The 56,860-nt window shown below is 40.1% G+C and overlaps 4 protein-coding genes across 5 annotated transcripts; 3 read left to right on the plus strand and 1 right to left on the minus strand.

Moving 5' to 3' along the window:
* Nucleotides 1-8,884: 8,884 nt before the first annotated feature.
* LOC307255426 (regulator of G-protein signaling 21-like) lies at nucleotides 8,885-11,517 on the plus strand (the record flags this gene model as incomplete). The annotated part of the gene is made up of 6 exons (XM_080034108.1): nucleotides 8,885-9,076; nucleotides 9,196-9,264; nucleotides 9,368-9,429; nucleotides 9,524-9,690; nucleotides 10,668-10,893; nucleotides 11,498-11,517. Exons 1-6 carry the CDS (start codon nucleotides 8,961-8,963, stop codon nucleotides 11,515-11,517), a joined length of 660 nt encoding a protein of 219 aa, XP_079890234.1. The 5' UTR covers nucleotides 8,885-8,960.
* A 784-nt stretch (nucleotides 11,518-12,301) lies between these two features.
* On the plus strand, nucleotides 12,302-17,081 carry ro60 (Ro60, Y RNA binding protein; the record flags this gene model as incomplete). Its single annotated transcript, XM_080034757.1, has 9 exons — nucleotides 12,302-12,365; nucleotides 13,542-14,148; nucleotides 14,867-15,087; nucleotides 15,249-15,395; nucleotides 15,496-15,633; nucleotides 15,730-15,846; nucleotides 16,141-16,257; nucleotides 16,444-16,590; nucleotides 16,929-17,081. The coding sequence occupies exons 2-9, from the start codon at nucleotides 13,560-13,562 to the stop codon at nucleotides 17,079-17,081; spliced, it is 1,629 nt and encodes a 542-aa protein (XP_079890883.1). The 5' UTR covers nucleotides 12,302-12,365; nucleotides 13,542-13,559.
* Nucleotides 17,082-19,067: 1,986 nt separating this feature from the next.
* cdc73 (cell division cycle 73, Paf1/RNA polymerase II complex component, homolog) lies at nucleotides 19,068-39,958 on the plus strand. The gene is made up of 17 exons (XM_080034209.1): nucleotides 19,068-19,201; nucleotides 19,906-20,011; nucleotides 20,142-20,211; nucleotides 20,419-20,481; nucleotides 20,701-20,753; nucleotides 21,542-21,630; nucleotides 22,171-22,384; nucleotides 24,503-24,601; nucleotides 25,213-25,291; nucleotides 26,092-26,156; nucleotides 32,779-32,836; nucleotides 35,683-35,718; nucleotides 35,969-36,056; nucleotides 36,967-37,128; nucleotides 37,822-37,922; nucleotides 38,875-39,016; nucleotides 39,138-39,958. Exons 1-17 carry the CDS (start codon nucleotides 19,071-19,073, stop codon nucleotides 39,172-39,174), a joined length of 1,593 nt encoding a protein of 530 aa, XP_079890335.1. The 5' UTR covers nucleotides 19,068-19,070; the 3' UTR covers nucleotides 39,175-39,958.
* LOC307255175 (beta-1,3-galactosyltransferase 2-like) lies at nucleotides 26,687-30,373 on the minus strand. 2 transcript variants are annotated; one of them, XM_080033813.1, is made up of 2 exons: nucleotides 30,210-30,373; nucleotides 26,687-28,760 (listed from the first exon to the last, which is right to left on the minus strand). In XM_080033813.1, exon 2 carries the CDS (start codon nucleotides 28,568-28,570, stop codon nucleotides 27,317-27,319), a length of 1,254 nt encoding a protein of 417 aa, XP_079889939.1. In that variant the 5' UTR covers nucleotides 28,571-28,760; nucleotides 30,210-30,373; the 3' UTR covers nucleotides 26,687-27,316. The 2 variants fall into 2 exon arrangements, with proteins under 2 accessions (XP_079889939.1, XP_079889940.1); XM_080033814.1 differs by lacking the exon at nucleotides 30,210-30,373 and adding an exon at nucleotides 29,851-29,928.
* Nucleotides 39,959-56,860: the final 16,902 nt, after the last annotated feature.

The following is a 56,860-nucleotide window of genomic DNA, read 5'->3' on the forward strand; positions in this document are numbered from 1 at the left end:
TAATTTACTCATGCTCTCTGCAATTCTGATTATTATACAGTGCTTCATAGGTCTGACACTGTTTGTTGCTGTTATGTACTGTACTGTTATGTTGATTTAGACTACAAACTTTATTTATTTGTCATTATTATTATTGTATTTCGTAACAGCTCATCTTTGCCCTTCATTGAAATAAGTATAAAGGTGTTAACACTGAGTGAAACACTCAAACCAAAGACTGTTTTCAGGGCCATACCATTCAGTGAAATTCACATACATTTGGTATCTTTGGAAACTTTGTGCTTATCAATAGAATTTTCGAAAAAGTGTTCTGGGTTTACGTAAGCGGTGTCTGGCTGCATAGAATGAGTCTGTCATTCAGATTTGTAAGGTTAAAAGGATTAACATAATAGAACTGCAGTAAGGGCTCTACTAGTAAGACAGGTTGTCACATAATGCTCCCACCCACACAGCATCTGATTCTCACACCAACCTTTATCTAAAATTAGCCTTTCATGTTTTTGAATGTGTTTCCAACACTTCTAGCACTCTTCGGTTTGTTCAGCCTTGGTTTCACTCTCCAGTCTTTCATCTATCACCAGATCAATCTGACGCCACCATCATAAAATGTTTCTAACAAAGCTGAAAGGTTTAAAACTATATTCATGTCAAACAAAACAAAAAAGCTTAAAGAAGGAAGTTTATATGTGGGAACCTATCCGAGTTTCCTTCACTAAAAGGTCACAAAGAATAGGGAGAAGTGTTGAGAGCCAACTGCTCTACTACATCCTCTTTTAATCTCACTCTTGCATCCGTTTTGTTTGCATGAGCGAGCACACACACCCACCCACCCACCCACACAAACGCGCACACACACACACACACACACATTGTTGGTATTTTAACAGAGATAATAACAGCAAAAACAAAAACTATTTCAGTATAAAGGCACCACAGTTTCGTGTTTTAACCAAAACAGCTTTTAACCGGATGACACCTTTCCTTGTTTCATTCATTCATTTCTAGTACTGGTCGTAAGCACTTTTTATATTTAGATTACAGCTGAGGTTAAACTGACGTGGAAGGACCACTGCTTTATCAGTAACAAGAGGATCCTGTGCTAGATTAGTCATAGGACCATGATAGGCAATAAAAACTAACATAAATGAGGTCACATCTGAGACAGGATGTTTGAGTCGCACGCAATGTGACACATTTCTACAGATCACTGATGTAAAACTTTGAGGATATCCACCTGCCTCTGTGTATTACAACACAGTAATTGACATTAAATGCATTCTTATAAGCCATGGTTTTACTGTATCTTGAATGCTATATCTTGAGACAGAAGTCATCCTTTTGGAACCACATGGGGTGTACACTGGTGGTCACTGGACCGCTGTGTGATGTTGCTAGACCAGTTGTACAGAGGTGGCTTTGTTTCAAGACAACTTCAGAAGCAGGCAAACATGTCATTGTGGAAATGCTCAATCAGATAAAAACCTATTTCAGTCAAACATTAGTCTAAAAGATTTCCATCAGTGATGTCACCAATTTGGGAACAAAAAGTTCTTCTTCTCTCTCTTTTTTTTAGCAATTCAGAAATGTGAACACAAGAGTCATGTACAGTCATATGAAAAAGTTTGGGAACCCCTCTCAGCCGGCATTATAATTGACTCTGCTTTCACAAAAAAAATATAAAAGTGGTATGTCTTTAATTTACCAGGAACAGCTAAGTACTGGGATGTTTTCCAAACAAAGATTTTTTGAAAAGCATTATTTGGTTGTATGAAATAAAATAAAATATGAAAAACTGGCTGTGCAAAAATATGGGTACCCTTGTGGTTTTGTTGATTTTAATGCCTGTAACAGCATGTAAAACTGATGACTTTAAACACAAAGTTGGTTGGATTATGTTGTTAAGCCTTGAACCTCATAGAAATGTCTGTTTAATCATGAGAAAATGGATTTTAGGTGCCTAAATGCAAGTTGCACTTCTCTTTGACTCTCTGCTGAAGTGAGACAGAATGGGATCATCAAAACAGCTCCCGAAAGATCTTAAAAACAAAGATTGTTCATTGTCATGGTTTAGGGGAAGGCTACAAGAAGCTTTCCCAAAGGTTTCAATTGTCAATTTCTACTGTAAGGAACGTTGTCAGGGAATGGAAGGACACAGGCACAGTTGCAGTTAAACCCAGGTCTAGCAGACCAAGAAAAGTACAAGAGCGGCATATGCGGCGGATTGTGAGAATGGTTGCACACAACCCAAAGATCACCTCCAAAGACCTGCAAGAACATCTGGCTGCAGATTGTGTATCTTTACATGGTTCTACAATTCAGTGCAATTTGCACCAAAACATCTGTTTTTTATAAAGACCAAATAACTTAATTTTTGTCTCATCCGTCCAAAGCATTTTCTTCCTATATGAAGCTGGCTTGTCTAAATGAGCTTTTGCATACTCCATGCAACTGTGTCTGTGGCGTGGGCGCAGAAAGGGCTTCCTTCTCATCACCCGGCCATACAGATGTTTTGGTGCAAATTGCACTGAATTGTAGAACCATGTAAAGATACACAATCTGCAGCCAGATGTTCTTGCAGGTCTTTGGAGGTGATCTTTGGGTTGTGTGCAACCATTCTCACAATCCGCCGCATATGCCGCTCTTGTACTTTTCTTGGTCTGCTAGACCTGGGTTTAACTGCAACTGTGCCTGTGTCCTTCCATTCCCTGACAACGTTCCTTACAGTAGAAATTGACAATTGAAACCTTTGGGAAAGCTTCTTGTAGCCTTCCCCTAAACCATGACAATGAATAGTCTTTGTTTTTAAGATCTTTTGGGAGCTGTTTTGATGATCCCATTCTGTCTCACTTCAGCAGAGAGTCAAAGAGAAGTGCAACTTGCATTTAGGCACCTAAAATACATTTTCTCATGATTAAACAGACATTTCTATGAGGTTCAAGGCTTAACAACATAATCCAACCAACTTTGTGTTTAAAGTCATCAGTTTTACATGCTGTTACAGGCATTAAAATCAACAAAACCACAAGGGTACCCATATTTTTGCACAGCCAGTTTTTCACATTTTATTTTATTTCATACAACCAAATACTGCTTTTCAAAAAATCTTTGTTTGGAAAACATCCCAGTACTTAGCTGTTCCTGGTAAATTAAAGACATACCACTTTTATATTTTTTTTTGTGAAAGCAGAGTCAATTATAATGCAGGCTGAGAGGGGTTCCCAAACTTTTTCATATGACTGTATTTGAAGAACAACTGGATTTACCAAAGGTTTGATACAACAAAGCAGAACATAGATGGAAAGGTTATACATTTACATATTGGACAAATGTACACTTTTTACCTCATAATGTGCCAAAATGAAAAATTAAGGCATCACTAAAGGAAATGGAATTAATCAGTTTGATGATTATTTTTTGATCTTACCCCACATAGTAAAAAACAGTATCGGGTTATGGGTTAGGTCTTAAATCTATCAAATCTATCCCAGCATATATCAGGTGGGACTCAAATGAGGGTCTCTGGTCCTTCCAACCTGCCACTACAAGACTGTTAACCACCATCAAAAGCATATCCCAATGGCTCCAATGCTCCAAGCCTAACATGCAAATATAGGCTCTATATTTATATCTACAGTAAAGACAGCCAGGTAATATCATTTCTCAATAAATAACAATACATCATAAAACATTTGACTGAATTATTTGTGAGTGACGCAGACTACGAAGGTTAAAAATTATGAAAACAATCATGATCTAAGATAAACCTGACGTACTCAGAGTTTTCACACAGTAACAGGTTGTTTGCATATTGTGGCCTTAACATGTGGGTTGCTCTAGTTTTATGTAGGTAATGGTGTAACGTGTATGTGAAAGCAGACCTAGATACTGTGTGTACACTTCCTCAGTAATGACCTCAATCATGAATCATGTGCGCTACGATAGAGTCCCATTCTTAGTTTTGAAGTCAAAGTGAGATAATTTAATAAGCTCCCGGTGCAGTTTAGCTTCTTTCAGATATTTTATTGAAACAAAAACTTTAAATCAGGAAGTTTCATAGGCGGGAATTTCAGAGGACAAACGATGGTGTCTTATTAAAAAGCCTCCTGTGGACAGGTGTTGTAAACTAGCATTTATGCTAACACACTGTAAACGATGCATCTGGTTCGTCCAATGACATTGTCATGTCCATGTCCAAATAAAATCTACTATACTATCTACTATTATTTTTTTTTTCAAATACATTTTGCAAAACTATATTCAAAATATAATATTTAGATATACATGAATTGAGTTACTTCGTAATATGTATATTTTTTATTGATTTAAGAGAGGTATCTAAAATCATAAAAAAATTATTGGCCTTATTTAATTAGTGATGTCCTGAGGAATGAAATCCGATGTTTTTTTCTTTTTCCATACAGGTAAGAATTAAGATTTACTGTAAGTTGTTGAAATATATTTGTACTATAAAACTATTAATAATATTGTTCTACTGTTTCTTTTTGTTTTTACTTTCTTCTGCTGTTCTTCTTATGTGTTTGAAGTTTTCAGGCTTATATCACATAATTGGTGCATGTAATTAAACATTAGAAGATAGGCCTCGATGCCAAGGTCATGAGTTGCTGATAGGATAGGAGATTAAGATGACTTACTCAAAGCACATGGGGGTAGGAACAGTTTTATTTTGGTTGTTTATGAAACTGCATGGTGCTTACTTCCTGTTCAACACAGCCCAGTCTGGTCCTATGAAACCACATGCTAATTCATGCGTAGAGTCCTTGTTTCAGTGGTGAGTTTAGGTTCAATCTGGTCCATACCGTTTTTTTTTTGTATGGTTTGTGCGGTCTTTAAACTATCTCATTCATAATGACGTACTGTCCTGCCCATATTACATCTACTGCAAAACACATTCATTCACTTGTGTGTTTAGTTTTAAAAAAGTGACAGTGTATTATCCTTACACACGTACATCTTAACAGTATACCAATGACTGGTGTATGGTGTCCTTACAAAGTGAGGAGTGAGCTTGAATATCTTTTTAGATAAAGAGAGAGGAGGTTATTTCCACTTTCAGATTCTTAAACAGACACCAAGTTGTAACTACCATTACCTAGCATTGATAAAGTCGTAGTTTACAATAGTCTGAGCTGGTGACCAAAACATATTTAGCCCTTCTTCTCTATGGACAGTAGTCTAATGACTGTCTGTCTCCTGTGCTGATGGTTCAACACTGTGGTCCAGATGGAAATATCTCAACAATGAAAATATGTATCTACAATATGTACAGCCATGCATGGTGTCTAGATGACTATAATAAGATAACCTGTGACTTTTTTTCTAGTGTCACAAACAGATTGACATAAGATAACATGTTTTTGTGTCAACTGATCAACAGATTGCTTTGACGTTTGGTACAGACATTCATTATCCCCTCAGGATGAATTTGACTTCATAATCAGGACAAACTTTTTATTTTTTTAAGAATTTGGTTTGAGACCAAATATTCCGATCAGCCTCAGCGTTATGTTGTGTTATGTTCTAATTTGCAAACAATAGCGTGCTAAGGTGCTAAACTATGAAATTGAAAATGGTTACTAGGCCACCTGCTTAGAATAAGCATTTTAGCATGCTCACATTAGCATTTAGTTTAAAGCACCTGTGTGTCAGAATACAGTCCTCACAGAGCTGCTAGTATTACAGCTATAGCTGCTATAGCTGTAATACTATAGTCTTGTTATACTCTTTATTTATTATTCTTCCCCTCATCTCAAAGCCCATTCCCGTCTCCTCCCCACCCCTGAAAAACAAACGTATAATGCCTAATGCATCAAATTAAAAACTATGTAAATTCAATACCAAGGGTAAGATTTGGCTCCAAGCATTTCTGCCCATTATATCACATATCATATCTTCTTTCTTTTGCTAAAATTATCGAACCTTTATGTCTTTATTAAGTTCATACAGGGCTCCTCCAATTCTCAGTAGGGGAGAGTGGCCTAAGTTGTGCAAAGTAAGGCCTTGACAGTAAAGTCTCCAACTCAAATACGTACATATATTTCAGGGTGTTGTGCATCCCTGGCAATAAAAACTTTGGATCTGGAATAAACTGTTGAAGAAATATAGCTTTCGGAAAAAAAGTTGTCTTGATGCACAACTTGCCGTGTGGTGTAAGTTGTGCGGTTGGAGAGAATACCATGGGGTGAATTGTGCCATTGATATATATTTCATAAACTGTAATGCAAGACAAATCCATTAGACAATCACTTATTTAAGGTGTATTTAAAGTAAATAGTTGACAAAGATTGAAGGACAATTTTCTTAAACAAGGCCTAGCAGATCTAATGGTTTTACCTGCAAAGCTCACAATGACAAAGTCACCATCATCATCTTTCTGGCCATCTGAACTCTCATCAGTGGTGTCGTTAAGTGGAATTGAGATGTCACTCTCTTCTGAGCTACTGTAGACAATCACTTTCTTTTGGTGACCAGCATAAACAGCCATGCCACTGGCACAACTCTCAGAAATGTACTTTGCACTAGTTGCTCCGTGCTTGTGGAACCAACTGCCACCTGACAAATGTGATTCCCCCTCCATTTCTGCCTTTAAATCAAGGCTCAAAACCCATATGTACACCCTGGTGTTTCCTCCCCATTAACTATCTTACCTCTGCAATACTATCTGTGTTTATGTGGATGTATGGGCTTTACGTCTTTTATTTTGGTTATTGTTATTTTACCTTCATTGTTTACCTACTGAATGCTCTATGTACAGCACTTTGGACAGTGCAAACTGTCATAAATGTGCTTTTATAAATACATTTTACTTACTTACTTACTTAATTACTTACTTACTTACTTACTTACTTACTTACTTACTTACTTACTTACTTACTTACTTACTTACTTACTTACTTACTTACTTACTTACTTACTTACTTACTTACTTACTTACTTACTTACTTACTTACTTACTTACTTACTTACTTACTTACTTACTTACTTACTTACTTACTTACTTACTTACTTACTTATAACTCACCCAGGCCCTTTGGCACAAATCACCCCAATCCCAGAAATTTGGATAATAAGCATGATGCAGCAATTTAGGGCTGACATTGTGCTAACTGTATAGACTAAAAATGTAGCATACCAAAGCACTAAAACATGTGTCAAATGTTTTCAAACTTGTCTATAATTGTTCAGACACAATAATCAAAAAACCTTGATCATGGAAATTTTACTTTGAAAGGCAAAACACAGTTTTTTTTATCTTAAATGTGCTTATATCTTATTCCATGTTTCTCCATTATTTACAGGATGAGTCAAATGGATGGCTCTTCTTAAATATGTGGTCACATTTCCAATTTCTTCCACGGTTTTCTAGAAACAAGGGGTGGCACAACTTCCAAAATGCACAACTTAGGCCACTCTCCCCTATATAGTGTCTGTTTTTACAGTCTTACTCCATCTAAATTCAAATAACTTAAATGAGTTCCTTATCCTACCAGTTATCATCTACATTTGGGAAAACTTCATTAACAATCTTCTTCCATTTTCATATTTGTGGTGGAGTTGGCCCCAGTCAATTTTTGGTTATCTGCTGAAGTGCAGCTACAAAATTCTAATGAGGTACTTGTCAGAGCGCTGAAAAAATAACTTGTGTTTTACCTAGGAGTAATTGCTCAGGTCCCTATGAGAGTGTGCATTTAAAACTAATATCCATATTTTATCTTATTTGTTTTCCTGTTATTACTAATGACAACTAAATGTAGACTAAATATTAACTGAGTAATGAGTAACTTTGAGAAATGCAGATTAAATAAAGGATACATTTACTCACCAAAATCAGTGAATATCTTCTCACGATCCTGTCTGCACTGCACTGTGTGCGCACTGAAATAACCAAACTGAAAAAAATCTAAAATATTCCAGTGTAAATACACAACCTATAGGCTCTAAACAAGCATGTTTCTAGCTACAGTGGGCCCCCTTTGTTTACACACATTTTGTTTACATACTAGTTTACACAGCTCACCGATTTTGACTAAAATTGATTTTGAAGGCAAGCGTCTCCCAGAACCGCTGACTCCACCTTTAAATGAACAAACAAAAGACTGCAGTTGTATTGTATGTGCAAAAACATACTTCACCTGTATATAATAAATGACAAATTGGGCCTCTAAACCGTGGACTGCATCAAACACAAATCTAAATTCACAACAAGTTTCTCCTTCTGACTGAATTGTCCCTCCTTTAACTTTCACTACATAATCACTACTGATTGAGCAAAAATCTTAAAAATGCAATGATTTTAAATGATCTTACCTATTGGATAATGGTTCTATTCAGAGACATAACTATTTCAGCTAAATTGACATGGTCTTCAAGGAAAACCCAGTTAGAATGTTGTACATTTCATGTGACTTGACTTCATGTATTTAACAGCACTTTAAAGAAGGTAAGATTGTAAAAGAAAAAAAAAATCTTGACATGTGATGAGCCTTAGTGATCAGGGAGTGGTGGCATTGAATAGAAAAAGCTTTAAAAAAAATCATGACCACTTGACTTGTGACTAAAAATAGCAGAGACTTCACTGAGTGAGTTAACTAACGCAATGCAATGGAATGCCTCCCAACCAAACCGCCTTTGCAGTGCACTTCACTGTGGAGAATGTGATGGGAGTGGTATATTAAGGAAGAGCGTAAGGTTTGACGCACTCTGACTATTCATGCGGCTACTTCTAATTACGCAACAACAATCTGGCTGTTTGTCAACAGAGGTTAAAGATAGCACGACACACGGGGCTAAACAAAAATGCTGAGGGCTGTATAGTTCAGGGAGAAAGACAGTTTGATGCCACTCATCAGTAGGGAGAGAGGCAGTCAGCCAGGTTCCAGTGGTGGAACTGTGAGGTCGGAGATGGGACTGGAAATCGGAGGGAAATTTCCATGTGAGGCATCATGCATACTGAGAGATACCTTCCAATTAAAATTCACAGAGGAGAGAAGTACAATTCAAATTCAACAGTGAATGGGTTCTCTGAGACATCTGTGGACCTCGAGGACACGAAGGGGCTGTAAGTACGCATCTAATTTGCAATGCAATGAGGCCTATTTTGAAATCTCTTTGTTTTATGCACCTGGGACGGTTGTACCCTTTCTTAATATTCCTATACTGTCATCCTCTCTTGTATAGACAGTACACATGGAAATCCAGAATACATAACTTCATCCAGAGTCCACTGACATGGAAGAAAATCAACAGGTTTTTCTTCTATTTAACTCTACTCTGCGTTAACATTTCGCTGTCTAACCTTTTAATTGAAATGTCAACAAACCTAAATTCCTCCCTTTTCCTGCATCCGCAGACAGGAGACAAATGAAACAAGCCTTCCAAGAGAATCCCTCAAGACCCTCCTTTCCCAGAAACGTAATTTCCGTCGGCTCTCAAGCAATACCAAACTAATATCATGGTTGGTTACTACTTCCTTTGTAATGAAGTTAACCTTCTCTTGTGTGAAAAGGTGGACAAAAGGCATTTTGGGACTTTCTGAAATCAGAGTTCTGTGAGGAAAATCTGGACTTCTGGCTCGCCTGTCAGGAGTTTAAAGCCTTTGACAGTCCAGAGGAGCTAACACGGAGAGCAGCAAGTATTTATGAAGAGTTCATCAGCACTGAGTCCCCCAAACAGGTAAAAACAAGTTAAAGCTCCCATATTATACACTTTTCGGTTCTATTATACACCATATTATATGGTCTTAGTGGTCCCTAATACGTTTTTCTTTAATTGTTTGCTGGAAAAAACTTTCAGATAATTTATTGTACTATGCTGATGTTCAGCTAATCTCACAATGGCTATTTTTTTAAAAGAGCTGCAGCTCCCCTCGTAAATATACAATCTTTGAGCTCCCCCCACCCCCTGTCCGGAAGCGAAGCCAGATACGCCTCGCCCTCTGTCTGTCAGGGCCGTGGACCAATAAGAAATAGGGGTGTGGGCTGCACAGTGGAAGCTTCTGGCTTTCCAGTTTTTGAGGTCAGAAACAGGAGAATTCTGACTGGAGTATATTGGGGGGAGGGGTGGGGGTTTCAGAAAGGGGGAGAGTGAGAAAAGGAGAGATTGTTATTTTTTTAAATATTTTGGCAGTCTCTAGGCACACCGTGGACCCATGGATATGTTGGAACACATTTAAAAAGTGCATTTAGCATACTATGTGATCTTTAAGGAATGTTTCTAGAAAAAGTAGTTATAGGTGGAATCAGGGATTCTAGAGCACGCTTGAAGTCAAAATCACTATTTGTCAAAATCAGTGAATATCTCCTCACGATCTGCTACCTGTCTGTACTGTGTGTGTGCTGGAAAAAAAATGCACTGTTAATACACAGCCTAAAAGGGCATGTTGCTAGCCAAGGTGGGCCCAATTTGGTTTACATTCCTTTTGTTTATACACCAGTTTACAGAACCTAGATTCTGATTATTCAATGATTTTGACCAAAGGCATTCTCCAGAATCACTGAGCCCACCTTTAACACCTTTAAAGTACCCTGTAATGTTTACTGTACATCGACCACAGCAACCAGCATTTGAAATAACTACTTTCCGACTGTGGTTACAATGCAGGTGGTTTCAGTTATTTTAGCATGTGCAAATAACCCAACATGTCTCTGCAGGTGAACTTAGATTTCTGCACAAGAGACATAATCAGCCAGAGTCTCCAGCATCCAATTCCATCATGTTTTGTCGCGGCACAAAGGAAAATCTACTGCCTGATGGAGAACGACTCCTTCCCACGCTTCATTCAATCGGAGCAATACAAAGTCCTACTTGAAGCAGCGTCTAATCAGAGAGGCCTTGGTAAGCACCGCAACGCCATGAAGATAAAGAGCACTGGAGAGCGTATACACCATGATTCAAACCCAATCATTCTGCAGAGTGATCTCTGTCTCTTGCACACAAGCAGGACTGACATTGTGCATGTTGATGGTTTAGAAGGGGACTGCTCTGGAACTGCATCATGACAGACACTGTGCAGACGGTGCCCCTTCCCCTCAGAATGTCACTTCCACGTAATACGTCTGACAATACTGAAAGCTGTGTCTGTGCAATGGACAACATACTGCACCAGGTGCCATCTGGTTAACAGTGAATTACGCACATCACAGAAAGCGAAACTGTTTTATAGTTTGTTTTTTTCAATTGCATGTTTCTTCCAATGAAGACAACCAATGTCTGGAACATTCAACTTAGTATTTTAAGTTCTTAGTCAAATGCACATGACTGCAGGACTGCTGTATATTTTTGTATGTTTGCACTAATATAATATTTATGAAAATGTAAATTATTTTGAAATTAATGCATACAATAATGAAATACTCAGGACTTTATTTTGCTGTAAATTTACACACATTGTTACACTGCAGCTGAACAGAAAGCCTGTGTGCTACAGGTGTCATACAAATGTGTCCTGTGTTCTTACCGTTGATGTGCTACTGCCACCCAGTGGTGACTGAGAAAATGTAGGACATATATTACATTTAGAAATAGTGGTCTCAATATTTTTTATAAAAATATGTTATAACGGAATGCAATGACAAATGTGACAAATGAAAAAATGTGACATCGATGATAATGATATTTATTATTAAGGATATTATTACCTGACTATTTGTGAATAAGTCAGATCTGACCAGCAGTAACACTGAATGAACAATCAAATGGAACCTGTTCTGTCATAATACAAAATAATTGTTTGCTTTTCTATGGTAATTTTTACTTGTGATACTTTTTATTTTTATTGAATCGATTATTCTTTGCTCAATCATAAGTAGTAAAAAAAAATCGTTTTGATAATGAAAAAAAATGCTTGTTGTTTGTGTGTTTTTTTATTCTGTCGGATGTGGTTGAGGGTCAATGTGTGTGTTTCTCAATGAAAAATGTTGCCAGTATTTTTCTTCAGTGAGCTTGTTGGGAGACATGTTTAGGAGTTTTGGAGTCGAGATGAACTGCACAAAAGCATCATCATGCATGTTGGATTTGCAGACTATTATAAGAGCTTTGAACGTGTGGCTTCATTATTGAACCAAGCTTCCGAAAAAATATTGGCCTATAGGAGAGAGAGAGAGAGAGAGAGAGAGAGAGAGAGAGAGAGAGAGAGAGAGAGAGAGAGAGAGAGAGAGAGAGAGAGAGAGAGAGAGAGAGAGAGAGAGAGAGAGAGAGAGAGAGAGAGAGAGAGAAAGCGTGATTGTTGGCGACTCTGAATCCCAGCATCCATCGCGGCCCCTCCCCTGGTTATCTCTGTGACGCTCAGAGGGGAGGCCTCTTTGCATTTAGCTACGTCAAAAACGTGAGCACTGTCTACATACATTGTGGTAAGTTCTGCATTGTATGTAGCCTATGTATTATGAGCAAATGTTGAATGTTTGTTTGCAGGAGAGCCAACATAATGTAGTGAAGGCTAGCCTAGCTGACGTTAGGTAGGCAGCCACTGACGGGCTGCATGAAGCCGCCTAGCCCAGCTCTGAGGGGTCCAGCTGGGACAGAGCTTCAGATGTGGGACTCTAGTTTGTGGTCTGAGGAAACCGGATGGCGAACATTAGGCCTTCTAGGCGGCTGCAGCTGACAAACGTTGGGAGTGGGTTGGAAATTGTTTGCTACATCTCACTAGACACCTATTAATAATGATGAAAAACAATAATAACATCGTCTGAGCCAGCTGGCTAACGATAACTAACTTCGCATTGATCTCTTTTGCTAGTTAAATTAGCAGAACTTAATTATTTTGCCTCTTATCAGACTATGTTTTCCCTGCAGGCAGCTGACTTTAACTTCGGTAACATACACTGTGCAGAATGTGTATGCAGAATTATTCTGCAGCTAAATAAAAAAACGAAAATTTTCCCATCCCATTTTCTAATAGTTGCCTAATAATAGCAAAACATAGCCTATATATATATATATTCTCGTAAGAAAGACAAAACCTCACTTTTACTTTCGTAAACATTCAGGTTTAGGTTCTTTAACATTTTGGATTGACCGAGAGCACTGTAGTTGTTCAATAATAAAATTAATCCTCAAAAATACAACTTGCCTAAAGATGTTGCACACAGTGTAGTAACGGGTCAGTGTAGCTTGTATAGTCTCATGTTTATCATCATGTCCTGTAATTGGCTTTTAAGTTATTTCTGTCAGCACACAGAGGCAATGATTAAATGATGTTGGTGGTGAGATCAACATTATCCTCTGTGTATTGAGGCTCACTTGGTTGGCCATTGATCTCGACAGCTGTTAAACTTGTGCTCACAATTATGGCATTTTTAGTAGGCTATCTTTAGGGATTTGCAATGTTTGCATGCCGCTTGATCCTAGCCTCATGAATGGGAAAATAAACTCTGGCGTAACATAGTCCACTGATTATTTTATCATGTTTGTCAGATTGATCTGGTGTGTGGGCACAGTTATAAGGGTTCTCTCATTTAGCATCAACCAAGTCACTGTGGCCAGCAGTGATTACTTATTAGTAAAATTCCAGCACTTTTCTGTTTCAGGCCTTCAATACTGTTACCATGGAGCCATTGGGAACTAGTACTACCACATCTTCAAGGTTCAACCACACCGTGAACTCAACAGGTGGTAGTTGTCCATGGGAGGTCGGCGACAAAGCCCGTCTGTGCCGCTTCCTCTGCTATGGCTCGGAGGGAGACATATACACAGCCAGAGAGGAGGGGCAGGTCAGTGCAGAGAGCGCCACAGCCCTGCTCTCCCTGCTGCAGGAGGGCAGAGGGGCTGAGGTGGTGGAGGAGATCAAGAGGTTCACTCAGGACGAGCGGACTGTCAGACTGGGCCCTTGCTTCTTCGCCCTGGCTCTTTGCTCCCAGCACTCTGATCTGAAGACCAGGCAGGCTGCGTTCAAGGCCCTGAAGGAAGTGTGTCGGGAACCCGCCCACCTCTTCTCCTTCGTCCAATACAAGAAGGAGTTGAGAGAGAGCATGAAGTGTGGCATCTGGGGCCGTGCCCTGAGGAAAGCCGTGTCCGACTGGTACAACCAGCAAGAGCCCATGAGCCTGGCAGCCGCCGTCACCAGGTGTAAACAGAGAGAAGGGTGGACGCACCAGGATCTACTCAGGCTCTCTCACACCAAACCAGCCAATGAAGGTGAGTTAACACAGACGCACAAATATACACGGCAATGACGAGGAGGCGTCGGTGCTAAAATATCATTCATCTCGCAGTACTGTATATCCCAGCCTTGGAGTGAATACAATAGTGATTCGTCATTAGATGGGCTTGAAACAGTCATATTTTCAGTAACTTTTTCCCTTGCTGCAATATACAGAGATGTTTGTACGTGTGCAGCACAGGCAGGACAACTGCAAAATTGAAAGGCAGGATAGTTAAGTACAAATATGCAGCATGTGTGAAAATAGAGATCTGACAAGTCACCATTTGACCCCTTTCACAGTGTTGAAAAAACATTACAAAGTAAGGTAATATAGGTAGAGATGAATGGGTCAGTCGGTTGTTCCTCATTTGGTATTATTAAATTGTTGTTTTTTGATAAATGCAAACAAAAACAACAACACTGTGATATCGACATCATATAAAGGCCATTGGCTGACCTGCACTCGAAATATCGGCATCTGCAATTGGAAAACCCCATATCTATGAGAGAAGATGATGCCTCAAAATTTGATTTGATAAACGGTAAGTATACATACAAAAGTATAAAAGAAAGTAAACTCACTCAGCAATACAAGCTACACCCTTTAAAAACCTGCGCTGACTTACACTCTTTAAGATATATGCTTTTAACCCTACGTCACACGGCCACTCGCGAGGGACTCGGCTAATGGACGCCTCTTTGTGCTTTCAGCAATTGCCTTGATCAGCAAATATGTGACGAAAGGATGGAAAGAAGTCCAGGCTGCGTACTCGGACAAAGAGAACTCTGCGGAGGTTGTCAAAGTGCTGTCCTATCTGGAGGTGGTGGAGAAGGTCAAGCACAGCTGTGACCAAACCGAGGTCATCACTTTAATAGAGGAACACAACCTGGAGAGGGAACAGCTGCTCACAGACCACCTGAAGTCCAAACAAGTGAGGGATTTGTATGATTTCAAATAAAATTGTGAGTGTCATAGCATTTAGCCTGGATGATAACGTTCATTGCTGTCTCTGTCATCATCAAGATTACACTAATGATATACTTGATAATGAAGAAAGAATATGTTCGTTTGTGGTTGTTTTTTTCCCTGTAGGTATGGAGAGCTTTGTTGAAAGAAATGCCCCTCCAATCAGTGCTCAAGCTCCTGGGTAACATGACGTCAAGAAAAATCCTCGAACCAGGAAGTTCAGAAACACAAGCTGTTTGTGAACGACTCCAGAGCGAGACGGCCCTCAAGAAGGTAGGGCCCATGGATGTTGCCAACGCATTCGCAGCTGGGTTATTCATTTTGAAGGGGAGTCAGTGTTCAAGTATTCAACGTCCGTCTTGTAACCTCCCAGGCAAAGATCCACCCTTTCGGCATGCTGTTGGCGTCGGAAAACTACAAAAGAGGCCAAGGCTTTCAGGGTAAAACTAAATGGGAGCCGGACAACGGCATCCTCAAAGCAATGGACGCTGCCTTTTACAAGAGTTTTACGGTAGGTCCTTTTTTTTTTACATTTTCGTCAAAGAAAATGACGACCAATAGCATCACAAACACTTAACCACTAACTGTTACAATTGTTATTTGGCAGAACGTGGAGCCAGTGGGTGGACGCTTCGTAGTGGCAGTAGATGTGAGCACATCCCTGAGCAGCATTGTCCCGGGGACGACAATAAGCACTGCTGTCGCTGCTGCAGCTATCACCATGGTAGGACCATACTAGAGCTAGATATAGTTATGCAGTGTGTGGGTTCAACTTGTTGCCAGTTGGAACAGCTGCGTCTGTAAGCTGGGCTCGGGGCCTCCCTATCTTTGGAGGAAAGCCTGGGTCAAGGTTTTGGTCGTCTGTTGATGCATTCTGTGGATTCCTGGGAAATTCCTTCAGCCGTGCCATTGTCTTCATCCACAGACCCTCTAGGAGTCTACAGACATTGTGTATGCATGTATGAGAAAGGCACTTTTGTAATAGTTATGTCATGCTTTTCAACTTTGCCTGGCACAGATTTTTGCAAAGACAGAAGCAGACACACATGTGCTGGCCTACTCCGAGGGAGCGTTGGTTCCGTGCTCGTTCTCTGCTGACATGACTCTCGCACAAGCAACATTTGAACTGGTGAAGGTAAGGCATATCACAGCATCAAAGAATGAGTAAGGAATTATAGTTACTGATCAGTGTAGTGTCGGAATAAGGGGAATTTACAACCTGTCTGTGACTACTCAATATCTCTTAGTCCTGTAGCAATCTACTACACTGAACATATTTTACTCTTGAGCTCTGACCTTTCCACCATACTGTACGTTCCAGATCCCAGGCGGGAGCACAGACTGCACCCTTCCCATCACTTGGGCCACGGAGAATGGGAAAGCGGTGGATGTGTTCATCATTCTGACCAACAACCCGCTGTGGATGTTTACTGCCAGCCCAGTGGACACTCTAAAGATGCATAGACAAGTACATTTATTCATTCACATCTGATTGGGGAGAGCTGTAATTGAATCATTCCCTATGTTTTAGAAAATAGGCTCACGCAGAAAACATGAGGTAAAATGAATTCCCTATTTGATTGGCACATAATTAATAAGATGAACAGGGGAGATATTCCTTTATACACTTATATTAAACATTGTAAACCCAAATTGGAGTTTCATCAGTAATATAAGAATTAAGGGCCAATCTATAAGTAAACATGGGCGTACAAACACATGTTTTTTGCAACAAAAAAAACAAAAACAAAAGCTATTAATAAAGAAAACGAAAATAATTGTTTTGCATGTGTCTTTTCTCAACAGGAATTAGGAGCCAATTCCAAGCTGGTGATGTGTGGGCTGACTTCCATTGGACACGCCCTTGCAGACACAGAGGACAGAGGTTTAGTGAGCATCTGTGGCTTTGACCTGGGAGCACTGACAGTCATTCGTAACCTCGCCCAGGATCTGATCTGACCAAGTATTGAGACTGTCTCTGAATGATGCCGTTAGAGTACAATAAGAAGGGACAAAGTGGACCAATGTGGCTCACTCAGCATGTAGGTTAAAGCGGCACTTATCCAAAAGATGTTGACATTACATTTCCAATTTCTCTTTTTACGTATTATGTGGCTTACAAGTCTGTTGACAAAGTGTCCAGCGGGCTGGACAACACTCTGGAAATGTTATATGCATATTTTGTTCTGGAATTTGAAAAAGAAGCGATAAGACATGATATGTCATTGCATATCATGCTGTCAGGAGTTTAATGTGTTGACAGCGCTCTGGATGATGGGCTGTTTAGTGCTTTGATGGTTCTTTGTGAGACACTTACACATTTAACGATACATTCCCCTCATTTTTGGCAAGGTGATGGCAAGAGGAACGGTATATGAGTCAGTGGGTTTTAGGTTAAGTGCAACTGTAGGTTATTTTAAGGAGGATTGTTTCTTGTATGTGTCTATAATATAGGATTTAGCAGATTGATATGTGATGGTAATGGAATTTTTCATCCTGTCCCTCTGTTTTTTTGTAGCAGTATTATAAGTTATTAACAGATATCGTACAAAAGATAAGAATTCAAACAAAGCACCGAAACTAGGAAAACTGCAATGCATTAAGTAGAATCTCCTAATTATTTGATTTATTTATTTGGTCAGAAAATATATTTTTTACTATATCTAGAATTCCATTTACACATCTCTTGCCTTTAGCACTTTTTAGATGTTGCCTACTTGCCAATTTTGTTTTAAAACTGAGATGTCTGTTATGCTATTGTAGGATAATTCTATAAAAGAAAATACCGTTGGCGCTCTTAAATGTGATGATACATTTTTGGGGGAGTATTTGGGATTTTCCTCTGTGAAACGATAATGCCAATGTTTTGGACTGTATGTCGGTTTACTGTAGGTTGGAGCAATGGACTTGTTCTCATATTTTAATCTGAATTATATGCATCACAATTTGGATTTCACTGTATTATTATGTCCAGGAATGTCAGATCATGGCTGTTTAACAACTGTTTACCATGATTTGAATCTGCAAGCAAAGTATTGATTCTGTATTTTTGATGTAAGAAAGTTCCAGAATACAATTAATCAAGTGTATTATTGTACAACTTGTAACAGTGGGGATTTTAAGTGCAATGCTTTATATTTCTTCAGACACAAAACATACACACACTACTTTGAGTTTTGCCGTAAGGGGCCAATTAGTTTCACATTCATTAGTGCATCTTATTTTAGTCAAAATAGTTTGCTGTTATTGCTGACAGCATTAACTAAACGTGTTACTCGTCATTCATTCTGGTGTGAGCCCCCGGTTATGAAGAAAAATCACTTGTGGACCATCTTACTGTGAAGGATGTTTGTCCACACATGCAGATACTGTCATTTTCAATGTTATGACAATGTCTATTAAGCTAAAACATTTGTATAATATGATTGTTGATACACTGTTTTTAGTAGAAAGTCCTACATACATAGGCTACTACATATTCTGTTGCATCCATTTTGCTTAATATGCAAAGACTTGATGATATAGTGGCAATGTAAACCTCTAATAAACATTTTGCTGCTGATGTTGGCCTCCTATGTTACAATGATCTGTCTGAATTAATGAAAGTTAACATTGTTTGTGTACATCATGGACCTATAAAGAAGGTGTACATCTCTGACTGACCAGTGTCCATCCTGTGGAAGTGTCCTTGAGCAAGGCACTGTCTGGGACTACCAGTAGCATGTCTGCAAGTGCCACAAACAGAATAGTTAAAAAAATGAATAATAACCTTTCATCAACTTCGGACATGTATTTGAGCTGGCAAACGAGGAAAATGTGCACTTTGTTATCGAGGGGAAATATTTCAAAGGTGACGAAAAGTTTCATTGGGATCAGGCATTCTGCGAGGCCACATCGTGTTGATAACTGGGGACCTTGCAAACACACTACACACCAAGACGAGTGAAGATGGCGGATGTGTTGAGTGTTCTCCGTCAGTATAACATTCAGAAAAAAGTCATCGTCGCTAAAGGGGATGAAGTTATTTTCGGAGAGTTCTCCTGGCCGAAAAATGTCAAGACCAACTACATAATCTGGGGGTATGTCAGTGCTAACATGTCTGCATAGCGCTCTTGTAGGCCCGCTGCTGAAGCTCATCGGTGATGGTCACGGCGGAAGGCTCGCTGGAAGCTACATGCTAAGATGCTAACTTAACTCCTCGGGTCGTTATTGCGCTTCAAACTTTAAGCTATATTTGGCTACTTTGGCGTGCTAGTTATGCACGGCACCTAGAGCACCGAGTGCAATTTCTAGCCTCTATGCGTGTCAACTTCTGTTTTTTTTAACCAAACCTCTAATGCATTTATGAGAGATGCAGCCACAGCTAAACTTGCACTAGTAATGTGATGCTAACTGAGCGACGTTAGCCAGCGGTGAGTTGTGTTCCCATTGGGTCAGGGGGTCCAGTGGTCCGACGGGAAGATGTGTGTATTTAGTTTCAATGTTCACGACTATTTAGCAGGTTTGTTTATGATGCAAACAGCCAACTTTGTAACGCAGAGCATGAAGCTGCTAAGGGATTGGTCCATTATACAACTAGACAACAGCAGATAGTTCCGTAAAATACATGGTAGAATACAGAACCAGTTTTCGTTACTCCAATAACGTCACCACCATATTTACTTCATGTTATGAACTTGTGCTGTGCAATTCAGCTGTACTGAAATCTACCACCTGCTGCAGGGTGTGTACATTTGAGTCATATGTTATCATGAAATCTGAGTTTTAATTTCCTTCCCTACAGTACTGGTAAAGAGGGCCAGCCCAAAGAGTACTATACTTTGGACTCTATCCTGTTCTTGCTCAACAATGTGCATCTTCCGCATCCATCGTATGTGCGACGAGCTGCAGTAAGTGTCACACTACCTTATCCTGTCACTCCCATTATGTTGTTTAAAGACTAACTCTATGTATCAGCTTCTTTCTTTTCTTCTCATTAGCAAAATATTTAAATTTAGTTTTATGAATGCTTGTTTACAGACCGAGAACATACCTGTTGTCAGAAGACCTGATCGAAAAGGCTTGCTGTCATATCTCAATGGGGAGAGTTGTAAGTAACACTCTAGAGATCTCCTTGGACGGTATATTGTGTGCAGGATACAACATTTAGTCTGTGTATTTATGCTATCATAATTCCTTCATGATTCAAACACAATACATCAATGACAGTTTTCTTGATTAAGCCCAACAAGAGGAGTCTGCATTTAGTTGTTCTAATTGTAAACTTAATAATGGTTCTACTTTTGTTCTTCCACAGCGACGTCTACGAGTATTGACAGAAGTGCGCCCATAGAAATAGGTTTGCAACGGCCAACGCAGGGTAAGTTCCCATTATAATTGTTACATCAAGATGAAGTTGTAAAAAGTTAGTTCCACCTGTAGTTATAATTGATTGCTAGAATAGATTAATTGTTTTTATTTTAAAGTGTGATTAGAACTTAATGAAATGTATTTATAGCTGCTGTCTACTACAGCATTTTCTATTAAAACGGTGATATCACGGTCAATTGTCAGTCATACCACTGTTCTCCTTTTTTAGTCAAAAGAGCAGCTGATGAAGTTTCTTCTGAAGCCAAAAAACCAAGGATTGAGGTAAACAGACATAAAACAGATGCATAGTGTATATACATACTATACTCCCATGTTGGTCAGTACAGCCATGAATCATTCACACCCTTATCTCTGCTCCACAAGCAGCAATGGTTCCAGCACACACTTGATTGATTACTGGTAACAGCTGGAATATCAAATAAGTCAATAAGTTCCACTAAAGTAAACCAATACAAATGTGAGCTGGGAGCTCTTGTCCTGAAAATGTTTCAACTAAATTCAAATAGAATTAGGACAAAATATTTACAACCATGTAAATATACAATTCATTTTGTGGTGATTGGCTGTTAATTTTTAATAAAATGAACACAAACTACTCAACGCGGAATGTAACCGCATTTCCATCCACTTTTGCCAAGTGAAACATTTGAACGTGCATTTGGGAAGTTTATATTCAGCCAAAGTATGTGTGTGCGTTAGGTAATGAAGTTGCAGTTAACTGAATAGTTGTTTCAGCTGACAAACTGGGTAAATTGTCTCGCTCCCATGCAAGACATAAGGAACAGTGGTTCAACAGTTGACCATATTGTTCCTTGTGGTGGTCGGTGTTACTGAGCTGTCCATTTTATTTTTTAAGTTTGATCGAAGTGCGTGTAATGTCCAATAAGTCCAAACAATAGTTACTACAGTAATGTACGATGAGTGTAGCTGCCAAAGCAGTGAACTTTTGTAACTTCAGCACTGACTTGGTAAATCATAGACCTGCGGTATTACCTGTCGTTTGATTGCATTTATTTGCTAATGGTGCGTGTACGCTGCTCTCTTTTCAGGATGAGGAGCGAGTGCGTCTGGACAAGGAGCGTCTGGCTGCCCGTCTGGAGGGCCACAAAGAGGGCATCGTTCAGACTGACCAGATCAGGTATAGCAGGAAGAAACCTCACCAGTATCCATGGATTTCACCACTTACATCAGTTTGGGTTTTTGTTCAACATACAATGCCAATTAAAGGTGGAGTCAGTGATTCTGGATAATGCTTGTTGTTAAAATCACGTTTTGTCAAAATCAGTGAATATCTGCTCACAATCCACTACCTGTACTTACTCTGTGTGTGCTGACACAAAAAAAAATCCAGTGGTAAAACACAGCCTAGGCTCTTTGAACTGGCATGTTGCTTGCTACGGTGGGCCCCCTTTGTTTATGTACCCATTGTTGACATACCAGTTTAAAAAGCCTACGCTGTGTATTAATACCAGATTTCTTTTGAACGTAGACACAGTATAGACTGGTAACTGTGAGAGAATATTTTCAGATTTTACAACAAGAGTTTTCCAGAATCACTGACTCCATCTTATAAATCTGATAGAGTTTCAATGTTTAGTAAAACACAAGAGCCACAGACCAGTTCCTCAAAGTGGCGTGCTGCTCCCAATGATAAGAGCTTTTCTACTCCTCCCTCCAGATCACTGTCCGAGGCCATGTCAGTGGAGAAAATCGCCGCCATCAAAGCCAAGATTATGGCCAAGAAACGTTCCACCATCAAAACAGATCTGGACGATGACATAACCCTGAAGCAGAGGAGCTTTGTGGACGCTGAGGTGGATGTCACCAGAGATATCGTCAGCAGGGAGAGGGTCTGGAGGACCAGGACAACCATTCTCCAGAGCACCGGAAAGGTCTGAGTCGGCTTCTGTTGACAGCAATTGTCTTTCCCCAACATGTTGCACTGTTCCTTTTATCAAATGTTCTCATGTTCTAACCTGCACACGGTCTCAGTCCCAGTTTTCTGTGCTTACCTGAATTTCAAAGCAGCCATCCCTTTTTTCCCCACATCTGCTGAGCTCTCAGGTAGTTAGGTGTGGGGAAAACATCCAAATTGGCCAACTGTGAAAATACCCTTATGGTGTAGCAATGTTAAAATCTCAACCACTAGATGGCAACCACAGCAGGATTCTCACCCAGTGTGTATTTTCTTTCAAACATTTTTTTTTGCTGGGCCATTGAAAGACTTTGACATGCTTTTCTCTTCCTGGTATCAGGCTTAAAGTAATTTTCCTGGCATAGTACATCTCCAAAATCGAATGTACGTACCAATGTGTAGGGCCCTATGAAATCCGTTTTATTTTTTTCCAAATTCCGTTTTATTTTTTCACAAATTCCGTTTTTTCCGTTTTAATCTCATGACTTCCGTTTTTTTACAATTAACACTCATTTCGTCATCAGAACGAGTGTCTAATTATTGCGAACAAATAATATTCTAACAATTTAATCGGATATAAGGCTAAATTTAAAATACATCACAACATTGCACTGTTTTTAGTGCTTAAAAAAAGCGAAAAAACAAATTTGTTGGGTATAGGCTATAACTGAAAATAAAGCCATTCATTTTGTGCTTCAAGTGAAACATTAAATATTATTTTTACATAAATAATAAAGTCCTTATTAACTTTGCAAGAAGCTGGACTAGAGTGAAAATTGGAAAAGGCTCTATAAGTCCATGGCTTTTACCTATGGGACAGCGCTTCACCCAACAGCGGGCTGCAACACCAACCTACAGTCTATTGTGCAACGGAGAGTTAGTTAACATTAGCGTTAGCCGACATCACGGCAACAGCTGAATAATGTAACACATGACGCTACATGAAAACAACGGGCTGTAGACGCTAGAGTTATAATTGCGTGTAGGAAACATTGTTGAGACTGGAATTTCGTACCACAGCGGCCGTTCCATAATACAACACTCCCTTTAGCAATGGCTGAATATAAGACCTCCCTGTGCTGTGTATCTGCGGGAGCGAGTGGCATTAATAACTTAAAAACAGTAAACGTTTAACATGATTACGTGCTTTTAGATGCTTTAATCATATGCCGAATTTATAAACAGACCATATTATTAACAATAAATTAAGTTATGTACATGTCAGAGTTACGTACATGGATACATTCATAAGTAAACATTGAATAGACAGATTTGTGAAAGGGGTTTGGCGCTGTGTGTCACATTAGCGATCCTGCAGCCAGGCTCTACTTTTCACGGCAGTAGTTTGGTCTTTAGATGTTGCCAAAATTCCTCCCTAGTTCTGCTTTAATTTCAACCGTGTTGTTTCCCTTTGCCTTGGAAATTGAATTTCACCAAAATAATGGCGAATTCCGTGACATTCCGTGTTAACAAGCAGATTACGTTTTTATTGCCCGATTCCGTGATTCCGTCCGTGTTTTCGTTATCGCGGAAATCATAGGGCCCTAAATGTGGCTACATTTGGGGAAAAAAAATAAATTATTAATAATTATAAAATTATTTTTTAGCTGGTCATTTCCCACAGTCCAAAATGTTGCTTTTTGAAACATCAGTTGAAACAGCTGCCCACTGTGCAAAGGACAACTTCAAAACTTATCAGCTTTTAGTCGTTATGCCCCTCTGGCATTATACATGGTATGTGTGAAAACTGCATGGCCTGAATGCCTTTTTAAATCTGTTGGTAAACATTTGAATTACATACAGCATCTTACTGCATCTTGTTTTCAATAAAAAACATTTTTAATTCAATTACTTCATAATAACAGGCTAAAACTCTAATGTGCCTGTAGATGGCAGTATTTAGTCTTTCCTTTGTATATTGAAGAGGCAACTTCAAGGCGCATAGTAGCTGCTTTTTTTTAAACGTGATACTAAACTTTCATATACCAGGGACCCTGAAGCCATCATGCGTTTCACTTTATTGGTGTTGATGGAAAAAAGGAAGGGGTTTCTGTGCAGGGGTTTGTTCATTATTCTCATCTGTGTTGCTCTGCAGAACTTCTCCAAGAACATCTTTGCCATCCTTCAGTCGGTGAAAGCCAGAGAAGAGGGTCGAGCCCCGGAGCAGAGACCAGCACAGAACACTGCTCAGGCGGTAAGAACATTCTCTGCGGGTTATCTCTGTTTCTCTACACATAACACATCTCATTTTAGAGAATGTCAAACAATCTTTTAAAAAAAGATTAAAAAAATTACTCGGTTTTAGGGTTTTACAGTGGGCGAGCTGTGCCCTCAGCCCAGGTGACAGGTTCAGGATATAGGAATGACTGTTTGGATGCTCCCCCTTGTGCAAATTCCAACTAAATCAGAAAATGAGTATAGGACCTTATGTTACCGAGGTAGAGGCTTTTTCAAATCACTCATGAGGATATTCACTGTTATCCTGATGAAGATAATCTTAAAGGCAGGCAAGCAGGATCATCCGACACTCTGGGGAAAATCACTGGAGGGAGGACACTTTCCAGTTAGACATACAGTACATGTCAGTGTTTTAGCCACTGAGCTTACCAAAGCTCATAATTTTATTTTTAATTAAAATGTTGCATGGTCAACCTTTTAAATCCCTTATTGATCGCCCCCCACAATCATGATAAATCACTTTTTTTTTTTTTTTTTTTTTTTTTTTAATGTACTTCTAGTGTCTCAATTAAAAGGTGTTCTGACTGACATGTGCAACAGTTGATTGTTTGTGTTTCATGTTTGCAGGACCAGTCCTTAAGGAACAAGCAGCCTGTCCCAGCTGCCTACAACAGATACGATCAGGAGCGATTCAAAGGGAAAGAGGGTGAGTGTTTCTCATGCTCCTGAAGCTAATTTTAGTCTCAAAGTGTGTGTGTGTGTGTGTGTGTGTGTGTGTGTGTGTGTGTGTGTGTGTGTGTGTGTGTGTGTGTGTGTGTGTGTGTGTGTGTGTGTGTGTGTGTGTGTGTGTGTGTGTGTGTGTGTGTGTGTGTGTGTGTGTGTGTGTGTGTGTGTGTGTGTGTGTGTGTGTGTGTGTGTGTGTGTGTGTGTGTGTGTGTGTGTGTGTGTGTGTGGAGATATTGATCTGTCAAATATTCGATTTTCTTTACCCCATGACCTTTTCCACATATATCAATTAGCACATGTTATTGAAAGATAAAGCTTTACATGAAAAGACCATTTTGCTTCAGCATTCTGGCAACACCATTTGAAAATAACAGTGAAGGGCAGATTGAATACATAAATGCTCTTAGTGTGGTGTTATTTCATATGGACTTATTTAGGGTTGCAGAGGCCACCAAAGACTTTTTTATTTTGTTTTTTTATTTTTCCTTATTAGTGGGACATTGAGTCAACTGCATGTATGAAGAGGGTGGGTGCGGTTATTATTGGCCTATGGACAGGTTGTATACGTTCAGGTGTTGCCATTGTTTCTGGTATAAGTCTATGCAGGGCACATTGTACATTTATTTAACACGTTTTTCTTAAGTGGTGACATTAAGTGTGAGGACAGAAACTTGTTACACTATATTCGGGCGTCTTATTTTATTGACGATGTGCTTTTGAAATGAAACCTATTTTACTCTGCCAGTGATTCACAGCTTGTTATGTTTTGTTTTTATTCAGAAACGGAGGGTTTCAAGATCGACACCATGGGCACTTACCACGGCATGACCCTGAAGTCAGTGACGGTAAGATTAGAACTCCGCTGTTTGCCAATAGTGTTGTAATGTGCTGAAACCCAGAGCCACGCTGCGTGTCATTTTGTTTTAAACAATCTATTTATAATTATTTGTATTTGCTAGAACGGCTGCTAACCAAAGTCTCAATGTGACATATTTAATGAGAACACCCTGTGTTTCAGAGACAGTAAAAAAACACGATGCATATGAACATTGCCATGTAATGACTCAAAGAATGAGCCAGCATGAATTTAGTTACATTAAGTTAATTAATGTCAGAAAAAAAAGAGGCTTAACCTTGCCATTGACCATCTAAAATAGAACATCAGAAATCAGACATGAAAGTGTTTTCTTCCAATCTACATGTCACTTACATGCTTGTCTTCATTAACAATGGGAGCTCTTGTGCTACATGAAGTCCTCCCATGGCTGGTCTCACATTTGTTATCAATGACTATGTTTACATGCGCAGCATATTCTGATTAAAGTCAATACTTCGGTTAAGACAATATTCCAAATAAGGTGTTTACATGCGCAGAAGCTACAGCGATATTCCAGTTTACATGTCAATCAGCACATTCTGAATATTCTGTCGATAGAAATCTGTGGTAGAAGCATCATGATGTCTTGACAGCATTTTTTTCCGGTAATAATTCCCGTCCCATCCAAGAAAAATGGAACATTCTTTATGTCATCGTTGTTGCCTTGCATTGTTTTCTCACATTTGTTATCAATGTGAAACTATCTCGATCCCGACTGGAAACTAGTCTCTTGTTAAATGACTCCGTTGACTGTTTGACACACATGTTTTATTGGCACTGCACCCTGTCCACTCGGCATATTTAAAACGCAAACATATATGTGACGTATCATTGCAAAAAAGAGTAGCATTTGCACAACAGTGTAACACAACTTATTATTTGTCAAACATAAACAATCCAGTGGTTTGACTCGGACATATGAACAGTTTTCCTCTCCGATGTATAAAATTGGCTATCGAGCATTCCACTAGTCTTTACACAACATGTATACAACATTAATATTGAGTTTCCATATGTACAAAGTTTGGAATAATACTTTGGATCCAATTTAAGAAGAGAATGTGCTGAGCTGTTTAACTCAATATTTGAGCTTGGGAGTTGGAGGGTTAACAGGATGTTTTTCCCTCATCAAACTGGTCTCTCTCTTTTAATTCTGTTGGCGTGTGACCTGCGTGATCGGGGTCTGTGTGTGTTGATGCAGGCGTTGTGTTTGTTGCTCTGCAGGTGATGCCAATATTTGAGTAGTTCATTGGGATGGAACCCATGCGATGTTATCAGGTGGTTGTACTTGCAGCTGGAGTAAGACACCCGCCAGTGGTTGAATAGGAAGGCATTGGAGGGCGGAGTGGGCTCGATGCCATACTTGGCCAGGCATATTCCCACATACACATCCTCCAGGTGCAGGTAGGGGATGCCTAGCGATGCCTGGTAGATTTTCCTGGCCAAGTCTCCAGAGAAGACGTAACCGGTCCCAGAGCAGAAGGTGGGATACCTGTCACCGGGGTAAAGCTCCTGGGGCATGTACCACTTGCTGTTCTTATTTCGGTTAGGTGAAAAGCCTCTCATGTTGTTCCCCGTGAAGTAGTTCTTCTTTGGCTTGAGTTCCGGCCTGAGCAGCTTGTAAACGAGGTACTCTGTGTTGACGAACATGTCACTGTCCGTCTTCATGACGTAGCTGGCTCGCGGGCAGTGAGCTGCCACCCAGTTCATCCCCATCAATGTCTTAATGGTCAAATTTTTGTAGGAATCCATAAAGTCCTGCTGGATGATATCACCATATCTCCGGCTTTCCGCTTCCAGCATCCTTTGCTGCAAAAGCCCCAGCTCGCCCTCGTTCCTCCCCAGCAGAAAGAGGCGGATTAATCCCAGAGCTACACTCTGGTTCCCCCATGTCTGCCGTATGGCGCTCCTCGCCTCCACCTGCCGAGCCTCTGTGGCTATCAGCAACACCAGAAATGGCCCAGGTCCGCTCGCCAAACATTTGTCTGGCTCGTTGATGATGTAAGCAAAAGGCCCTTGTGATATTGGGCCGCTGAGTTCTCCCTCTACACTTGCTTCAGAAGCGTTCTCATAGCTTGGGCTGCTTTGAGGAGGGGAGACACGCTCCTTCTCATCAGAGCTAATGTTGGCATCGGCTTTGAAAGTGGGCTGGGGAACGATGACAAACCTCCACGCAGAGTGCTGGGCGCTCACGTTCCATTTGGCCTTAGTGGTATGAAGTTCCCCACCTCTGTACACCACCGGATGCCCTCTCCAGCGTGGCAGGCCTGTGAGTTTAGGCAGCCACACCTGGTGGACCAGAAAGACCAGTACACCCAACAGTGAGACCAGATAGAACAGTTTAGTTGTGTGTGTACAACAGTGGCGACGTCTCCACTGCATGGTTACAGCAGGACTACTTCACTCATACACTCCCCCAGGAGGCAAAGTCAAATTTCAAACTTGGTTTGCTTAAGGGACTTGAATCTTATTCTAATATCTGATGAGCATACATGAAGAGGAATTTGCTGTTGCCTGAAGAGCCAGCTGCAAGGTGTGAGTCCGCTCTGATGTTCCATCTCTAAGGATTGCTCTAGAAAAAAGAGGAGAGGATGTATTAGCAATATCAAAGATACAGTGTCAAAGTTACATTTAAACTCCTGTAAAATAACTACAAACCCAATTCTGCAGTTCGCCTCAACTCTGTGCTATTTCTTTAGCATCTTTCAGCTAATTGTTTTGGTTTTATAGTGTGCAACTTGACTGTTTGGTTCATTCTCACTGCTCTCATCAGGATGTTGTTTTAGTGAAAAGGCTGAAAAAACGAACTACACTTATCTGTCCAGCAGCAAACCACAGACGAGCAAAGTTGGCTACGAGCTGGTGAACATGGCAGGCTCATTTTGTTTACGTTGGCCTTGTTGTACATACCAGTTTACAGAGGCTCACACAGTGCGGACAGGTAGCAGATTATGAGGAGATATTCACTCATTTTGACAAAGTGATTTCTCAACAAACATTCTCCTACATGAGCTAGTGTGCCTTTTTAAGGTCAAGATTAGAAGCTTTATTCATCCTAATCCTTACCTTTTTTTAAAAAAATGTAACCAGCAGTCATTTCCCCTTTCTGTTGTTGAGATTAACGAAAATAAAAGTAAATGATTGTACAAGGAATTGGCATTTCAGGATCTGTATTCTTAGAAAGAGTATTGGTCTTGTTCCCTTTTTTTGTTTTCATATGAAATCATTTTAATCTGGTATGAGAATTAACGGTAGGCTCTGCTCTTCTCAACCCAACATTTCTTTGCTCTTGGAACAGTATCCAGATGAGAGGTTGTTATGAGATGAACTGCCTATGCTCGCAGGCTGCTAGTCCCATGAAGTGGAGTGTCTTCTGTCAGTGTTTTGACTTTAAGGACCCCAACAAGACAAAGAGCGGTTTGTGAGAGCTCACAGAGGCCCTGAAAAGACTTCTGTTAGCTCCCTTGCATGCATCAACAGGAATAGAAAGGAGAGGAGTGTTTTTTTTTTTCTTTCTTTCTGTCACTAAAAGGCACACCCTTCAGTTCACATCCTGTATTCTACATAACCCCCAATGATTTTTGGCGGTATGCATTTCTTCCACATGGTTAGTGTCATGTCGAAGCACGTTTGCATTTGAAGCCTTCACGGCCTAAACTCACCCATTTTAATCGAAGTGCTCGTCCGCTTCTAGCGTCCATCGTTACTGAATATGATTAACTGCCATCCCTCTTAATCACTGCTCCCGCTTTGCTCTCGGCCAAATCAGAATCACATGCAGCTCGGGCTTGATGATTCAGGTCCTTATTTATTCCCCTATCTCCTTTTTAACCCGATCAAATACAGGGAACGTTGCAGTCCTCCCTCCCTCCCTCGCGCTCGCATCTACTGCAGGCATGCACAGGTGTGACTGTGTTGCGTGTGTGCATGGGAAAATAAAGATGTGTCAGAGAAGCGTTGCGGCCTCTCCATCTGCCTTGACGCATTGTCCCCAGAGACTGGATGCTAACGGTGCTGCTACCTTTTAGAGTAGAGAGATCTGTCTGGCGGTCAGCTGCAGCTCCTGAGTCCTTTTCACTGTCCTCGCTGGTCGTATTGTGAACACAGTGGATAAACAGGGATCATCTCCGTGTGATGCATAAAGCCATGCATCTCTCATTTCTGTGCCGATCCTCGTATGCTCCTCTGCTTTGATTCACCCCCCCATGTTAACTTCCCTCCCTCCCTCGTGCCTCTGTCATTTATTTTGTCGTTTCATTTTCCTCCTCTCGTTCTCCTCATTCGGCAGCCCTTTGCGCGCTCCGCTCTGTGCTGCCGCTATGTTGTCTGCAGTGTAGAGGGCTAAAGGGGGTGTGAAAGCAGCGGGGGAGGAGGAAGAAGATGAACAGGGGCTAGCGTTGTAGTGTGTGTGTGTGTGTGTGTGTGTGTGTGTGTGTGTGTGTGTGTGTGTGTGTGTGTGTGTGTGTGTGTGTGTGTGTGTGTGTGTGTGTGTGTGTGTGTGTGTGTGTGTGTGTGTGTGTGTGTGTGTGTGTGTGTGTGTGTGTGTGTGTGTGTGTGTGTGTGTGTGTGTGTGTGTGTGTGTGTGTGTGTGTGTGTGTGTGTGTGTGTGTGTGTGTGTACAGCAGCTCCAGGCTTGGTGGCAGTACGCTCTTCCACCACGTCACGCCGTCTCTGCTGCGCTGTGGCTGTCTGCTCTGTTAGGAGGGGGTGGGCGGCAGGCTACTGACCTATTTGTATTCACGCCCAATCTCCAGAAAGAGGAATAAAAGTGTCAGTTCAATTTCGGCGTGCTGTGAAGTAAGAGGAAGAGGAGACAGAAAGCTTGTGTCTGCACTTCCACAAATCTCAAAAGGCTTGCAGAATTGCCTAATTTGATTTGAAAAATGGCAAACGTGAGGTTTCCCCTTTTTTTTTTTTTGTGCTCAACAATAAACAGTGCAACTCAAAAGCCCTGTTTAATCTGTCTCCTCCCAGCCTCTGGTACTGGATGATGATGATGATGATGATGATGATTGGAACACAGATAATTAAAACAATTGTGTGTGCTCATTCAGCCGTGCTACCCATGGTCTGGAACGCCTGGATTTTTATATTGAGGCATTGTCATTTTAATTCTACCACAGTAGGACAAGCAGTGTCTTTTTTTTCCCCTTGGGTGGCACTGTGAGGAGGAATGCTTGGCTGTGTGCGTGCTCATGGCCAGTCGTCATCTTATCAGATGGTCTACCTCATATTGGGCTTTTTCAATTTTCATACTCGAGTTTGTATTTATTGTACAGGCAAGAGAAGGACACAATGATAAAACACAGTGTGTATCTTGGTTTAGTTTAGAAGCTGACAGACTAATGGAAAGGTGAAGCTGTGTCTTCCATTCACATGAATAGTTGATAAGCTCTCTGATATGTTTTTGTTGACTCATTGTTGACAAACTTTGACTATTCCACAGCTGTTGGCTACCAATAGAAATGTTATTACTTCATCCAGTAGTAAACTGATTTTATGTAGCGGGTCTTTTATGGTTAGACTGAAACACATCTGGCTGTGCTGTAAATAAAAAATAAAAAAATTATATAAATTATTATTATTATTATTATTGCAATTAATGTTACAGGTCAATGAGCTGGACTGTTTCAAGTTCTAGATGTATTGAATTTACAGGATTGTTGCATGGATTGAATGACTACCATCCACCATGGAAAAGTCCCTGATAGGTGGTTGTTTTGATATTGCAATCCCTTTTTATATACTGTATTTTAAAGCTTTAAAAGGAGCAGAGCACCTCTTTTAGCAAAGTGTACTAACATTGGAGAGGAAGTGCATTGGAAGTAGAAGCAATCAACTATGGCTGAGCTGCAGACAGGCAGTTTATCTGTAATTGGCCCGGATCCTGTACTGCGGCTCCTGGAATGAGACTAGAGACGTTGGGCCTGCTAACAGTTTAGATTGGCAGTTAATTAATCATATACATTGTCAAACTGCTGACGATGTGCAGATGTCATCCTCTTAATACTCAAGTTTTTTTGCACAGCTAATAATGCTCAGTGGTTTTCATATCGGCATTGCTTGGATTGGCTGGGATGAAATGTCCTAGCATCTGTAGATAGCTTCTCCAGAAGAACTTTAATTGTAGATGTTAAAGGACAGTCTACACTCAGGAAGAACCTTATACAATATGGATACACCTTTTCATTATTTTTAAGGAGGACAATTCAAAGGTTTAGCACCAAGAACCGGAGCTACTACAGGCTTGAGTCTATGCAATATTATGAGAGAGATTTCTTAATCATATGCAGCACAGGTTATCTTCTTCTTAACCTAATAAAATAGTGAAACTACGTGGAATATGTCTATTTCACACTGGAAACAAATAAGAATACATGTATTTAATTTACCAGCCTACAAGCTCTTCAGAGAACATTAGTAAATTGCATGAGCAGCACTAACTGAAAGGGCCTTAGTTTTCTCTTGTTGTCTGACATCATCGCCAATACTATGCACATTTAACTGTAAAATTACAATTTTGAAAAAGACAAGGTGAGAGCTTTGGAGTCACATGAACACACCAACAACAAAGTGTTGTGTTTTTCCAGGAAGGAGCGTCTGCTAGGAAGGCCCAGACCCCAGCACTGCAGCCCGTCCCTCGTCCAGGTGAGTGTTTACATGCTCAAGTTTTATGTGGATATTTTAAATTTGTCTGCTTAGTGTTTTTGTAAAAAAATACATAATGATTTTTCTATCAAAATGTTTCGACTGTATTTGAGTACCGTACTTTCCGTACTATAAGCCGCACTGGACAATAAGCCGCAGGTGTTATAATGTTTAATTACCATATGTAAGAGTTCGTGCACAGAGGGGATTGTCGGGAAAGAGATGGCTGCTTGAGGAAGCTCCCACATTTCAACAAACAAGTTGCATATTTGCATAACGTACGTAAGTGTTACCATTTTGTGCAATAGTAGCTATTAGGGATGGGCACGAGTGTTTTCGCTACTCGTGTGATCGCTTGCATTCCTCGAGGATCAATCATTCCTCGTTAAACTTTTTTCTATTTTTAGGACGCAACGCATCTGTCTACAGAACAACGGTTGACCGCAATAAAGCGCTCAATGCTTATGTCAAACAGTCACAGTTGCCATATGATATTAAGGATTTATTTTCCACAAGTTTAAAACACATTTTCCTAACTGAAAGTAATTAAATAAGCGGGCCACAATTTAAACCGATCGAGTAGGTCTGCGGTGGAGAGAGAAAAAAGAGAGAGAAAAAAAGCATGGGCTGTAGTTGGCTAACATTCAAAATAGACATTTAAAATAAGAAGGGCAGCAAATACAATAAAATTATTGTCCTACAATTTAAACACATAGATAGGCTAAATAACTCACCAAAGCAGTAGAAGTAGTAGGCTAGTATATCCAAGGCTAGTAATGCTCACTCCTGTCCGTGACTAATTACCGCGACTAATTCCTCGTTAACGGAACGTTACACCGTCGGCTTTTGAATCTCAATCCTATATTCCATAATAAAGGCTTCTTAAATGTCGTTTGCTCGAATGTGCCCGAAGTCAGCCTGGCTTCTTTACGTGTCTTTCCAAGTTTTCCAGCACCGCATTCAGCTCCGCGGTGCTGTGGAGACCACACACTGGCTGCGCTGCACGGAGGTGGCAGTTATTTGCGGTTTCTGTTTGACACAACGCTTAGTTTATTTAACTTGGATCAAAATATTTAATTTTGTTAAACTTTATATCCGTGTTGTGCCGTTTTGTACACGTATATAACATTTTAAAATAGGGGCGGCCCGCCGGCCGGCCTAAAGGCTACAACCATTAAAAAAAACAAAAAACGATTTTCCTCATCCACCAATCGAGATCATTTGAAACGAGGAGTACTCGAGTACTCGATTACTAACGCCCATCCCCAGTAGCTACAGAATATATACTGTGCTGTGTAATAACAGGGTCGAAAAACGGGGAAAAAGTCGCGGCTTGTAGGCCGAAAAGTACGGTACATGTCTTGTTCTGTTTTAAGATATGCGATCTTATTGCGATCTATTTATACAGTGTAGTTCAGTTCATACAGGGACGTACATTGCCATTCTCTTGGTCTCCGGTGCAAAACAAAGAATGAACATTTTCTCACTAAACAGAAGATGAGAGGGAGGAATTGTCAAGATTTTTCTGGGAAAAACGATGAATTAAATCAAACACTGTACGTCTGACCTAGTGGGTGAGAGATTGGAGTAGGGGTGTGAATCTTTTTGAAATTCCACGCTTCAATTTAAATTATAAATAGAGCTATAACGTCCGATAGAATACAGTAAGGGCTACACTGATAGACCCTGTTGTGAATCATGGTCTCGCATTGCTGGTGCAACCCAATCTGCAAAGATCTAAAGTTGCATCTGTAATACAAATTTCCAGCAAACAAACATGTGAGAGTTGCATCAGGAAATACAGGAAATGACAACATTACAGGAATTGATTTCTGTGTTAGAATTATAGAATATGTACACAGATAAATGCTAAATTTGGAAATGTAATCAATAATATATAAAATAAAAAGATGTATCTAAAAACTGGTAGGCTGTTATAAAAATAAACAATTTAATCATTTCACTCTTTCCTCAAAGAAAATATTATGTTATTTGTGTGAAGCAACTCAAATTATTCAAACTGTAAAGATTAAAAGTTTGTAATTTGTGTATTGGGGTTTGATGCTAGTGTTTCTACTATGAGTGTGTTCTGATTGACAGTGTGTGTGTGTGTGTGTTATCTCAATGAGGCTGGTTCATAGTGTTTGCTGCACTGAGTCTATTTTGCAGGTGACGTGAACTGTTCAGCTCCAGTGACTGTTGGTAGTGCAGATTGTAGTTAGAGTTTTGCAGACTGAGCTCCAGTTGTGCCCACTGTGGTTTAGCGATTTGAAAAACTAATACTTGAGCTCACCCGCAGAGCAAAACAAAATTCAAAGGAACTTCACTCTACTGCTTTTCCGAAAATAACTTGAGCCTTGCATAACTTATTTACACACATGTTTCTGGAAGAAACCGCCCGCATCTGTGAATGGGTCTTTTGTTTGGTGATAAGAATCCGACGTCTGTTTCTCAGCAAGTATGGACTCAAAGATGTGCTTGATATGGAAAGGAAAAGAGGAGGGAAAGGAATGCAGGAGCCTTTTATGTTTTTAATTTCTTTTTATCTGAGCCATCTGCAGTATAATGTGTGTGTGTGTGTGTGTGTGTGTGTGTGTGTGTGTGTGTGTGTGTGTGTGTGGAACCCTGCTGTAAGCCTCCTGCTAATGCATCCAATATTTCTGGTAGTGTAGTGCAAAAATAATCATAACATGACCATCCAGTGACAGAGAAAAAGCAAGGCAGTTTCCTTGAGGATTTTAATCATATGTTGTTGCCTGCTCCCTGCTGTATGCAAAATGATATTCTATCTACATGTGTTTATGTTTACAAACATTTTTCTCATCTTGTCTTTTTTCACCTCCTAGTTTCTCAAGCCAGACCTCCGCCAAATCAAAAGAAAGGTACATTTCGTTCTCTCAGTGAAATACTACATGTATTTCTCCAGCATAAATGTAAAATACAATATACTGTACGTTATGTAAAACTATGTATTTACTATTAGCCCACGTTACTATATATAACTATCACATTTTTTTCATAATTCTTGCTTTTTCTATTCTGTTATATAACTGCCTTTTATTTGACGGTCTATCCGACACTTTTATTTATTTATTTATGTAAAGACTTTTTCATGTTGACTTTTCCCAACAGGCTCCCGGACACCCATCGTCATCATCCCTGCGGCCACCACCTCACTCATCACAATGCTCAATGCTAAGGATCTCCTGCAGGATCTAAAGTATGTCAATCAACCTGCTCTTGAGATCTTGATCTTAGTGTGTTTTTTGTCCCGTCCACACACACACACACATTTTTTTCAAGCTGTTACACTTTCATAACGGGGTCATTGTTTTATGCACTTGTTTTGTGCTTTCAGTACTAAGTATAAGTTGGATTACAATTTTGAAGGGAAGGTATGGAAGGAAGATCCTTATCTCATTTCGAGCTTAAAGGTGCTATGAGGAACTTTTAAATATTTCTGAGACTGTCTAATTTTCCTTCTTATGATCATAAATGGCATGTAACAGCAAACGAGACCATCATTGCAAAGAATGCTATTTTTATATAGTTTTTCTTTATGCCTTTATCATGGCTCCATCACCCTGGAACTACAGCTGGCATAGAAATAAAAAAAATACCGCTTTTGCCCAAAGGGGGTGCAAGAATGAATAAAAGCTGAAGTTCCTCAGAGCACCTTTTTTAAGCTACAATTTATAATCTTCAGACGATTCAATAATCTATTCAGTGAAGGTGTCACAATTCCAGACAGTTTTCCTTTGCGGTTATTGAAGTCAACACAGCCCCACCCAATGCAAACAATGCCTTGATACACCCACTAGTTTCCCTTTTTCTGTTACAGCCATTGAGTTCACAGAATGACGAGATACAAACGGAACAATCTGCAAATAGCTCTGCTTAGTCCAATTGAACGACGAGAGATGGCAAAACCAGGATTGCACTACATAAGCCAAGCTCTCTGAATCCTCTGAAAACTTAAATTCATATCTGCATTTCTTTTTTCTCTACGACATTAGAAATTGGTAAACGATCAATAGAATGTGACTCGCGCACTTGAATAAATCGCTGTGTTAAACTCAACAGATCTAGAAAAAGGGGGAAATCTGAAGTTTTTGTTTGTACTGTACCAGGTTCGTCACTCCAGAAGAGAAGAAGAAGCAGGGCATCCAGCGCGACAACGAGGTTCTGCTCCAGAGGCGCAAAGAGCAGATCCAGCCGGGCGGAGCTACACTGAGCGTCACCGTGCCCTACCGTATCATAGACCAGCCACTGAAACTGGCTCCTCAGGACTGGTGAGCTCACATTTACAACGTTTGTCAAGCAAAAATGATTCTATATGCATACCAAGGCTCGGCAGGACAATTCATTCATATAGCACATGCCATACACACAGGCAATTCAGAGTGCTTTACATAACACATTTAAAAGAAAAAAAAGGACAGACGTGGATGATTGAAAGAGGGCGAGAACAATTGAAAACCGCACCAACCCCATACCAAAAATACTTAATGCATATATTCATGTATTGTCTAATTGAATTATCCAAAGGACTCGATCAACCTCAGACTCTATATTTCAAGGGATAAACACAGTTACAATTGTACATCCTTCCTGTTGTTGGCCACATTGTCATAGCATGAAACTGCCACGCGTCATCCCAAAGCAGATGGCTCGGCCTGAGTCGTTAGCGTGGAATGACTCAGGATTACACATACCATACATTCTGATCACACCACCACATCATGTCAACATGGTTTCATTGTGGTTTAACACAGTTTGTCATTGGCTTTTATGATATTCCTGTAGTGGGTCTTATCTTTAAATGGCAACAGCCAGCACACAGTATAAAGTGCATCAAACATATGTCCCATTATACATTTGTCTTTGCAGTATTTGTAATAACAGATGGCAGGTGACTTTATTTCATCATAAATATTTCAAATCTTTATTTTGTGTCAGCAACCTGTGCATGTCTCTTCCGGCAGGGATCGAGTGGTGGCCGTGTTTGTTCAGGGTCCTGCCTGGCAGTTCAAAGGCTGGCCGTGGCTGCTGCCTGATGGATCTCCTGTCGACATTTTCGCCAAAAGTATGTAATACAGACCATTTTATTTTTTTACCATAGCGTATACTAACTGCCAAACAAGGCATCAGTTTGTGGTAGATTTGTAAAAGGATAAAACCATTCATAGAAAGCTCATAAATTCTCTTCTTATATATTTATTGAAGACATTTAAGTGAGCGTGCATTTGATTTAAAAATGCAATCGAAGGAAAACATGATACACATTAAAAGGTTTTGATTTAAACTGCAAATCATTTTGTACTGTATTGAAGAATCTCCCGCCTGCTTCTGACGATGTGATTTATTATACTGTAATCGGATTAAAAAAAAAAAAAACACATGCATGAAACTGTTTTTGAATTTCTTCCAGGAAATGTGTGCAGAGTGTACCTAGCCCAGTAAGGTAGAGATAGGCAGCCCATCTCAGCTTCAGAAAGCCGGTTAAAAATTCTAAATCATTTCATGCATCAAGTGGTTTTGGTGATTTTTTATTTTTTATTTTTTTTGCCATCTAGTTGTCCGTTAAATATAAAAAATATTAAATGGTGTGGTTTTAGATAAGCCTTTTTTTGTTGGTAAATGACTTTTTATTGAAAATATATTTAATTTAATTTAATTTTTCCTTTTATTTATCCTCGAACGATCAATTGAGGGGTGACCCTCATTTACAATGATGTCGAGTAAAAATACAATACACAAACAAACACAATGCAAATATACAAGTGACAAGAACAATTTAAACATTCAGATCAAATGAGTGAAGCAGAACATAGCACAGTGGAGTGGGGCTGATTCAAATAATATGTTTAGGTGCTACACTGGATCTCCTGGTGCTCAAAAGCTGTTGAAAATCCTTTATTGTGAGTCTTTTTACGTAGGTTTAAAAGGGAGGGGCAGCCACACTTATGCCGGCGTGTTTACGTCTGCCCTCAACCCAGATTCAACTATATAAGTGTGTGTGTGTGTTTCCCCTCCAGTCCGAGCCTTTCATTTGAAGTATGACGAGGCAAAGCTAGACCCCAACGTGCAGAAGTGGGACGTGACCGTCCTGGAGCTGAGCCGCCACAGGCGCCACCTTGACCGGCCCGAATTCCTAAAGTTTTGGGAAACCCTCGACAGGTCTTTTTTTTATTCCTCTTCCAAGTTTACGTATACCCATTGGCTTGATTGTCTACTACTGTTTTGTAATGAAGCACCTCCATACAGAGTCATTTATCCCCTTCTCTTTCTCTTTCATCAGATACCTGGTGAAACACAAAGCTCACCTCAGGTTCTGAGCCCAGATCACAGCGTCCATCCGAGCACTCTGACCTCCTTTCCTCTCCTCGGTCCACCTCTAGCAAGAACGCCCCCTCCCACCCAATCCAGGCTGCCATCCCACCTACCAACATGATCATCATTCTCCACTGGCATTCCTTCAACACTTCCTAATGCAATGTGCTGGATATGTCTCTCTGGACACTGGCAAGGAGAATTTATGGGAATTTTTGTGTTTTTGTTGTAATTGTTTTCTAATGTTTTCATGTAGTTAAACAAAAATACCAAAATGTTTTTTATATAAATATATATATATATATATATATATATATATATAAATATAAAAAGGCAACATACTATTGAAACAATTTTCAATGGGATGTTAAGCAGCATAATGGGGTGCGAGGGGGAAGAGGTTTGCATTTCTGTCAGATCATTGTCAGTGAATTCAACTCAAAACTGTATTGAGGAAAGAGTTACTTTACACTTATCTTTTCTTTTTTTCTTTTTTTTGATGGGTGTGTGGGGGGGGGTTCTGAATGTACATATATGATAGAAACCTGTCAGAGCCAAAACTTTGAGCAGAGACGAGGATGCAGGTAAGTGATTTGTTCATACTTGAGAAGCAGTTACTAGTTCAGTTGTTGACGGATCAGCACATCCCTTGGTCATACAATGGCCTCGTCAATCTTCTTTTTATCTTCCTTGTTGATGTTGTGCTAGAAGAGAGAGATGATTGAACAAAAAAAGGAATTGCTTTATGTCATCCCATGAAAATAGACAATAAAGCCTCAGAGAAAAACATTTCTGTGTCCTGTATTGTAGTTGCTCAGTGTTCACTTTATTAATCTTCTTTTCGTCAGTAGTTTTCTATGATCATAAAAGATGAAATGCATACCAGCACAATCGGACAAGGGACCAACAACTACAGGGGCCACAAAGTCCCAGCTCTACTGTGTTTTAGTTGCTTTTTGGTCCTTGTATTGTTCTTTTGTGGTGAACATTCCCTAACAACATGTAAACATCAACTGGCACTTGCAACATTACATCATTTTGTGGATTTGTCTTATTAGAGGAGCTGCACCTTTTAATATAACGCCTCCAGGATTGTAGTTTTAATTGTGCTTATATGGCACAATTTGCTTACATTGCCACATGGGGGCAGCTGAAACAAGCTGTGATCACAACATCATATACATTATAGATACTAGTTGATGCAACATATGTTGCGAACTTTTTGCCATCTCAACTTTACAAGTATGTATGCCAGTGTTGTTTCCAGCATGTTTCTGCTACTACTCAACTTAAACCTATGCATGTGTAAAAGCAACACACTGCTGATAATTCTGAACCACATCCGTGCGTTGGCATGAAGCCGTTACTGTGGGCTCTTATCGCCAACCATCGTCTGTCGGCAGGAAGGTATTTAGTAGAGCTGTCAGCCTTTGGTCTGTCCTAGGCTCTGCTTTCTAAGATAGAGAGTTCATTGTGAGCAGTGAGTGAATAGGTGCACTTTAGGAGAATAAATCATCTTGTGAATCACTTCTTTGGGGTCTCACACTCGGAGCTCATAGACTTTCCCATTCTACTCCATCGAAAGATAAGTGGCGATAAAAACAAAAAATAAATAAAATCAAATCTACAGCTTCTCCGTTAACTTTGGCTGAACGCTTTTGGCCTTTCGTAAGGTCAGGTTCAACTTCTCAAAAAAAAATATTGATTCATGTCTTAATGAGCTAAACCAGATGAATTATCTGTACAATTTACAATAAGGTACACAAAATTGTATTAACTACTGCATATATGCATTGCCTACTACATAGTTTTTTTCTTTCTTTCGTAGTAACTACATGTTTTTGTTTTGTTAATTAGTATATCTATGTAGTAGTTCCAAAAAAAACTAAGTAGTAGGCAATGCATATCTATGTAGTAGGCTAGTTACTAAAAAAAAATTACAATATAAAGTGTTACAAAATTGTCATTAGCCTATGTCAGCATGGCCTTCTTTCCCCAAAGTGGTCGTAATACATCCACTGCATTCAAATGGAAGTGTGGTATAATGTGTGAGAATAATATCTAGGTCAAAGGAAGATGTATTGTGGCAAGACGGATGAAAAATGAGGGGGAAAACCCCGGAGGAAATTGACGTGAGCTATCTCATCAATCAGCGAGCTCAGGGCGCGATTGGTGATGCAGTCAATGGAAGGAGAAATCAATACAGACCGCTGGAGACTCGCACACAAACACATACACACACAGAGGGACACATTGGATCCAAACTACCTTCCTCTTTTACAAGGTCTGACCCTGCATCTCTTCCTGAAGTCACCCTTGGAAGAGATGCAGTGCTCTGTGGATCAATTATTGGTTTGTGGCCCTGGAACTCAAATTGGCACACAAGGTTTAGCAATGAGCAGTATGGTATGTATTAAGTGCACACAATCAAAGAGTACCTCAGATACAGGTACAAATGCACTTTTTCATGTTTTTTCTTCATCAACATGTGGGTCCCCATTGTTTATTAAGATTCCCAAAGTATGAGAAAAAAAAACTTCTCTCTTCTTCTCCAACTCCACATTTCTGAAAACCTGTGTTCAAAATCATCAGTCAATTCCCCCTAATGATGTCATAAGGGGAGAAGCCACGCCACCTCACTACCAACCTTAACTTATCTCTACATCCACCTGTGATAAGCCACACCCCCAGAGACCCCTGAATATAACTAGCAGTTAGATTCAAACCGGCAGTAAGATTCAGGGCCAAATCACAGCAGACTGGCCTTTCTGGATCGTGGGTCTTTAAAGGCCAGGACACACCGGTCCGACTACCCGAAAATGGAGTCTGCCGTTTCAGGCAGCTCCAGTCTGCCCGTCGCGGCCAAAAAAGTTCCAAGAACTCCGATATAGAAATGTCCCGAGGTGTTGCCGTTGTGTTTGTACGCCTCACAGGACTGTTCATACACAGCTGGGAGGGAAAGAAGAATAATGAGATCAGCACACACACACACACACACACACACACACACACACACAGAGACACACACACACACTAGAGGATTATCTGCTCTACCCCATGCCATACATTTCACCACTGAATCACCGACTCATAACTCACCGGGCCGACTACTGACTTTCCGTACGCTCGCGCGGGACATAATGTCTCCATAACAGCAGGCGGCGCTAATCTGTATTGTGGCCCCAAAAAATACAGAAGCCGGAAATGATGGGACAGCTGTCTAGTCCATAAACATAGATATGAATACATACACTCAACAAAAATATAAACGCAACACTTTTGTTTTTGCTCCCATTTTTCATGAGATGGACTTAAAGATCTAAAATTAATTCCAGATACACAATATTACCATTTCTCTCAAACATTGTTCACAAATCTGTCTAAATGTGTGATAGTGAGCACTTCTGCTTTGCTGAGATAATCCATCCCACCTCACAGGTGTGCCACATCAAGATGCTGATCTGACATCATGATTAGTGCACAGGTGTGCCTTAGACTGTCCACAATAAAAGGCCACCCTGAAATGTGCAGTTTTGTCTCACAGCAAAATGCCACAGATGCCACAAGCATTGAGGGAGCGTGCAATTGGCATGCTGACAGCAGGAATGTCAACCAGATCTGTTGCTCGTGCATTGAATGTTAATTTCTCCACCATAAGCCGTCTCCAAAGGCGTTTCAGAGAATATGGCAGTACATCCAACCGGCCTCACAACCGCAGACCACGTGTAACCACACCAGCCCAGGACCTCCACATCCAGCAGGTTCACCTCCAAGATCGTCTGAGACCAGCCACTGAGACAGCTGCTGAAACAATTGGTTTGCATAACCAAACAATTTCTGCACAAACTGTCAGAAACCGTCTCAGGGAAGCTCAACTGCATGCTCGTCGTCCTCATCGGGGTCTTGACCTGACTCCAGCTCGTCGCCGTAACAGACTGAGTGGGCAAATGCTCACATTCGATGGCGTCTGGCACGTTGGAGAGGTGTTCTCTTCACGGATGAATCTCGGTTTACATTGTTCAGGGCAGATGGCAGACAGCGTGTGTGGCGTCGTGTGGGTGAGCGCTTTGCTGATGTCAATGTTGTGGATCGAGTGGCCCATGGTGGTGGTGGGGTTATGGTATGGGCAGGCATCTGTTATGGACGAAGAACACAGGTGCATTTTATTGATGGCATTTTGAATGCACAGAGATACCGTGATGAGATCCTGAGGCCCATTGTTGTGCCATACATCCATGAACATCACCTCACGTTTCAGCAAGATAATGCACGGCCCCATGTTGCAAGGATCTGTACACAATTCTTGGAAGCTGAAAATGTCCCAGTTCTTGCATGGCCAGCATACTCACCAGACATGTCACCCATTGAGCATGTTTGGGATGTGCTTGACCGGCGTATACGACAGCGTGCACCACTTCCCACTAATATCCAGCAACTTCGCACAGCCATTGAAGAGGAGTGGACCAACATTCCACAGGCCACAATTGACAATCTGATAAACTCTATGCGAAGAAGATGTGTTGCACTGCATGAGGCAAATGGTGATCACACCAGATACTGACTGGTTCCCCAGACCCCCAATAAAGCAAAAAACTGCATATTTCAGAGTGGCCTTTTATTGTGGACAGTCTAAGGCACACCTGTGCACTAATCATGATGTCAGATCAGCATTTTGATGTGGCACACCTGTGAGGTGGGATGGATTATCTCAGCAAAGCAGAAGTGCTCACTATCACACATTTAGACAGATTTGTGAACCATGTTTGAGAGAAATGGTAATATTGTGTTGCGTTTATATTTTTGTTGAGTGTATTTATATCTCTGGACCATAAAGAGCACCATTTTTAGCAGAGAGTGTCGAGCATGGTGTCGAGCAGTCAAGAAGGGTTGATGCATGTGAGTACTCGCTGAACGAAACAAACAAACACATAAAAACAATAGCTAGCGATGCGATACTGTTGTTAGCCGTATGTGCTACCCGCCTCACTTCCGGGCTTCACTGATCCGCTGGCCCTCCACCAATCAAATTGCTCTGACTGAAAGACTGCCCGACCCCGAAAAGAAGCCCGACGACGTCTACGACGGCCGACGTCACCGAACACACCAAACAGATTTGTGTCCCCGCCCCCTTCAGACTCTCCGATGGCGATTATCGGGCCGGTGTGTCCTGGCCTTAACAGACAAGCCCTTTTATATATCAGAGCGTTTCGGACAGAAACTGAAAAGAGGAGGTTCAGCAATGGCCTTTTGAGAAATATAAAGGGATAGTCATGAAAAAAGTGTATTGTAGAAATCCAAAAGGCATTTTTGAACCCAGAAAATGAGCATTATATGTGAAGCTGCAAATGTTAGAAGAAAAAAAATAAGGCGGATCTCAGTGGTGGCCAGACCAGCAACTGGACTGTAGGACCAGACTAGCAAACTGAACGGCAAGATGGGAATGGATCTGAGTAAAGGACAGAACGGTGAGCTCAGCAAAGAGCCAAAGGGGAAAGGAAGAGATGGCTGATGGGATTGCAGTCACTGTGGGACTAGGAGGCTGAATCCCCTATGAGTTGAGTGGCTAAGGGGCCACTCACACTAGGGCCGCGGCCCCGTGCCAAAGCTCATTAGCATACTAAAGTCTAGAACGTTTGGCTAGTGTGACCACGCCATCCGTATTCCAGCACGGAACAGCCCCTTGGCCACGGCCAAAGTACAGATGCTAATGAGATGACACGCGCACAAGCAAGTGCACAAGCAAGCGCACAGGCGGAGTTCCTGACGTGAATTTATTAAGGATGCGCATAGTCCTTTAACGCCCGCTGCCTTACTAGTCGGCACCAGAATTGCCCACCACTTGGACTTTTAGCTACATAAAATGTGTGAGAATTAACGTGTGTGTAGGCCTAGGTGTGGGCTAATAAAAGAGGGAGAGAGCTAAATAGGTGAGCAAACATGTTTTAGTATTATTACTGTTATAAGTGACTTGCTTTCACACATGATTATGAGACACTTTGTGTTGTTCCATACTATACCTGTACATCTGATATAAAAAAGTTATAGAGGGTAAACAAACTACAATTTAATTTTTCCTACCCGTGTGAAAATGTTTTTAATTTATACACTTGATATATTTTATCAGTGTGCAGGATGAGTCACAGTGTGTGTACTCCACATTTCTAAACTTTTAGGGGAAATGCCCTCAACAATCATTAACTGGTTCTGATATGAACTGGCCTCTTTGCTCTGCTTTGACTTTAATTCCTGACAAGATGAGCACGAGATATCTTGGAATAATTCTCCTGGTTTGTCTTCCAGGAGTGCTACGTGGTAAGAATGCTAAAATCTATCAGCTATCATTTCACTGATTATGTTTTTTAAAAACAACAACATTACAGTATGGTCCTCTCCTGCTACTCACTGTTTCAGCACAAAGTGCAGCTCAGTCTTGCAGTGCTCCCAGCCTGGATGGTGGGTTTTATGCCCCAAAACAACAAACGTATTCAGACGGAGAAATACTCCACTATGCCTGTGAAGAAGGACTTAAACCAGCAGTGGAGGGTTGGTGGGCAACGAGCACGTGTCAAAATGGCAACTGGTCTCATATACCACAATGTATAGGTAAGTGTTTATGGATTTTTTGGAATGAGAGACTGAGAGCCAGCAACTGTATTTTCCAATTTAACCTGTTTATAACCTGGTTTTTACAGTATTTGGAATCGGTAAATATAATGTGCATAATACATTTTAATGTACATAAATTGTAATATATTTATTTAATGTTTAAATACTGTTAGAGGTTAAAAGCATCCATCTGTTACTGCATGACACTGGAGAATAAAAAATCCACTTCTACTTCTAAATAATGCTGTATACTGTATGTTCAGCCGATTGTTTCAGGCAGCACTGTGCACTTTTACGCTTGACGTACGATGCCAAGACAATCGGCTAGGATTTGATGGTGATGAATGTTTTTATAATCTGCTTCACATCCACACAGGTCGGCTGTTACACACAGATCACAGGTTTATACGGTGACATTGTTTTTAATAAAGTAGCACTTATTAAATACACCTGAGTTCCATCATAGCTGTTTTCCCATAGAGGTATAGGCTACACAACCCACTTCCTGTAGATTTCCCCCATTTGACTCAATATCAGTTCAATCTAATATTTAAAGCTCACAAGTGTTTAAGGGAGACAGATAAAGGGTAGTATAGAAAGATTGTGCAACTTTTGTACACGAAGTAATTGCTCCACTAAAACGGCCTGTTGCAATTAGCACTGGCCTTTGAGGATAAGATGTTATTTACAACGAGGTTTATTTGCAGAAGAATGGTGCAATTTAGCACTGGATTTGGAATATTCCCTAATTTAAATACATTCAAATGGGCCAGGTACACCGCGCACCATCTCCGCTGTCTGCTCCACAGGGCAGTTTCAGTGCAGTTTGCACGCATTTCCGCTTGTGCGTGTCCTCTGTGGATAAGGCGCAATTTTTTGAAGTCATTAGCGCCGGTTTTGCCGCTGGCGCAATCCTTTCGTGGATGTGGCCCGAGGTGTTTGAAGATATAGGCTACTGTATGTACGCTGCTGAAATAAATACTTGGAGATAATATTCATGGTAACACTGTGTTTTGGATTCCCCACCACCACCACCACCCCTCAGACAATGCAGCCTGCAGTCCACCAGATATACCAAATGCAGTCATAAAAAACCAAAAGGCTTGGTATAACGACGGACAAGTGATTTGGATAGAATGTGATGAAGGATATGAAGTGAAAGACACAGCCAAATGCGTGAAGGGAACATGGTCCTCTGTGCCTGTCTGTGAGAGTAAGTCTGTCTGTTTCATACCAGTATGCTGTAAAACTACCAGGGAACATAATTTTGCCAAAACGAGCCAAGCAAGTAAACATTGATCTGACCACCTATGCATATTGTTTTGATAACAAATGTGCTTCTTTTTACAGAAAGTACAGATGCATGTGGTGAGCCCCCAAGAATCCCCAATGCAGTCATCATTGGTCTGGAGCACCAGGAATTGTATGCAGCAGATTCAGCAGTGAAGTATGAATGTGAAGATGGATATACTATAGAGTGGCCTCACAGCAACAAAGCCATATATTGCATTGCTGGAAACTGGACTAAAGGCCCAACATGCGGTAAGGTGTTGAGCTTCAATATTGATCAATATAATGAATACAAAATGTGCAAGATGTTACTCAGAAACAAAGCGATGCAAGTAGTGATCCTATCCTTCCATCTCCTCTCTATCTTACAGGATCTTCCACCAACTCTGGATCAAATCATAGAGACAGTGGACCTGCATTGGCACATAGTAAAACTTTCAGATCCATTGCTCCCTTTACACATCACATGCCAGTGTGTGTGTGTGTGTGTGTGTGTGTGTGTGTGTGTGTGTGTGTGTGTGTGTGTGTGTGTGTGTGTGTGTGTGTGTGTGTGTGTGTGCTACTATGACAATGTGTAATGTCCTATTTTTTTCATTATTTCAGTTGACCAATGTGGAGATCATCCAGTCATTCCAAATAGTCGTGTTGAGAAAGTGGGGCAAACATCTTTGAAATACAGCTGCAATCCCGGCTACAAACAAAATGGCATGGAGACAGTGGTGTGTTACAGCACTGGTGAATGGTCACTACTACCCACCTGCACTGGTATGAACAATTCAATATATTTCATTACAAAAATCTATCAAAGTTGTTACCCAAATAATTATGATTGCATTTTTTCTTTAACTCTCTACGTTATGCATTATGATGGCAGTTGGTAAAAAATAACAGTAGGGGAGAGTGGACTGAGTTGTGCCAGTGGGGAAGTTGTGCCACCCCTTGTTTCTAGAAAACCGTGGAAGAAATTGGAAATGTGACCATATATTTAAGAAGAGCCATCCATTTGACTCATCCTGTAAAGAAGGGAGACACAAGGAATAAGATATAAGCACATAAGATTTAAGCTCAAAAAAACAGTTTTTTGCCTTTCAAAGTAAAATTTCCATGATCAAGATTTTTTGATTGTTGTGTCTGAACAATTATAGACACGTTTGAAAACATTTGACACGTGTTAGTGCTTTAGTATGCCAGTGCATTCAGTAGGTAAAGAATGAAAGTAAAATAACAATAACCAAAATAAAAGACGTAAAGCCCATACATCCACATGTAAACAAAGATAGTAGTGCAGAGGTAAGATAGTTAATGGGGAGGAAAAGCCAGGGTGTACATATGGGTTTTGAGCATTGATTTAAAGGCAGAAATAGAGGGGGAATCACATTTGTCAGGTGGCAGTTGGTTCCCCAATCACGGAGCAGCTAGTGCAAAGTAAATTACTGAGAGTTGTGCCAGTGGCATGGCTGTATACGCTGGTCCCCAAAAGAAAGTGATTGTCTACAGTTGCTCAGAAGAGACTGACATCTCCATTCCACTTAACGACATCACTGATGAGAGTTCAGATGGCCAGAAAGATGATGATGGTGACTTTGTCATTGTGAGCGTTGCAGGTAAAACCACCTAGATCTGCTAGGCCTTGTTTAAGAAAATTGACCATCAATCTTTGTAAAATATTTACTTTATTTACTTTAAATAAACCTTAAATAAGTAATTGTCTTGTGGATTTTTTTTAAAGATATTTTTTTGGGCATTTTTATGCTTTTTATTGATAGTGTAGAGACAGAGTTGAAATGGGTCAGAGAGGGGAGTGACATGCAGGGAACGACCGCGGGCTGGAATCGAACCTGGGTCCGCTGCTGGCCGAGGCCAATGGGGGGGACGCCCTACCAACTGAGCTAAGGGCGCCCCCTGTCTTACGGATTTGTCTTGAATTACAGTTTATGAGATATATATCAATGGCACAATTTACCCCATGGTATTCTTTCCAAAGGCACAACTTACACCACACCGGGGGCCATTTGTGCCACAAGACAACTTTTTTTCCGAAAGCTATATTTCTTAAACAGTTCCAGATCCAAAGTTTTTATTGTCAGGGATGCACAACATCCTGAAATATATGCACATATTTAAGTTGGAGACATAACTGTCAAAGCCTCACTTTAAAGTCACTCTGAGTAAAACGTGGCACGTCTCCCCCCTCTCTCCCCTTCATATTTCATTTTTTTTTGTAAACTTCAGGGTGTGTTACCTTCAAGCAACACTGCACCCTAATGGTAATGAATACAGCTCTTTTTTTAATAAAAATACAGATGGAAAATATTAAGTTTCCTTAGCAGCTTCAAATAAAGGCCATTTGATAATGACAAACATTAAACTATTTTTATAAGTTTGTCTGAACGTTAACCTCAGACAACAATGTACGATTGTGTAACAGCCCATAGGAATGAATACTTTACGTGTGTACACATATTTCAACAAACTTTTTATAAACAACCTTTTAAACCAAACAATTATAACTCTCTTCACAAAAGACAGTGAGCCATATTTAAGTGTTTGATCATTTGTGTTTCATTTAAATGCTTATTTCTAATGTCCTGGTGTGTGTTTTTGCTGACATATGTTGCTATCATTGGTTGCTGCTATTTCACCCTCACTGTCCTCATCCTCACCCTCACTTTCTCCTTGCATGGTTGCCATCAGCTCGTTGTCTTCCTCATTTCTAAACTCGAATCATAATGGTACATCGTTGCTTAAAGGCAACATTTGGATTTGAGCAATTTTGAGCATACATTAATTATGAAATAAAGTAAATAAAACATTTAAAATTAAACTGTTATCATATAGTATCATCAATAAAAAAAAATCCAGATTGCAAAATGACAGAACAAATATGTTATCAGACCAAATTTCATAGAGAGAGAAGATGGAGCTGAACCATGAGATGAAAGCCGCAAAAAAGGATTCCAAATGGCCTCCAAAGAATCATGTGGCAAATGAAAAGACTGCCATTAGTTTCCTCAGGGCCTTGGCTCTTTTTTATATATGTAACATTATAATTGAGGAAGCAAAATGTCATGGAGCGAGCAGTGATTCTCCCTGTGTTTCTCAACTACATTTATCTGCTCTCTATCTTACAGGATCCTCTACCAACTCTGGATCAAATCATGGAGGCAGTGGACCTGCATTGGCACAAAGTAAAGTATTCTGATTCATTGTCTTTGTACATACTTATTTGTACAGACAGTGTGTGTGTGTGTGTGTGTGTGTGTGTGTGTGTGTGTGTGTGTGTGTGTGTGTGTGTGTGTGCGCGCGCGCGCGCGCGCGCGTGTGTGTGTGTGTGTGTGTGTGTGTGTGTGTGTGTGTGTGTGCGTGTGTGTGTGCGTGTTTGTTTGTTTGTGTGTGGTGGTGGTGGTGGTGGGGGGTACATTTTCCTTGAGATACCATGACAATGATTAAAAGCATATTTTTTATTTGTTTTAGTCAGTCGCTGTGGAGAACGTCCAGATGTTCCAAATGGTTATGTTGTGCAAGCGGAGCAAACGTCTTTGAAATACAGATGCAATCCCAGTTATGAACAAAATGGTTCAGACACTGTGCAGTGTTACAGCACTGGTGAATGGTCACAACTACCCACCTGCACTGGTATGAACAAGTCAATACTACTATATTTCATTCCAAAAGTCTATCAAAGATGTTACCCAAATAATAAGAGCATTTCTTCTTTACATTTTGTGCAGGTAAACCATGTGTCCTGAAACGTGGTGAACATAGAGGGTATGATGTTGTTATTACACTCGATAGAGAAGTAACTTTAAGGGACGGAGAACATTTCAGTGTTCAATGTCAGTGGCAATATTACACCAGCTGGATTCAGTGCACTAATGGAAATATCCACATTGGCCGGTGTAAGTATGTTATTAGTCTCTTAAATCACATTTTCATTTTCAATTTCAAGAAGAACAATTAATAAACCATAAGGGAACTGGAACTCAGTATTTAAAGGGCATTTTAAGGTGGTGTGAGTTTTTATCAGGATATTTAAAGCCATTATTCTACACTTTAGTCCTTGTCAATTAATCCTATTAAAGAACCAGAACAAACTGATCCTACGTATAAGTCTTTAGATGTGAAAAGCCTGATTTATCTTATTCCTCTGTGACATATAGAGATCCATTCATGTTTTATAAAAATGATTGACTACTCGTCAGTCGGCCACGATTTTGCACTGGAAGACATGTTCCATCAATAGGATGAACATGGGCAGTGTAGTTTTCCCATTGCAGACCCTGTGGCCAACAGCCTTTTACCTTTAACCTCCGCTATGCCACCACACCAAGCACAATTCACGATTTATTGAAATACCACAAAACACCAATAAAAAGAAACACTGACAATTTCTTCATGCTAATTTTAGACATACTCACACCAGTCTTTTCCTTGTAGAATAATCTATTTTCCTAAGTGGGTGTAGCCATTCAGACATTCAGTCAATCAGTCCATAATAACAACGGTTTGTGTGAATTAAACTACTCACTGAAATATTAACTGCCGTGCTGATGTTATTGCATTCCTTTCAGGTTGCATGTATCATGACCCTCAAAGTGTAAGTGTTATTCTTGGATTTTCTTTCGAAGACTTACATTATTAAATTGTTTAATTTATCTTATGTTGAATACCACTTCATTTTTGACCTAATTTCCTCCAGCAGGTGAAGATTGATTGTTTAATTTTAACCATGATGGCTTATTGTTGTTATTGTCATCAGGGATATTGCCAGTAAAGCGCAGCAGAGGAACTACAACTGGATCAACAACAAAAGCCAAGTTTGAAGTTTCGAAAAACATTTACCGGAAAACAACTACAGCCAAAAACCCGATGTCATGATATTTGTATTTGGGTTTTGATTGACAAGTAACACACATATGCACACACAAACACACACACACGCACACACACGCACGCACACACACACACACACACACACACACACACACACACACACACACACACACACACACACACACACACACACACACACACACACAATGATGCAGCTGATTGTTCTTTGACAGTCTTGTTGTATCGTCATGATTGTAACTCTTAAACCTGAATAATACTTAATACATGAAGTGTATTTACATTAATAAAATGTTCATATAAAGATCTTACCAGACATCCTTGCATTGCTTTGTCTATACATTATATAGAAGAGTCCTTCCACTATTAATGGATGAATCAGTAAGTATTCGTTGTTCTATTGATAAACATGCTAAAGACGTTTTCCGTCAGAAGTGTCATCACATGACAGGGAATTAAAGGAATATGTCGTCAAATGCGATCCCGCAGAATTAACAGCAAACAGCTCTGGTTATAAATCAGATTGACAAATTAATTACAAACGAGGAAACCTTGGAACTAAGTAAAATAGAAAGAAAAATATATTGTACCATACAGCTGTCCTGTCTCATAAAGAAGAATACACTTCACCAAAGCTGGTTGTTTTTTCTCCACTTTTTGTTCTGACTGTCGTGATAACACTGTCGTGTGAATGTCGATAGTTAGCCTGCTATCGGTGTATGAATGTGTGTGTGAATGGTAACGTGTAAATGGGAACAGGTCTCCCTTGTAAAAGAGTCTTCGGACTCAATGGGATATAACTGTATAAATAAAGGTTAAAAAAAAAATAACATATAACACGAAAATAAATGTTAAAAAAACAAGTCGGAATTTACTTCAGTTTTAGCCTTTGGTCTGAGTGTATTTGGTGTTTCACAATACTGACCTCTGATCACAGCAGTGCGGGAAATCATTTTGTAATCTGGACTGTAAACAAATGAATCCTGTCCTTTGGCTTCTATTCTGTGTTAACAAACACTGACCAATGCTGCATTTGTTTGAATGGAATTATAGAATCAAATAAAAATTAAAAGACGGTAGTTGAAACTTCAGCTTTAATGAACAAATGTAAAGAATAATCTTTGCACAAGAAAGCAACAACTGTGCCAATGCTGATGTGTGTGAAGTGTCAATATGGGTTTACTAAGCTGCATAGTGTATCACAATGTGGAGATATCATATTAAATGTAATAATGATTATTTAAGAGAAAATTAAATGTATTTAGTTTTATCACTTTATTGACTATCACATGATTTTAAGAAACTTTGTGTTTTTCCATTTTCTGTATCTCAAATGTCTCTGAGATCAAGATTTAAAAATGTAAATGTTATATTCCTTCCTGTGTGAATTTTTTTTATTATGTATGCTTGAGAAACGGCAGGATGAGTCACAGTATGTTTACTCCACATTGCTAAACTTTCTGTGGAAATGCCCTCAACAATCATTAACTGGTTCTGATATGAACTGGCCTCTTTGCTCTGCTTTGACTTTAATTCCTGACAAGATGAGCACCAGATATCTTGGAATAATTCTCCTGGTTTGTCTTCCAGGAGTGCTACGTGGTAAGAATGCTAAAATCTATCAGCTATAATTTCATTGATTATGTTTTAAAAAAACAACAAAATTACAGTATGTCCTCTCCTGCTACTCACTGTTTCAGCGCAAAGTTCAGCTCGGTCTTGCAGTGCTCCCAGCCTGGATGGTGGGTTTTTTGCCCCAAAACAACAAACATATTCTGACAGAGAAATACTCCACTATGCCTGTGAAGAAGGACTTAAACCAGCAGTGGAGGGTTGGTGGGCAACAAGCACGTGTCAAAATGGCAACTGGTCTCAAGTACCACAATGTATAGGTAAGTGTTCCATGATATCTCTAATGCTTTGTTTAGAATGAGAGACTGAGAGCCAGGAACTGTATTTTCCAACTTAACCTATTTGTGACCCTGTTTTTATAGCGATTGTAAATATATGTTCACATATATATATATCAGCCACACAAACACACACACACACACACACACACACACACACACACACACATTCATTTATACATATATATATATGCTACTGTATATGGCTGTTGACCCAAGAGTGCCAGGTTCTGTTTGAATTATCTTCCAGTTAAAAGGGAGTTTTCTTTGCAGTCATCGCCAAGTGATTTCTATGTGGGAAGGTTGGATATCTGTAAATTAAAGAGTATGGTCTAGACTCTAGACATAAGGGTGGTAGGATGGCCTAGAGGTAAGGTGGCCGACCAGTAACCATGAGGTCGCTGGTTCGATCCCCGGCACCGGACAGGAGGGTGTGAGTCGTAAAACTAGCAGAGGCTGGTATTGTGTCTACGGTGCCCACCATCTCTACCATTGTGTCCTTGAGCAAGACACTTAACCCCAAAACTGCTCCAGGGGCGCTGTACTGCGGCTGGCCCTGCGCCCTGACCCCCTCCGAAGTGTGGTAACTTGAGAGGGGATATGCGAAAAGACAAATTTCAATGTGCCTCGTGTACAACTGACAAATAAAGATAACTTAACTTAACTTAAAAAGTGTCATGAGATACCTTTAATGATTGAGGCAATAAATAACTTGATCGACTTGACATGTTTAAACATATAGTATTTACTATAGTGGTCAACACATGAGCCGTTGGTTTCCATTAATTGCTCCATACCTTTAGACTTGTGTACACATTTTTTTTTAATGTTTCAAGATACAGTGTCGTGCGAAAGTTTGTGAACCCCTTGAGCCTTTTGGAATTGTATTTATTTTAACCATTATTAATTAATTTTTTTCAATACCAGTATTTTTTATATGAAATAATAGATGTTTGTTTATCAATTCAACATTTTTCTTTTCCAGAAATCAATTGTTAAAACAGTTAAAACAAATTATTTGACAAATGTTGTATGTGCAAAAGTTTGTGAACCCTAAGCTGCATTGCTTAAATCGAGCAAGGTAAACACAATCAGGTGGGCCAAATTGATTGATGAAATAGACCAATGTAATGAGAGATCTTTAGGGAAGAAATTGGGCGCCACTAGATAAAACAAAGATAAAACCTGGTCAGTTTAGGCCCACCAAACTAACTTTAACTTTTTTAGTTAAAAGCCAACCCACACATTACATCTAGTGATTTGCAGACCTCTCTTGCAACATCTGGGACAGATGTGCATGGTTCCACAATAAGAAGAAAACTCATTCAACATGGCTTTCAAGGGAGGGTTGCTGAAGAAGCCTCTGCTCTCAAAAAAGAACAAAACTGCTTGTCACAGCTTTGCCAGAGAGCACCTGGAGATACCTGAAGTCTTATTCTGTGGACAGATTAGTCCAAAATTGATCTGTTTGGTCATAACCAAAACCGCCATGTTTGGGCAGAAACGCAACTCTGCCTACCACCAAGAGAACCTTCTCCCAAGTGAAGAATGGTGGTGGCAAATGGTCTGCAAATCTCCAGATGTAATGTGTGGGTTGGCTTTTACCTGAAAAATCCCTTTTCTTGTGGCGCTTGAGGATATTTTTGAAGGAAGTCCACTTCTAGGCAGATGTTAAGTCACTCTTAAAGCTCTCCATTTGTAGATGATTTGCCTCACGGTGGATCGATGGAGCTCAAACTTTTTTATACGAATGTATAGCTGTCCCCAGACAAATGTGCAACATCAAAACTCTATTCCTGAGATCCTCTGAGATTTTTTCCCCTTTGAGCATGTCTGACCTGTATGGGTTCAGTTTGGTGGGCCTAAACTGACCTGGTTTTATCTTTGTTTTATCTTGTGGCGCCCAATTTCTTCCCTCAAGATCTCTCATTACACTGGTCTATTTCATCAATCAGTTTGGCCCACCTGATTGTATTTGGTATGCTGACGACACTGTACTGTATTGCATTTCTGATTCGGTCCATCAATCTGTTCAGAACCTTCAGAGCTCTTTTAACACCCTGCAGGACTGTCTAGTAGACCTCAGGCTTGTTCTTAATACAGACAAAACAAAATATATGTGTTTCTCCAGAGCAAGCACTATACATTTTAATGATCTTAATATTCATACAAATAATGGATCTCAAATTGAAAGAGTCACTGAATATAAGTATCTCGGCATCTGGATAGATGAAAAAGTATCTTTTAAATTTCACATAAAAAATCTTGTCTGTCGTCTGCGACAAAAGATTGGATATTTTTATAGGAACAAAGCCACCTTCCCGTTGTTCTGTAGGAAAAGGATTATTGAGGCAGTTTTTATGTCTGTCCTTGATTACGGCGATGTGGTTTATAGGCATGCATCTCATTCATGTCTTAAACTCCTAGACTCCGTTTTTCACTCTGCCTTAAGGTTCATTACAGGAGATGCTTATGACACTCACCATTGTCTTTTATATGAAAAGGTTGGGTGGTCTTCTCTTAAAGAGAGACGTGATGCACATTGGCATATTTTTATATATAAAGCCCTGACCGGAAAGCTACCACTCTATTTGACAACAATGCTGCATATTTCAGATGGGCTTTATCATACCCGCTCAACTGAAATGCTCATGTTATATGTTCCATACGCCCGGTCTGACCTTGGTAAAACTGCTTTTAGCCACAGTGCCCCTGACTCCTGGAACAGCCTACAACATCAAATTAAAATAAATACACTCATAACTGTTAACCAATTTAAAGTTATTATTTTGAATCAGCCCCACTCCAATTGTAACTGTTTTAATTAGGCTATTGTTCTGTTTTATTCAATTGATCTGAATGTTTTAATTGTTGTTGTCTCTTTGTAAGCTTGTTGTGTATTCTCATTGTATATTGTGTATCTGTAATTCTCGACGTCATTGTAAAAGAGGGTAACCCTCAATTGATCTTTCGAGAATAAATAAAGGAAAATGAAATGAAATGAATGAAATTTACCTTGCTCGATTTAAGCACT

The sequence above is a fragment of the Ammodytes marinus genome (assembly GCF_949987685.1).
Source record: "Ammodytes marinus genome assembly, chromosome: 9".
In the NCBI taxonomy this organism is placed as follows: Eukaryota; Metazoa; Chordata; class Actinopteri; order Uranoscopiformes; family Ammodytidae; genus Ammodytes; species Ammodytes marinus.

Bases quoted from the DNA above. Each gene is read 5' to 3' on its own strand.
- LOC307255175 (XM_080033813.1), bottom strand. From the start codon at position 28,570: ATGCAGTGGAGACGTCGCCACTGTTGTACACACACAACTAAACTGTTC.
- cdc73 (XM_080034209.1), top strand. From the start codon at position 19,071: ATGGCGGATGTGTTGAGTGTTCTCCGTCAGTATAACATTCAGAAAAAA. The intron at 32,837-35,682 runs GTGAGTGTTTAC...TTCACCTCCTAG, and splicing joins GCAGCCCGTCCCTCGTCCAG to TTTCTCAAGCCAGACCTCCG. The intron at 39,017-39,137 runs GTCTTTTTTTTA...CTCTTTCATCAG, and splicing joins TTTTGGGAAACCCTCGACAG to ATACCTGGTGAAACACAAAG.